The sequence below is a fragment of the Colias croceus genome, chromosome 8, assembly GCF_905220415.1.
Source record: "Colias croceus chromosome 8, ilColCroc2.1".
In the NCBI taxonomy this organism is placed as follows: domain Eukaryota; kingdom Metazoa; phylum Arthropoda; class Insecta; order Lepidoptera; family Pieridae; genus Colias; species Colias croceus.
Genome location: NC_059544.1, coordinates 8,074,668 through 8,134,006, shown reverse-complemented (window position 1 = coordinate 8,134,006; position 59,339 = coordinate 8,074,668). Strand labels below are relative to the sequence as shown.

Genomic DNA, 59,339 nt, shown 5'->3' with positions numbered 1-59,339 from the left:
TTTATATGCTTAAACCTAATGCAGTGTAATATTAATTTATCTACGCAATCTTAACATTTCAGAGAACTTTTTTCATGGAAACACTTTTCAGATAATTATTACATGTCATGGAAAACACACGTCAAAGTCAGGTGACGTGATTTTGCCACCGAAAACGACCGTTATTTTTTAGTTCTTTGTGTAGTGCTGAAAAAAAATTAGATAAGTAGATTTGAGTTTTAGCTATGTAAACTAGACTATATTACGGTTGCGTGAAACGTAAAAATATGCCCAGAATCTTTCGTTTATACCTTGGTAGAGTCGATTGAACTTAAGTCTATAAGTGGGAAGATATCATCCCAGTGTTCTTCACTGCACACGACATTTGGAAATTCTATATATAAAATCCGTGTGTCTAAATAATCTTTTTTAGTTGGTTTAAGCAACTTATTTATTATTATTCATTATTTCCTGATCAGATAATTAGACATCTTAACTCAATACATTAGTATTTACCTATTGCTTTTATTTTGTTTTAGAAAAATGCCTTGTTTATGTTGAAGTCAATCATTTTTCAATACCCGAATTCTTCCCTTAGTAAAAGAAACTTGCATTGATGAGTACTTTCAACTGCTTTATTAAAAAATATGATCTATATAATTTTTTACGATAATATTTAATTCACAAGTGGAGTCAGGGCAACTAGCTAGTGTTTGAAAATATTGGTGTCATACTAGGACACTGGGAGCTATAGTTCCCACCTTTCCAACCTTTTTACAAGAGAGAACAGATGACGGGATATATACTTCCCACCAAAAAAAAGGTTACTTCCCCCCCACTAACCCCTCTTTTGTGTGCATTTTTGAAATCTACGACCCAAAATTACCCAGGAACGTATCTTACTTTTTTGTTAACTCCTCCACAGGCTCGCGTTTGAATAAGGGTTAAGGGTACCCAAAGAGCAATAATATAGGTTTATTGCTCTTTAGTACCTCAATATTACTTGCTCTGTGGGTACCCCCCATACATCATACGTCACGCGTGACATGTTTGATGTGTTTGATGTCATTTAATCTGACAAAGTGACAAATGACAATCAATTTTACCAAAACAAAATACAATTATCAAAATCAAAGAACTAGTCGATATGTATTGAAACTAATTAAATACTTTAATAGCTTTATTAATAAAAATTTATCCCACATAGAGAAATATCGTTTTTGGTACTTTTCAATAATAGCAATGAATAAAATTTGTAGAATATGCCTAGAGGAAGGCGTACTTTCGTCTATATTTGCCAAAAATTACAATTTATCGCTATGTGAGATGATAGAATACTGTAGCAATATAAAGGTACGTTGGAAATACTATGTTATATAGTTTATAATTAATAATTTATTGAACTTTTTATTCAAAATGAGTAAATAATAATTCAACTATGCAGATACAAAAAAATGATGGACTGCCAGAACAAATGTGTAGCAATTGCGCTTACAAATTGGGAATAGCATTTCATTTCAAACAGACTTGTGAGAGATCGGATATTAGATTGAGGCAATATTTGGGTCTGGAGTTGACAAGCAAGTAAGTAATAAACACAAGCAATAAGTGTAGTACATGTGAATGGAACCTTTTGATAGGCCACATAACTGAAATTGTAATTGTAGAAAATAACAGTAGTAGTAAGGGCAAGATAGAAGGTACAGTAGTTCAGTGTCGTAGTTCACAGTTGATATATTTTAAATTTTAATTAACAAATATTTATCTATCTTTCCAGATATAAAGATGCTAATATTAACACTGATCCTATTGTGAGTATTAAATTTAATTACAACGTTTATTAATTAATATCTTTAATACTTTCTAATATTTGGTATGAAAATTAATATTTTTGTTAATGAAAATGTTTTTCCTATTTCAGATTACAACTAAAACAACAATTATAAAGAAATGGTATTCATAAACATATTTCATTGAATATTCTTCCTTTACCCAATTATTTCTTAATATGCAAAATTTGATTGTAGTAAATGTATGGGAGAAAGAAAAAAAACTCGCACCAATTATAAAAAGAAACCAGAATGTGATAAACTTAAACGAGGGCCAAAAGTGAAGCCGAAAAAAGTGCATGAATGTTATGAATGTCATAAAGAATTTCGATGCCAAGCACAATTAGAAATGCATGTTTGGTAAGAATAAAAAAAAATACTTTTTAAAGTGTAAATATTGTTATTTTAGAATTTAGGTATATAAGTTGCTTGCTAGTGTTATGCTTTCTTAACTCAATTATTTATCTCACTTTTCAATTTATGTAGTGCGAGTGTAACATATAGAAATTTCAATAGAAATAATTATTACAGGACGCATACTGGAGAAAAACCGTTTGCATGTGTTTTCTGTACTAGAAGATTTACTCAAAAGCATAATCTGACGATACATCTGCGAATGCATACTGGTGAAAAACCATTCCAATGTGAAATATGCAGGTACAGTATAATATTTATATGTAAACTTTATATTTAACTAGCTGCCCCGCGCGGTTTCACCCCTGTGGCTCCTCTTCTGTTGGTCGTAGCGTGATGATATATAGCCTATAGCCTTCCTTGATAAATGAGCTATCTAACACCGAAAGAATTTTTCTAATCGGACCAGTAGTTCCCGAGATTAGCGCGTTCAAACAAACAAACTCTTTAGCTTTATAAATTTTTACAAAATTTTTATGATTAAATATTTATTTGCAGCAAAAGATTTTCTGCACAAGGCAATTTACAAGCTCATATTAAAACACACACAGGACAGAAAGACCATGTGAGTTACAATTGTTTTATATTGTCTATATGAATGAAATATATATTTATACAATTATTATAAATATTACTTACTAGCAGCGCTTAGCGATTTCACCCGCGTGGCTCCGCTCCTGTTGGTCTTAGCGTGATGATATATAGCCTATAGGGTTCCTCGATGAATGGGCTATCTAACACCAAAAAAGTTTTTCAAATCGGACCAGTAGTTCCTGAGATTAGCGCGTTCAAACAAAAAAATTCTTCAGCTTTATAATATTAGTATAGATGAGAAATAAATATGATTTATGCTTTTATAATTTTTACAGGTTTGTCCAGCATGCAACAAGGCATTTATTACGTCCAGTGAATTAACAAGACATATGACAAAACACACAGGCGTGAAAAACTTTAAATGTGATATATGTGGGAAGAGTTATTCTCATAATAGGGACCTAGTAAGTTTAATATTTTATTTGACTATGAAAAAAAAAATGAATATGTGCTATTTAATAAAAATTGTTCATGACTATGCTATGGGATAAATTTTGCATTCCTAATTATATTGTACTGAAGTATATGTATAGTCCTCATTATATGTATAAAGTTTGTTTTATCTTCAGGTCAACAAAGAAATGAGTTTACTACTAAGTTACTAAGAATCTAATATTCTAATATATTATATTATAAAGGCGAAAGTTTGTATGGTATATGGATGTTTGTTACTCTTTCACGTAAAAACTACTGAACCGATTACAATGAAATTTAGCACACATATAGAGGGTAACTTGGATTAACACATAGGATAGTTTTTATCCCGGAAATCCCACGGGAACGGGAACTATGCGGGTTTTCCTTTGCAAACGCGGGCGAAGCCGCGGGCGGAAATCTAGTAACATATAATGTTTTTTCAGCGGCTGCACAAAATAAGAAAACACGATTGTGTACCAAACGAACCAGAATCTCAAACAGATGCTTTCAACACAAACATAGATATTGTTGATGTGGACGAAGTTAAAAACATACCATCGTCATCAGCCAAGGAAACCAATCACTATCCCAGCCTACATTTGAATAAAAACCAAGAACATTCCTTAATACCCCAAAACCACACATTGCCATATGAAGACAAGGGGATTAAAGATATTTTTTCACATTCTGTATTTGGATGAATAGCTTTATAACATCTTGAGCTGAAAATTATCATTGATTTAGTTCAATGCGGGTAATGCATAATATGCAAATATGCAAATACTACAAGATACTGTAGACTTTAGATCATCAGTGTTGTTAGTTTGTTCATAAATAAACAAAAATTAGTAACGATGGAAGAATGATTTTGCTTAATCAACAATAAAGTTCATTTAAAAAAAGTTCCAGATCATCTGCATTCTACAAAATTTGTTTATTTATTATTTAAAAAATCCTGTACTTACTGTGTTCCTCCATAAATTATCATTATAGATTGAAGGTATACATAATAATAAAAGTATTTAAAAAGAAAAAGCAGTGTTTTAATATTTATTTATTACTTTCAACAAAATCATAATAACACTGGACTAATTGCTCTTTATTACATACTTGACACTAATTTATCTAACGGGAATCCAGGGTTCGAAAATGTCACCGATTTTCTTCCTCTCTAAAATAGAAAAGCATAATATTAATCATTTTAATCTTAAATCTCCAAATTATGTTAAATTCTAAGAACCAAGTAATGTTAGGCTTTATGATTTCTAGTTCTTGTTTAATAAAAAAACCCAGAAATTGTTGATTGCGACACTAAACTATTTTTAAAAATTGGTGAAAACAGAACACATGATATATTTTCTACATAGATATTGATATCTTATGCTGGCTCTGTGGCAAAAACTTGATTATTCACATACTCATGATAATAATTAATGGCCACATACATAATATAAATTATACATTAGTTCAAATCTATTAATATTTAATATTATAATTCTATCTAAATTCTTAATAAAATAACACTTAGATACCTGGTACAGGGAAATCTTCTGGGTGTAATTCAATATAATGTCTGTGTACTGCCTCTTTTTCAGCTAAATAATTTTCTCTTTGTTTTGTGAAATATTGAAGTATAGCACACCATCCAGCTGTTGCTATAGCATGCTTTTGAATACCTGTAAACGGAGACATAAAATTGCACCTACTTTATAATAAAGAGCCTTTTTATAGATGTTAATATTTAGGTTCAAATATTTTTTGTCAAGTCTAATAGGGTTTTTAGTATTTCTTATGTTTTATTTTATAGTTTTAGTTATGAGTCTGTTTTCCACTTATTTCTTACTGATACGTTTATGAATAATATAGATAAATATGAAATGTATTATGTAGTAAATAGTAATAGTATAATAAGTAGTAATAGTATTTTATTATAGGGTTAGTATAGTATAGTATATATAGTAGTGAGGGAAGATCAAAATATTCTATAATTTATTTTGTATGTAGGTGACTAATGTATTTTTATAAACAAAATGGAAAAAACTAAGTTTGTTATTGTTCTTATGTAATCTTACCACTCATAACAGGTCGCCGAGTCCCGAAATTCATAACGACTCCAGTGCCAACGCCAAAAGATACACCCAGTATAAAGGGCCAATATTGATTTAAGAATGGTTTTGTTCTTCCTTCATCTCCTAATTTCAAAAGATCAATAGCAGACATTTGGCTACTCATTTTTGTATTTTTGTGTAGCACCCCTTGATAAAAAACCTTTGAAGAACCTTTACCAATTTGACAAGTGACATTATCACATGTGACATGAGCGCTTGAGCTGTCAGTGTCAAATCGAAATCATAGACAAACATAAATATTATTACAACGACAGGGCGGCACAGATAAAAACTTAGTCGGGCAAAAAATGGTAGATTTATGTAAATGCATGGTAAATGCATAACGTGTTAGTGATGGGTCGTGTCGATTATTTACTATTTTATCGGCAAAGGCCACGTCGGTAAACATGCTTATAATTTTCAGTAATTTTGAACCCGTTAACCGGTATTCGCTACTGTATGTCTACACTAATATTATAAAGCTGAAGAGTGTTGTAAGAACCTGGTCAGATTTTTTAAAAATATTTCAGCTTTAGATAGCCCGTTTATCGAGGAAGGCATCTCCCAAGACCAACAGGAGCTGAGCACTACGGGTAAAACCGCGGAGCACAGCTAGTTTTATCATGAAAATGGATGTCTGCATTTAATTTTGGTTATCATTAGTAAATGTGTATTTTCAACTCACTGTTTGGTTTAATTTTTAACCGACTTCAAAAAAAGGAGGAGGTTATAAATTCGGCCCGTATGTTTTTTTTATGTATGCACACCGATTACACCGAGGTTTCTGAACCAATTTACGTGATTCTTTTTTTGTTTGATTTGTTGCAGAATGGTGTCGAATTGGTCCCATAAAAATTTCATTCGGATAGGCCCAGTAGTTTTTATTTTATGAGCATTTTTGTCTGATCATGATGACTTAATTGAAATGTAGCAATTATCTTTGATTCACTAAAAAGTATTAAATAAAAATAACTACGTTTAAAACAACCGACTTCAAAAACGGAAAAGTAAAAAATAAAAAAGATTTGATATTATTAATTACTACATAATATTTAGATGTGCTAATTACCCCCTTGTCTGTTATAAAATCTTTAGAAGAACGATGTCAAAAAAATCGCATCTGTGGACCCCGCTCCTGGAGCTTGATTATACCGTGACGTACCTTCTGTCGTATTTTTTACAATTGTATATCGTAAACTATATCTTTCCTACTCAAACTAACACAAAATATCAACAGAAGAACAAGGATGGCATACATCCACATGTTTACATAACAAAAACGTAGCTACGAGCGTCTCTAGCGCTTTAAAAAGTTACCGTCCAACGTCTCGATTTCGCGCGCAGCGCCGACAGCGTCATTGGGTTTAGTCATCGATTTTAGGAATGTTTTACAAAGGTTTCATATGTCTTTTATTGTTTTAACGATTCGTAAATGAACACTATGCTTTATCATGACATCTGTCATCAAATAAATGTAACAGAATTCATCCTGTCAGGTATCCAAAGTTCAAGAGGTACTTTTTTCAAGTGCTTTTTTTGTTGTTTCATTTCTCGTAACATAAAAACTTCTTACAGCCAAAACTCTTTTGTAGTCAAGTATAAGAACCGAACTTTAATATAAGTTAATAACCTAAGCCACTTGGATTGAAGAATAATTAACGGTCCCTATTTTTTGCCCGGCGCTCGGCCGCTCGGAATGGCTAATGTTTTTGTAAGCCTTGTATTTTAAAAAAAATGTATAGGAATGAATGGTTTTTATTATTTAATGAGTTTGTATATGTATTATTGTAAATACAATAAAACCTTTTTGTATGAATAATTATTTATTTATTTATTTTTAACGAGTTTTGTACAATGAACTAAAAAAAATTGCTCACCCTGATTTCAAGCTAGAATTACTTAATTATTGCAAAGTAATTTATGACTAAGATATCTTTTATATATTAGCTTGTTTCATAACGATTCGAACGATATTAGTTATACAAAGTAGCTCCCTACAAAATTTTAGAGATATCGTCATTGTTTATAACTCGCACGGTTTCGCGCTGACCACGCAGAATGGCCTTCACAGATGCGCGAAACCGTGCAAAATGGCCGCCACAGCTGAAGGGTTACTAAAAACGTACTTAAATCTTTGGGTAAATTTTATTACTCTATAGTATAGTATAAAATTTGCCCTAAGAAACCATAATTAACAAGGTGAAGAATAATTTGTATAAACTTTATGAATTAATGATAAATACCGTTTGCAAATTCATTTATTGTTTATCTCCAAGACATGTTTTTCTTTAATATTTTAGAGTAAGTATATTATTACGTTTAAATTTGTATTTGATTAATTTTAACGCAATTATTTACGTTCGTAATATGTATATGTTACCGGAAATGTATGAAATCAAGGAATTGTATACAATTCCTAGGAAATGTGTACAATTCCGATACCATTTAGGAAATGTATAAAATATTGTTTAAAAAACTATTTAATGCATGCATATCCTAGGAAATGTATAATCTTCCTAGGAATTGTATACAATTCCTATATCGTATTAGGAAATGTGTAAAGTAAATGCTTTCTGTAATAAAACACGTTGTTATTTTTTTTATTATAGCTCTTATTGATACAATCGGGTAACAGTCATACCGTAAAATTGTAATAATATTATGTTCATATTATTATCTTCGATCGTTCGATCTTCGTCGACGGAGCCCCGCTTCGCAGGGCTCCTATTTCTGTGTAGTTTTTTTTTAACAAACCTAACCTAACCTAACGGCTAACCTAACCTAAACCTAACCTAACCTAAACCTAACCTAACTTTGAGGGCGAATATCTCGGCTATTTTTGATTTTAGAGAAAAGTTGTTCCTATAAAACATGCTTATATAAGCGTAATCTTTACGATAAAACAATAATAAATAGGTGTTATAATGACACCAACTCCATCAAAAATTTTTTGTCCTGCGCCCCCTTTGCTTTAGTCCAACAATAGCCTGCGACACATCAATATCTTAAATGTTTTACATTTCCGATAGCTATTTAGGAAATGTATAGATTTCTTAGGAAATGTGTATAAAATAATTTATTTCACACATTTCCGTACGATTTTAGGAATTGTATACATTTCCTAGGAATTGTATACAATGACGGATTACATACATTTCCTGTAACATATTATATAAAAAGGCATTTTTAATTCGTTATTCTGGTAACACTGCATAAAAATTAGGATGGGACGGTACAAGAATAATATCGATATAAATATTATCCAGCTGTGGATGTCTTATTGCTGATGATGATAAATTTTATTAGTTGTTGTTTCATTTTCAATTTTTTCAGATTTTTAAAAGCTCATTCGGGATGTCTGGATTCGATCTCGTGCAAATCATGTTTCATGGACTCCTAAACGGACTAGCACAAGTGTTTCTGCGTTAAAATAAACGTAAATATTTGTAAATAAACGATGTCATTAAACGACGAAGTCGTCTTTTTGTTCACTTTTTCTTGTTTTATAAGAAAATTGTGATTTTCACAAAAAAATGGTAAGTATTAGGCTAATCTTTTATTTATGGGACGTCGAGTTGAGAGGCGTATTTTTTTTGTGGTTAGCTGTTGTCCTATGGAACCTAAATCTGAAATTTCAGTTGACGGAAACTTTTAGTTTTTGAGTTATGAATTTTTTAAAGACTCAACTTTACTTTATGGGACGTCAACGATAATTTTTTTTTGGTTAGCTATTGTCTTGGAACCTAAATCTAAAATTTTTCAATTGACGGAAACTTTTAGTTTTTGAGTTATGAATTTTTGAAAACAGGAAAATTACTTTAGAGTTATACTCCATCTCTTTTTTTTGTTACGTATATTAATTGTTTTCACAGTGCCAAATCGACTTTACGATGACCTCTCATCTCGACGTCCGATAAAGTACAGTTTTACTTGGTATTAAATAAGTATCATGCATGTTGTATACATTTATAATATCGTACACTTATTTAACTGCTATGTTTTGAGGTTAGACACGACTTTTTTGTGTGTGTTTGTACCAAGGTTTGTACTTGTGTGTGTATAGTCGATACTGGTGTTTGATTAATTTGTCGTGTGCGTGTGCAGCGACGTTATCTCAATGCGTTTGTGTTAACATTATTTGAATGTGAAGGTTTAATGCTCTAAGTCGGTTACGGCTCGGGGTGCGTGAATGCTAGAATTTAGATTTTCACTACGTTTTTTTTTTCAATTATGGCAATTAAAAGTTTATCCAGACGTGACTTCATACTTGTCAGACGTCAGTTGTCCCTTGTCAACTGTCATAGAAAGCATGGACTGTGGGTCACTAACAGGGCGATATATTTACAAATTGTTTTATTGAAATTAACTGGAGGGTTATTAAACGTGATTAAATATCAAAATAATTAGCGACTTGTAAGCTACCTATCGTTAAAGCACTTATAAAAATGGTACGAATACACTCCAAACTTCTTGTTTATTGTTTTATTATTACTCGTATTATATTGTGATTAATTTACAGGGAAAGCAAAAGAAGACAAGAAAGATAGTCGAAAAGCGTTTCGCACAAATGAAAAAAATGATTAGCCTTAACGACAACAGAATAAAACCGAGTGATCGTGGTATACAGAAAAAAAAGAAACCTGATCCAAATGCAGTGAAAATACGAGAAGTTCCACAAACAAGTTCTGCTTTATTCTTCCAATATAACACACAACTCGGCCCTCCATATCACGTTATAATTGATACAAATTTTATCAATTTCTCCATCAAGAATAAATTGGACATAGTTCAAAACATGATGGACTGTTTATATGCCAAGTGTATTCCATACATAACTGATTGTGTTTTAGGGGAATTAGAAAAACTTGGTCGTAAATATAGAGTAGCTTTAAGAATAATCAAAGATCCTCGTTTTGAAAGGCTAGCGTGTCTACACAAAGGGACATATGCTGATGACTGTATAGTGCAAAGGGTAACCCAGCATAAGTGTTATATTGTAGCGACCAATGATAAAGATTTGAAAAGGCGGATAAGAAAAATACCAGGTGTTCCTATCATGTATGTTGCAGACCACAAATATACAATAGAAAGAATGCCTGATGCTTATGGTGCACCCAAAGGTGCAATTTGATTGCTATGTAGAATAAATTACTGTGTTATAATTTTTGTTTTTTATTTCTAGTCTATAGTTCCATATTTTAAAACAAAGTTTGGTTTATGTATCATGGTTGTTTGGCTGTTTCAATAAAGTACATGATATTATTATTCTGAAATTATTTTGGTAGATATAATGCTACAAAAAATGTGTTAACACAAGTCCTGTAATAAGAAAAAAAATTAAAGGATACAGTAACAAAATTTTTATCATTCTTTAAAATGATTAACAAATTCAAGATACATCTCATACAAATAATTAACATGATTATTGTGGAAATCAAACACCTTATTTGCTACATTTATTAATTTTATTTTCATAATACGCTTATTCTACACTTGAACCCATTTACACAACAGGGATTGTATATTATATAAATATTGTTATATAATTGTCAAATAACATAAACTCGATAAATTCTTGAGTCACTTAACGCTAGATAGTATTATTCAAAGCACTCGGGGAACCGACAACATCTATAATTTCACTCACTGGTTTTGTTTCTCCGTCTGTGCTTGTGTTACAGATTGACGGTGGTATGGTTAATGTCTGAAATAAATTGTAAGAATTTTAGTCAGGCAATATTGTGGAAATAAAAAGCTAATATAATCAATAAATATATTTTACTTGTCCTTGCCCCAGAATAAATAAATCTACCTAATTAAATTTTTTTGTTTCTTCTATTACTACAACCTGTCTCCTTAGGGGACATTCAGCAGTATGCTGGATGGGGCTAATCCTGGCGCGCTCAGCATCCTGTGCCACATCCTCATTACAACAGTAACTGTTTACTGCGATTTTATAACATCTTGAGGTATTTTACACTTTAAGCGTAATAAAGAATATGTATATTATTAGGACTACTTAAGAAATCTTTCTGACTTTAGCCTGTGGTATTCGCTTTATGCTAGTGAAATGAAAATTAGAGGAGCAACTTTTTAATAATGTAACTATTTTTTTAATATAAACAATCAAAACTCACCTTGCCAGGATTTAAAGCTTCATACTGATGTCTCAGTGCTTGTAGTTCAAATTCACAAGATGCCAATGCATTCTTCAAGTCCAAAGCAAGTGCTAAATCTGAGCGCAGCTCATTGAAGTGTTTGCACACAGCCTCCGTAGGTGTGGGTGCAATATCTAAAAGAATTGAAGATATCATGTCTCAATCAGTTTATTAAAAGAGTGGATAATGAATATTGAAGCCTCTCCCAACTTAATAATCAAATTCATTACAAAACTATCTCAACACATAGAGTTTTTTCACAAACATTTAAGTTTTTTTTATGATGCTTTCATTCGTTACCCATATTTCGGAATGACGACATGTAATGGTAGTAAGAGTTAGTACTCATTGAAAATATAGTTATTTTCAATACTATAAACAGACATTCAGTATGATCATGTTAATAATTAACCTATACAAACGCTATTACATTCTATAACTATTATGTGATAATTACCAATATTCATAAGACGGAGTTCCTGTTCGATAGCTTTAGTCTTTCTCTGTCCCACTCCAGGTGGTAACTTCATCCGCTGTGATCGTAACCACACTCCTGTGCTGCGAGCCTCAGGGAACTTTATACCTGACCACTCCACAGTCTGAAAAATATTATAGGTATGTATTAACTAAATATACGTGGTCAGTGGTCACATGATTATATTTATAAAGAAAACATTACGTTAAACATCTTTTAAAAAACATATTTAGATCAACAGTGATACAAACACATCTCTCCAGATCCTGGTCTATATGTGAACTAAAATGTCAGTGACAAACATTCTGATAAACAAAAAGTATACATATTACATACTACTGTTTCCACTGCTCTCACAGGCCTCTGCTGTGTTGACAGTTTCTTCTTATGCAACTTCCTGTCATGTCGTCGAGCTATACTTGATGTATTCGTCGGAGTATTAGCACCCTCTGTGGTGGTATTCAATTGATTACTGGTGATTCCATTTCCACCACTGTCAGCTCTTGATATAAGTTTTTGCAGGTCTTGCGTCTTTCTTTCCCTTTCACGTTTCCTTGCTTCTATTTTCTTGAGTTCAGCGAGTAACATTTGCTCTTCGTCAATCTGTGACAAAAAATATTTTTGAAGATATGCTGATATAATTATATGATATAATTCTTTCAAATTCAGACATTTTATGTTGGGATAAATCATTTCTTTGAGCTTTATTGAATTTAAGCAAGTCATGATGTTAATATAATATTTATATATGAAAGTAACATTTTTGCCCAAAATATAAATTTTATAAAAATCTATTTTCCACAATACACTACACTTATATATTTATACACTTGGAGTTTAATCTTCAATTAATTAACTTTTTTTAAACAGTATTTTTGAAACTTTGCTTACTTGTTCCTGTGTCCTGTCAAATAATCTCTTAAGTTGTTCTTTTCGTTTCCTTTCATGTTCAGCGTCATAGTGGTATACTCTTTTTTCCCCATTTACCATTGTCACTGTATTGGACCAGGGATTAGTTTTGACCTGTTGAAGAAATATTTCCACTGTTAATGTATTTTACTTTGAATAAACATACACTAAAAAGTGCATATATTGCAACTTGACAAATGTTTTTTTATAAATTCATAAACAAATAACTTAATACTATATAAAAGATTATTAAACTACATATTAGCAAATTCATATGTATAGGTAATAATCATATAGAAGAAAGGTATCTCTCATAGAACATGGCTTTAAATCTTCTTAATATATATAAATCTCGTGTCACAATGTTTGTCCTCAATGGACTCCTAAACCACTTAACTGATTATAATAAAATTCGCACACCATGTGCAGCTCAATCCAACTTGAGAGATAGGATAGTTTAAATCTCAAAACGTTTTAGAAAAAGCGGGCGAAGCCGCGGGGGGTAAGCTAGTATCATAATAAAACAAACACTAAGACAAACCTTACCTTACTCAATATGGCACAAATATTATAATATCTCTCCTTCAAGTCCTCAATGCTCCTGTCTCTAAAGGCTGCTCTGTCCCACCTGTCGTGGATCACAATGAAGCGGAGATCAAATCGTTGACACAAGTCCATGAGATGGTCAGTTTCCGCTTGACTCCAATCCTCCGATTTTAAGTATTGATTGTACTCAGATTCGGAATATGACGGTATTGATACTTGCTGAAAAAATATGATATGATATAAAAATATAAATTTAAGTTTTGTAAATAGATAAACTTTGTGAAAACAAAGTAAAAATAAATTTAATGATAGAAGATGCAAGTTTTTACTATTAGCAAATTTTTTTATAAGTCAGCAGTCAACAAATCTTGTTTGAGAGTTACTATACTTTACAATATCAATAATATACTCACTGTCTAATTATTTATACTACATCTTTTGGTTAGTGGTATATCAGGATCTTTACAAACCTTATTGAATTGTGCAAACGGGTATTCCTTAGCTTCATCTGCAGCTCTTTTCCAATGATGGAATACAGCATTATCTTTTCTAGCAGGATTTGTAAACGGTGCCCACACCCATTTCCTCACTTTTCTCATGCCAAGTTTAGCTTTATTCTGCTTGTATGCTTTGCCTGAAGTAAAATATTGGTGTGTATAAGAAAATTAACATTTTTATACAATCTTTGGGCATTCTTATGATGAAATTAAAACTTGCAAGGGATAATTTCAAATAAAGTGACTAGTCATAGAGTGTTTTATAAGTGAGTAAGTTTATTTACAATATTATCATCCTTGTTACTCTGAATTATTTCAAATACTTACCAGTGTCTGTGGGCAGTAGAGGAGGTAATTCTTTATTATCATTGCACAGCAAAGCGAATACCTCTCGGTGCATACCCTCTGGTCTTCGTACGGCTTTGGCGGTAACATATTTCTTTTTATTTTTATCACCATGTAATATACTATCACGTGTTATCTCTGAAGCACTAGGCTGTTCTATATCCAATATATCTAAGATATCTGCCATGGTTACTTATAACTTGGACCTTTATTAAATTCCTTTAAACACCGTCAAATAGACGCTTTTACGTAAAGTACTTTACTGAACTCACTGACTTCAAACAGCTAATTAATTTATTATTATGGTTAATATTCTTTAAGGTACATTATAAATTACTACTTATAATAATTGATCACAACACATTTACATACGTTTTACCAATAATATTACATTAACTATTTTGCTCTGCCGTGATTTGACTTCAAAAGGACCTGGCGACCTGTCACCTGCGTGACTGCGTCTAGTTGACAATTGACAAATGACATTAGAGAGTAGCCATAGATCTCGAGAGTAGGTAAGTAATCTATGAGTTCTATGACCTTGTCTATGACCTATGTTGTTGTCATTTTGCAAACGGCAAAGGGTGGGCAAAGCACTGGGGCAAAGGCATACATGATACTATACAGTCTCATTATTCTTTGACTAAATTAAAAAAAAACCATAGTCAAGCCCACTTTTACTAAAATTTTTAGTAATATAAAATTTTGTACACCAATACAATCTAAGAATACAATCAATCTGCACGATGAAAATAAAAAAGTGAATTTAAAGAGTTATGTTTTATTATTTTAAATTATTAAAAACGTTATTTAAATAATTATTATTATGTACCTACTTTAAGTCTACATTTTCTTTTGTTATATCTGATTATAGTCATGATATAGTCTGTGATATTTTATCTATGGAAATTTAATTTTGGCGGCAAATTTATGGAGGTGTTAAAAAATATTCTTGATTTCTTGATAAACTTAAAAAGAATGGACAAATATTTCAATCATCTATTAATTGATATTAATAATCTCATGTGAATTAAATTTGAATTCACATGAGATTATTAATAATTGCTATTTGCTATCTACAAAATTAAAATAAGGTGATTGTGACAATGTTGCAGTCTACAGGGTTTAAAGGTATGTATTTTTTTCATCATCTCATTAATCACAATTGAATACCTACTTATAGTAGGTACGATAAATTATATTACGTTATGCACGAAAGACTATCTTATTATTATATTTTATAAGGTCAGTGAGGGGGATATACATGATTAAATTTATTTACTGGTTTTGTTCGTAATTTAGATACTTAGTATGTTGAATATTTTATTTAAAATATTAAGTCAAGCACAAGATTATGTTTCACGTGTTATTCGTTCTAGCATTTTTTTTGTTCCGACAGGATTGTCCAAGAGTGTCTGAAAAATAAAAAGGATTTAAAAGGAACTAGCCACGAATAAAAATTATGTATTATTTAAGTAACAAAGTAAAGTAACACGGTAAGATAATTCAATATTCTTATCAATGATTCAGATACCTAAACATTATTATTTGTATTTTTTTTCGGATTATAGATCACACATTTTTACATTTCATAGTCTATCTTTACCTTGTAATTTTCATTATTACATTATTTCTAATTTGCATTTTACGATATTATCTACATTATAATGACAGAAAATCTTACCGATTGCCCCGCCACGTTAATCCAATAGAAATTAAGGCGACCTGATTCACGGAAGTATCCTTCTATTTGTCTGTTTATTACAAGAGTATTTCTTTCACTATTGGTAAAATTAGTTCGTCCATACCAATTTAAACAGTCAACCCATTCTAGTTGTCCTGAAATAACATAAACGTGAATTATTTTGAAATGTTTCCACTAAACGTGAATATTAACGAATTGTTTAAAATACTAAGTAGATTTTATGAAATTTGAACATTTTTTTATAACGTATGAATCTCGAGAAAATATCACAGTTACTTATGTACCTTCTAAATTATATAATAAATGCCATTAATTACGCTTCAAATCAAAACCCGTTTTATTTTAATGACAAAAGAGGAAGGTATAATATTATTTGTAGATCAATTACTGCACGAAAATAAAACCAAATTGACGCATGAAATTGTAGATGGTAATAATATAATGAATGAATGAATGAAAAATTCTTTATTGCACACAAAAATACAAGATAACAAAAAAGAATGATACAAGTTATAATATGTATTATGTACAGAGGGCGGTCTTATCGCTATAATATAATGTTTTATCCTGGTTTTATCCATATACGAATCGGGATTAGGACTTTTGCACGCCTCATAAGCGAAGCGTTGAGGTGGGTACTACTGTCACTTCGCGCAAAACATCTGATTTTTCAAACTTAAAATGTCTTTATGTATCATACATTGCACTTGTAAGATAATACATACACACACATATTAAGAAAAAACACTATTTTTAACGTTCATGATATTTTTGATGTCATTTTTGTTATTTAAACTAGTTAAAAAACAGTTTAAAAAAGTTCTGTCTTGGACGTCCGTGTGTCTGTATGTGCGGATCCTTTTTCTTGTTAACACGATAGCGACCGAAATACTTTACTAATCGAGTCTTTTTTTTTCTCTTACGCTTGAGTATGCTCAGGAATAGAACCCTTTCATTTTTCAGGGTCTGATTCGATGTGGTTTAATTGTTATTAAATAAACAAAAAAAATATCGACTTTTTTTTTTTTTTTTTATAGTGTACTCAAAATTCACCATTATAAACTCGATTCTTTATACTATAAGCCAAGGTTTAAAAAAATAAGTTGGTAGTCAGTCCCTTAAACCTGCGCAGTTTCACATCTAGGTGGGGCCACAAGAAAAATAGCTCAATTATTACGGTACCGCTTTCTTTACTTTTCCAAATGTTTTATTTTATTTCATTTTTATATTTATAGTCACGTACTCTTTATAAATAATCAATTTTATTGTAAAGGATGAGATTATGAGGCGTGCACTTTTGGATTTTCCAAACTATTTTATTTTGTTCTTTTTTATCTTGATAAACAAATGAACTAATGAATTATTTTTTACCCGGTGTATTCGATACTGCATCCAGATTTCCATTAAAAATAGTTACTCTTACATCTGAGTTGTTTAAAATATTTTCAACTGAAACAGATAAGCGACGAATTAGAGAAAAAGCAGTGTAATCCTTTATTCAAACGAGTACCTATAAATTAGTTTAAATTTTAGCTTGGTTATAGAAAACTCACACGAAGAAAAAAATAATATACGATATCAATACGTCATTATTGATAAAAAAAAAATACCTTTATCTACTATGGGTTGCATGTAAAGTGGCCTTAAAGCTTTAACTACATCATCCCGGTTTCCATCATAATTGATATCATTTGAAATTCCGAGCGCTGGTCCAACTATTTCCTTCATGAACCTCTTCATATCAATGTCGGATGGAATAACTCTGTTATGATACGCACTTTGTCCAAAATAGTCTGCAAATTAAATAATTGAATTTCATTTAAAAATTGAGGGTTATTACAGACACGTATAATTTGTATAGATATTGCCATCAAATTAATTTTACTCTTTATGATTACAACATTTAAAAAAAATAAAAATTTTCATACCTCTCACTGAGTTGCGAGTTAACTTTTCAACAATGTATCCCATATTTACCGCTATGGCACCAGCTTTTTCATTTATAAATTCGCCCAATGATAAAAATTGATCAAAGGCTTCCTCTAAATTGTTCGTTGACACTAAGTTAGATAGCGAGGATGAAAATTCTTCTATTGCTGCTCTACCATTACCATCGACGTACGCCAATTCTTCTAAATAGAATCCCAAATTGGTCAATGTAAGAGCTGGTGATATTATGGGATTACCCAAGAAGATACCCTTTAATTTATCAGAGTAGTCCTCATCCTGTTAAATAAAAATATAGCATGCAGTGCTTCTGTATAAAACGACTTTAAAGGAAATTAAAAATAAGGGGTATGAAAAAAAGGTTATCACTTTGTTTTCCGTTTTTATTTTAACAATAATATGCTGAAATCTGAATATAATATTATGATAATAATACTTACCTCGATCAATCGTACTGTCAATGGAATGGCTAAAAGAGACGCATCACCTTGGGCATAAACGTATAAAGGTGCATCTTCATATTCATCGTTATGTCCATAAAACGATTGTAGAGTAAACTTTAAATTATCAACTGCAAGCAAAACATAACGATGAGCTTTTAATACAAATTATGTAATAAAATTTTTAGGTATAGTACAAAATATTACCCATATCGTTCATATTTGTCAAGATTGACTCCTTATCTTCTGGTTGACTGAATCCAGTCCCTATGAGGCTGTCTACGAATAACAAGTGGAACTCGCTAACCTAAAATATACAAATAATTTTAGCAATAGGTTTTTATACTTTTCTGAACTCGAATTATATAAAAATAATTATTGTTTACCAGAGATGTGTTCCTCGCATTTAGATTAAAGTCTAAGGGCCCGATTCCTCCAAAGTTCAAGAGAAAACTATCGGGTATTCCTGTAATCCCACCTAGAAATAGTAATATTGGCCGACTCTGGCCTGACGTGGATGGGAAGAACCACCAGAAAATATCGCCGGCTCCATAAATTCTCGTAAATGCTGCATTGTATTTCACTTGGCCTAACCCATCACCCTCAAGTACTAAAACAAGGTAAGGTAGATTTGGTGTAACATTCATTCTATTTATTATAACTAATGGAGACAAATTTGTCAAATTTAATTTGATTACTTACGAATTGTTTCAAACTTATCATTTGAAGTATCTGTTACTAGCCACCAAATGAGAACACCCAGTCCAGCTAATATCAGTATGCCGACTATAACTGATATAATAGTTATAAACTTTTTAGACATTGTTTATTTATTGACTTATTGATTGGTATTAGCCACTTTCAGTAGGAGAATACAAATACAACCTCTTATCGTATTTCGTTACTTACAACACAGATTAAGGACACAACATAGGTTACTCGTGTACCTATCAATTATTGAGCTATTTAAATAGAGATAATTATTGCAATACATGATTATAATTATCGCCCAGTTAGTAAGAGATAAGGTACATATTTCCAAAATTTTAAATAATTGATTATATGAAAAATTAATTGAGTTATCAATTTCTGACATCTACACATACATATTATTATAATTATTAAATATGATAATTATTACAACAACCCTCTTATTATTATAGTTAGCAACGAATATGTTCCTACACACAGCATAGTATTATAGATACTTGCATAATTATTTGTTATTAAATTTATGTATATTTTATTTACTTTCCATAATACCTTACAATAATATTTTTGTAAACCATCTGTATCGTTTACTTATTCTTTGTATGTGAGAAAATTTCTACCCAACCTCGTGATTGAACTATTTTGCAATACTGTCATCATTGCAATTATTGATATTCAACGTTGACCATAAAAGCTATTAGTGTAAAATTTACCATTTTTTTTATACCATTGCAGCATTAAAGGCAACTAACATTGTCAATATGTGGACAGTCAATTCGTAGTATAAAGAATATAATACACAATCGAAATGTGAGAGCGATTATTTTAAATATTATAAGGAAATGAAAAAATAACAGTGATACAGGAAAAGGAAATCTTTTATTTCCCTTTAATGCCAGTAATGAATGTTTATTAGGACATTGCCTTGTTACACATATTTTCATTTTTTTATATAAAAGAACATTTTTCTATGGTATGTTTATCTTTCTACTTCACATTTCTTTTAAAAACCTTCACACTTATTATTTGCAAATATAATTTATTCTAACGACCTTATGCTCTAAGTTGATAACTTAGTATAAGTGGGACATTCAAGGTAAAATAAATATTTTGAAATAATTTGAATAACGTTATTTTTTATTATCCAAATGTTGTCATGTCTCGGAGAAATGCGTTCGATCCAGCTGGGTTATCTCTCGGTACCTGCAAATTATTCAAATTATTGATCACATTAGGCATTACTTCACAACACTAATTGAACACAACATACATTTTTTTAATAAAAGTAAACAAAGCGCATCGCATAAGTGCAAATAAATTTAAAAATCACATTTGTGTTGTATATTATATAATATTAGGTATATTGTTGGTCAAAGAGTTTTATAAAATTTAGATAAAATTTATTTTCAGTATCTTTTAGTTTGAATGTGATTTAATGATACATTATTATCTATTGGGCATTGATGTAGTCTCATACATAATATCTTTTAGTCTCATACTATCATGTGAAAATATTTGGACATTATACGAATTTGATTCTATCAATTGGCTGACCTATTTGGCTTTTGTGATAAAGCTATTACCCATTTACGAAGATTAGTAAGCCTTAAACGCTAAACCCCAAATATGATGAGTAGGTAGTAATTTGTAAAAAATGTCTGTCTACTAATTTTACCGGATAGCATATTGATTGGTCCTCAGACGTCATGCGGAAGAAAAATAGATTGTCTAATCGTTTTGCCAATTGTGAAAAAGTGTATCAGATCTTAGTTCGATGGAATTCAAACATCGTTATTTCCATGGAATTAACTGATAACTCACATTGCGGATAAAAAAAAATATAAATATGTAATACTTATAACAAATTATTATAAAATAGAAATCGTACACTGTGTCCTGCTTTATTGATCCAGAAGAATCTAAAGTTTCCGTATGATTTGTAATATCCTTCTAGCTGATTATTTTCCCAAATTGGTTGGCGGGGTGCGTTTTTATAACCTTCTGCTCCAGCCCACTTGAGGCGGTCAACCCACAGTATTTGTCCTATGAAAGTGTTCAATAATCAATAGCAAGAAAATACTTATATAATAGTTGCTTTTAGTTCAAATAAAGACAATACATACCTGGAGTATCACAAATAAGATCTAGATTTCCATTATATTTGGTGATGATTATGTCTGTTTCGTTTAATAACTTCTCAACTGAAATAAAAAAATAAAAAATGTATTAATGCATTAGTTTGCTTGGGAATATTCCCACGTTTTCAATATTAAATTATCAGTAGATTATAATTAAAGTCGTAGTTACGAAAAAAATATTTCTATTAACTTATATACATACCTATATACTCAAAGTACTAAACATATAAATATCAATAGGCGGGTTCACAGAAAGTGAACATTCTCGCAAAGCAATTGCTGCGCGAAGCAGCTCTATCACTGTGGACTTGGGTCGGCCGAGAAAAATGGCGGAACACGCGCTTCCTTCGGCTGAGCCATTTCCACACAATACTAGCAAATAGAATCTTAAGACCTTTTAATTTTGTTGGGACGGCTATTAACGAAATATTTTGATGTACGTACTGCCATCGGTAACAGGTTTCATAAAGTCGCCTCTCAAGGTGTCAAAAACTGCACTTGATTGTGATCCCCACGTAACATTTGCGGGTATGTTAAGTGCTTCCTTAATTACCGTATTCATAAATACATCTAAATCTATCTCTTCCTGTCCTTCCGGTAATTTTAGAGGGTGATCTCTTATTGTCAGTTTCGTTAAAAAATCTGGAAACATTTTTCGTTAATAATGTTACTAATCATAAACGTCAAAATTAGTAGTGAAGTAATAATTAGTTCCTTCGTCCTAGGTAGTCAAAAATTTTGAATAGCAATACAATATGTATAATATTTAAAATACCTTCAAGATTTCTGGGCGTATCTTGGAGCCAATTAAGTGGAATTCTAGTGAGAATATTGTAAAAGTCCACATAAGTTGTTGCGCTAAACACTTGCTGCTGTGTCGCTCCCCATTGGAAACTGGATTCCCGGTAGAGTCCAGCATTGAATAGCCTTTCAGCCTCCAATGCTGATTTTTGGATGTTATCATAACCGGTTTTGTCTATAAGACCAGCAGCCAATAATAGTGGGCCCCAGGTCAAAGTAGCATCGACAGGTGATATCCAGGCATTACCCATAGCAATTCCCTTCAAATTTGATTTGATGGTCCCAGCTTCTTCTGCCTAATGAAGTAAAAGTTTTATGAGATAAATTCTTAAGTTTGTTTGATAACCTATCAGATTAGTGATAATATTATTTGCTACATTTTTGTTTAGTAATGAAAAGTAAATTCTTACCTCGCGCATTCGAATGCCCATGTCTATAGCCATTTTACCCCCATAAGATTGTCCATATATATACAGAGGTACATTTTCAAATATAGGATTGTTTTTATAAAATCCTCGCATTAGTTCAACGAAATCCAGTGCTAAAACATAATTTGTATGTATGTAGTTTCCTTATTGAAGTGTACACAATACGGACTATTTTAAAATATCTTTCATAATTGACTCTATGAAAATTAATGCTTAAGTTAAGAAATTAATAATTATATGCATACTTTAATATTCATTGTGATATTATTTTGTGTTAAATAATAATAGGATGATTGTACAAAAATATTGCTGAGGTTCTGTACCTACCGCATTGATGGAAAATAAAGTACCTACCTACATTGATAATTTATATTATCCCAAAAATAAGATGAGGTATTTTTATCAGGGTAGATGAATTGTATTAAATAATATTTTTGGGGTTGTATAAATAAGATTATATTTACCTATTTCATCGTTACTTTTGGTAAGAAACCTTAATTCATCGACGTAACTAAATCCAGTTCCGACGGGATTATCCACGAAAAGTACATTGAAATTTTTAATCTAAAATAACACCAATACACAGAAAATTATACACTTGACCTATCACTATGTATTTGCATAATATGATAAGTTAAAAGCATGGAATAGGTATGTTCATAGAACAAATCTACATTCCATGGAATCATAAGTATCTATAAAACATTAAATTTTCCAAATTTTATGATCGTGCATGTAATAATTAATAAAAGCTTTTAAAAATCAGGAATTTAAAAATTGAAATCCGTAAATGATCTTACCCAAGTATAATTCCTTTCTTGCAACGTAAGATCGAGGGGTCCTAGAATGTCAAAATTACCGATACCAGTCGACGATCCTCCGGGTCCACCTTGCAGCCATACTATTAATGGCCTTTCTGTGTAATTACTGACGTCAGCCGTGGTATAATATAGCCAATAAAACATATGGGCGCCCTCACGGACGTCCACATAACCGAAGTCTTGTTTGTAATCACCATATTGTGCTGTAATTACATTATATTTCAGTTGATATGATTTGATTACGCAATAAAGGTATAGAAAGAAAAATAAAAGGAAAAATTCAATGCATAAAACACGATTCAACCTAAATCACTAGATATAGGTTGCAATATCTTTAATTAAACAAGCACTGATCAAAACTATTCCAAAACAATAATTAAAGATAAACGTAGTCATTCATATTAAGAAAAAAAAAAACTATGAATCTCGAACGTTATGTGACAATTTTGAAAAATTTAAGATTGTACATTATACATAATATGGTATACCTTGAACACAATAGGGTGAAAACAGTGATAAAATCAACAAGCATAACAACATAGTGATTATAAAGCGTATGAAGAACTAATATAGTTATTTAATTGTATTAGTAGCCATTGGTTATCTAGGTTTATTAATTCATATCTTATCGCTTTAATATTCGGTCCAATATGTTGAATTTAATGTAACTACTCGTATTAACAGTACCTATCAGTATGACTTAAAATGTTGACAAGAAGTAGTGATTTTAATTACCTCATATTCACAAAAATCCGAAATATCTATATGTTGCTAAATATAGATATTTATCATCTAATTATTTTAAATAAATCGAATTTTATTTGATATTTGCTTATTAACTTCAATATATTAAATAATTAAGATGCTTTAGGTAAGTTTGACCCCAAGAAGTTTATTACGATCGATTTTGTTTAGTTACTATTAACCTATCTAGTGAATAACTGAAAGATATAAATAAATATAAATTATAAACTATATGAAGCTGTATAGGGAAATAATTAATTTCACGTGGTGTTATGTGTGAAGGGCAGTTCGCCCAAGTCACCTGACACAGAATATATTTACATTGCAAATAGTTATTTGAACTTTCTGTTAACGGCTATCTATGAACTTCAGGATCATCAAAATTTGCAATATGCTAATTTTTATGTCAATCATTTATTACCATATTGAAAGACGACGACGAATAGATTACTAGATATTTAGTTGGCCCAAACAATACCCAAGCAATATTTTAGTATACAGAAGTAGGTAATTTAGGTTTCGCTTTATTCTACAAAGCCTAACATTTGCATTATATTCGGTTTTATTTAAATATTTCAAATAGTATATAAGTCGACACACATGTAACGGATAAAAAATGTAAATATTTTTCATTGTTCATTTTTGGAATGACTCGCTTATTTAAATTCGAAGCTCTTAATTTATTTAAAGCGTGAAATTATACAAGTTTTTCATAATTATTTTAGCAACAAAGTAACACATATTATTAACCATATAAGAAATAAATCAATACTTATGTACCTCATCTGCTATACCATAATATAATATTCTCCGCTTAACAAAAGATGGAGGCAATAGACGGAAAACATTCCCAAGAATAATTTTCCATTGAAATTGGATGGAGTGGATTTTTATGCATGTTTCTTTTAGTACCCGTACACAAAAGCATGTTTATAGGTATTATTAATTATTATAATATATTCCTATGCAGTCTGCATGATAGTTTGAAAGTCTTCTCAAAATATCGACTTCGATTAAAATAATTATGTAATTATAAGTTGAATGAAATTGTAGTATTTAATATTGTATAGGTACAAACGTTATTACATGATATATTAACAACATTCACGTGCTTCGAACACTTGAGCGATAGGTTACACTCGGAAAAAAGTGTTTATTTAATTCTAGACCTATTTTTCTGAGTAGACCACTCATAAAGATAAAAATAAGTTTTATCTCATTGCGTGATTTATATATTTCAATGTTAAGGTTTAATTTCCTCTTAAAACATCATGGATGTTGGATATCTTATCGGCTTACGTAAATAAATGCAGCGCCGACCATAGTTCGTATTAGGGTAGAGCAGAAAGTAGCGAAGTTTATTTCGGCTCTACCCACTCTAACGTCATCATTACAGCCTTTGATTGAGGTTTCATATCATTTTCAACAAATAAAATTTCCAATATTCCTATTCAGTATTTCAAATTCATGCTTTATTTTCACATAAAATGTACTTATCCTGTTCAATCAAACGACTGTGGTGTCTCTTGCGTTATGCGTCTAGAGCCACAGCCCGATCCGCTCAACCTTAGAGTCAGCCAAGTCAGCACTGAATAAATGAATCCTTTTACGCATTCCTAGCTAATTATATAGAAAAATAAGTTTTATCATAAAGACAGTTAAAACATAAACATTTGAATTATAACAGTACTTGAAAATATTTTGTTTCTTAAGATTGTGAAAGCAAAATAATCTAAAACTAAGGTTATTACATTTTTTGCCGTCTTTTCTTGGACAGAGCCTCAGCCACACCCCGGACACTCCATACAAAATTATCGTTTTGACAGTCACACTGTAGAGACTGCAAATGTGTGTGTTAACGCTTTATGGTTGGCACATTTTTGACTAGCGTAAAAAAAAATTCGCGTTTTTCTGATGAAATACATCCGTAAACAGCACAATATCTAACCATTTTCTACGAAAAACGATAATCACAAATCCAAAATAATAAAATTACTTTAAGTCAATTTGATTAATGTTGTCAATCTTCGTTGCGTATCGTCCCTGTAGAAAAATATGGACCATTTTATGTCTGATCGTGCGGGGTGAGGTAAGTGTTTAAAGGAGAATGGCGAAACTGGGCCTAACTGTTACAGAAATCATAATATATTTAAAATTCATTATGTTATTTTTAGTAATTCTTGGTAAAATATTTACTTCTGATTCTATGGGAAAACAAATCTTTGAAAAAAAAGATAATGTGTTCACTACCGGTTGACTACCGGCATTGTTATTTAGATTTCTATGACTACCGGTCTTATCAAGCAGAGATTGTCAGTGTTGTCAGGAGTAAAAAAGTCGAATATATCGATTAATACGAATGAATGTCTATATTTTATTTTTAATTTTATTGAATTCAAATGCTTTATAAATCAGAAGCAAAACTTAACTTATTTTTAACACATATCTTAATTTATTTAGATCATTCTATAAAATAAAAACATGTTTTACTTAATCAATAATAATTATAACATTTTTATTTAGGTAGCTGGCCATTAATAAAATGTCAAATTATTAATCATAATTGTGTCAGTGATGAGTGATTTGTTTATGTTTGTTGTTTGACATTTGAGTGAAGTTTTAGGCCCTTCTCCCATTACGATACGCATAGGCGATTCAAGTATCCTGCAAGTCTCGGAGACTAGTCGCCGCGGAGTATCTCACATACATTTTTATGTAGGCTCGCACACTACGCTACTGGTATCCTACACGTCCGCGACTAGTATAGCACTACTCACCGTGTCGGTCGCTTTTGCATCGCGTCTCGACTCTCGCGCGTATCTTTTCGTTAGAAAGATAAAAATATCTAATCATCATGTTGTAGTTCTCGTTCGGCTACAAAAACTCTACAATTTATGTTTCTTTCAATATATGGATGAATCCAGTACTTCTTACTCTTACGTTGGCGTCTTCTATTTCTATAAAAAAGAAAAACTGCAAGAGCTTCTTCGTCACTGGAATTGCTGATTGCTCGACATAACGACGTTAACAACAACAACGTAACTGTTGTTGCAATAAATAAATGAATTATTATTATTATAACGTCGGTCCACAAAAACGAGGCACAATAATGTTGAATTTAGTCATTTTTCAGTCGCATAATATGCGAGCATCGGGTAGCCAGCAAATATCTAAGTAGTATTCTACGCGAGTATCGTATTCTAGAAGTATCGTACTTACCTAATGGCAGAAGGGCCTTAGTAACGTTATATTCAAAATTGATCTTAATCAATATCCCAATATCTCTGCTATCCCATAGAAAAGATCTATAATTATTATATTCATAGAGTCTGTATATTTTTATCTATTTAATCACCCATAAATCATCATTGTAACGATCAGGCCCAGAGTCCTATGGGAGTTTGCCATTCTTCTTTGGCGGGAGGCGGAGAGTGTCCGTTCTGTAGCGTTTAGCTACTATTATGTATTCTGTGCCTCAGCTCTGGCATCTCAGGAAAATCAAAACTACATTTAACTACGTCTAATTGTTAACGGATTTGGACGATTTTACATAAATTATTTTTTGTCCTAAACTAAAAAAGTTGTATCTATGAGGATAAAGTCACATTGTAAAATTTGCGTATTTAATAAAATATACAACGCATTTTTGATACAAGGAAACATGTAATTTATATTCGCGACTATTCACTATAGTCATTGGTCACCCAATGTCAATTTCATTCAAATTAATTTTATTATTGTTCAGTATAATAGTGCAGCTACTTTCTTACATTATTATATTTTATATAAACTAGGTTAACAATATTTTGTTTAAAAAGGTTTATTCTTTAATTATAACAAAGTTTAGACAATGAACTTGAAAATTTGATTTAATATAATTGGCCCAAAATTATTATCTCGCAAATAATGAGAGCATTGTCTACAAGTAAAACTAGTTTTTTTATACGTATGAACGTTTTTAATTTCCTGTTACGTTAAAAAATAATGAAAATTTTATTTCCGAATTGTATCATGTATTCATTGAGTATAGAGAAAAAAACAACTACTCGTTAGTTTCATTCAAGGTTTCATTCAATAGTTACGTACATGTTGAGTATATTTCAACTGACTTTCAATTTTTTGTTTTTTTTTTGGAAATAAATAAATCAGACCAAAGAGAATAAGTACTTATATCACAAAAAATACCTAATTAATGTAGTCAATTAAATAGTCCGATCCAAATAGACATTTGATGATAACCATAAATGATAGGGAGCAAAGTTTGAGGTATTTTTTAAACGGTAAGTTTTATCAAAGCTTGCACAAAAATTGTAGAATTAAAAAAATCAACAAAACGTGTCTCTTACTTTTTTTTTAATTTCTGAGTTATCGCGATATGTTGATTCGCTACTGGAGGGTGAAATCTGAATGGAATAGTCAATAGGTTAACGAATAAGTGAAACCACAGGTGCGAATACACAAAATTTTAATACTAGCTCTTCGTATTTAAGTGCTAACTATTATGGGCTAATTTAAATTCTATTTATTAGAGTGAAACTGGTTTACAGCTCTGTAATTAAAAATTAACTACTTAACTAATATGTACATATTATACGAGTTTATATTATTATAGGTAGATAACAATAGTAGGTAACACCTTTATTCAGAATAGACAATAAAGCAATTTCAAAGTGAAAAACAATCAATTGTGTTTTTTGTTTTCCCAGTCAAATTACATGGATTATTTACTGCATTAGTGGATAGTATATCACATGATGGCTGATGTCCATGCAAACGCAGATTTTCGATTGTAATCACTAATCACAAAAGTAGATGGCGGAAGCCTCGATGGGTGCAGTCAGCCACCAGGACTTAGGCGCAGCGGTCTTGTTTCGCGACAATATCCGCATCGCGAAAACTCTGCGTCTTGCCGATGAGTTTTCATTGCGAGGAAAGCGACCGCTGAAAATTCAATAGCGATTGTTATCGGTTCTTCTCAAAATATTCCTGTATCAACATGACTAAAATTTCAACCGCGTTCCTAAAACAGGTGGGTGATGTGTTGATTTTTAACCATTTTTATTTCTATTTCTAAACTTAGGTACTTACTTAAATAGTTTAGAAGGAAAATTCGCGAATACCAAAATAATGTTTCGAAATACGTATGTGTAAAATATATTTCGTCTTTTAATATTTTTCATTTAACCAAATTACTTTCGTATTTATATCGGTTTCACTTTAATTGTTTACAAACAAATGTGACTAAGCGTAATAACAATTTGAATTAATTTCTATAAATAGGTATAATAATTGTTTGCTGTTTCAATAAATAATATGTAATAGAACGTAAAGTTCGAACTAAATGTTATTCAAATTAAATTAAAATTATTTCTTTCTTTCTTTTACATTAGACCTAATTTGTGATCGAAACACTCCTAGTAAGCAAATAAATTATAAAATGCTTGTGTCAGGAGGTTCCGCTCTTCAGAAACAGAAATAAAATAATATGAATTAATACAATGCAAAAACATAAAAGAAAAGAAAGAATTTAATTAAATCTCTGTGTCAGTGTGTGTGTGTATGTGTATATAAAAACTTAATTGAAATGTAATAAAAAACTATACCAATTATAAATTATAATAATATTTCATGGCATTTTTTGTTTCTTTACTCCTTTTTGTTAAGTATATACTTGCATCGTACCATGATAAAAATTATAATACAATAACTAATTATACACTAATACATAGGTAATTACTAATTAGTGCGCTTGAGGGTTATTTAAAATAAATTTCCGGATAAAATGCATCAAAGGGTGTACATAAATAGCTTTTTCATCAACATCACTAAAATTCCGATATTTCTTATTAATTTAATATTTAAATTTTACCGAGAAGAAAGTATAAATTTGTATAGAATAGAAAAAAATCGATCACGAGGCGGGACTCGAACCCGTATCCTTTTTCGAGTCCTGCCGGCCGCCGCGGTTGTCCGCCTCGTGATCGAATTTTTCTATCTTATCTTATAATACAAAAATGAATCCCAAAATGTGTTGGTAAGCGCATAACTTGAGAACGGCTTAACCGATTTCGTTAATTCTTTTTTTATAATATTCCTTGAAGTTCGAGGATGGTTCTTATGTAGAGAAAACGTGAATATGTACCACGGGCGAAGCCGGGGCGGACCGCTAGTTCTTTATAAATTTATATTTATAAAGCATTTGAATGTCATTAAACCAAAAATATCAAAATCAACGAGATGACAGTACCTAATTATTTATATTAATTATTTCTAGCACTTTTGTTTATGTTCTATTTTTATTTAAGGAAGTGTATTTATTTCTCGATATGTTAAGCGGTTGCATCGAAAGGAACTTGATTCGATTTACTTCCCGTTAGCAATGAAAATTGATAAACAATTGCTTAGTTTGGATTGTGATAAGTGATAACTATAATTTTAAAAACCGGATATAGGTATCCTAAGACAAATGCTTTAAGAAGATCAAAATTATAAAAAAATTAAAACTTAAATACAAAACTGGTAAAAATTAACGAATTTATTGATGAAAACTAAGGATGAAACGAATTTATCTAAGTAAATATTGTATTTTTTAGTGATCTATTCAAATAAAAAAAATCTTAATCTTTTACCAGCTGCTAAATACCATAATACAAAATATGAAGATACTGAAGATACTTCGTCAAGATAAAAGGCCTCATTGGAATTATTGTAATAGGTCCATCACGCATGTAATAAAAAAATGGACTAATGGTCCTTAATATATAATGTTTTATTTTTTTAAACAATTCACACAATTCGTATATTATGTTACAAAAATATTTTTCTTTGACCAATTTATATGCGGAAAATAACAATACAGGTATTTATAAAGGTCACAATTTTTTATATCACTTACGTATTCTTCTCGATATTATCATTTATATAACATTCGTATTCAGGTCGAAACATCTATTTACGTATCTAAAAAAAGAAATATTTAAATAAGTTGATATTATGGAAAGGTTACTAATAAGTAATAACACGTTTCATTGAGTAATTCTAACGTAGAATTCGTGACCTTTTTTGCACAGTAATCCAAATCAGTTACATCTTAAACTACATTAATAAACCAAAACATAAGTAGCAACGCAAGTTAAACTTCTAAACTACTTAAATAAATATAAGTCATTTTCATTTTTAATAATTTTCACTGTTGCCTTGGTGACCACAGCATTCTCGCAGATCAGCGATTGATTGTTACACTATTTGAGCCATATAATATGCCGCTACGTGAGTCTGCGTTATGCATATGTTACCGAGCCAGATTGAGGACGTATCCTGTGCTATAAAGATGTTAGCAGCTAGATGGGTATGACCTTAGGTGCTAAACCGTTACATCAATCAGGTCGTCAAGCGAACAATTGTTATAATTCACTGACGCAAAACTACTCTCCTATAAATTTCCATTTGTCTGTAGACGGGAAGTGGAAAATGCCATTTAAATCCTATGTCCAATTTTATTTATATTGATTTAATACATTTATGTCATCATCAGTTTTTATAAAGTTCATGGTATATATTTCGACCTCATGTGAATCTCTATCAGCTATCTCTATGTGTTACAAGGTTGAATTTATCTTAAATATTCATCCTGATGATCAAGTATTGTTTGTGATTTTGTCAATCACATGATTCAATGCGATAAAAAAGTCATCAATTTATAGCCTTTATAGAGTTTTGATGAGTTCTAAAGATTAGATAAGTCTCATCGTGATTTCCTAAAATTTGGACGTTAATTTTATTTATTTTATTTATTTATTACGACGTTAACCCTAAATTGAGGCTGCAGTTAGCACAAATATTTAAGTACCTACGTATTTATATTTTTAGAATGTCATAATTTGTTTTTAATTCTTATTATGTACAGGACACTTAATATTCTCTCTTACTTTTTTTTTAATTTCTGAGTTATCGCGATATGTTGATTCGCTACTGGAGGGTGAAATCTGAATGGAATAGTCAATAGGTTAACGAATAAGTGAAACCACAGGTGCGAATACACAAAATTTTAATACTAGCTCTTCGTATTTAAGTGCTAACTATTATGGGCTAATTTAAATTCTATTTATTAGAGTGAAACTGGTTTACAGCTCTGTAATTAAAAATTAACTACTTAACTAATATGTACATATTATACGAGTTTATATTATTATAGGTAGATAACAATAGTAGGTAACACCTTTATTCAGAATAGACAATAAAGCAATTTCAAAGTGAAAAACAATCAATTGTGTTTTTTGTTTTCCCAGTCAAATTACATGGATTATTTACTGCATTAGTGGATAGTATATCACATGATGGCTGATGTCCATGCAAACGCAGATTTTCGATTGTAATCACTAATCACAAAAGTAGATGGCGGAAGCCTCGATGGGTGCAGTCAGCCACCAGGACTTAGGCGCAGCGGTCTTGTTTCGCGACAATATCCGCATCGCGAAAACTCTGCGTCTTGCCGATGAGTTTTCATTGCGAGGAAAGCGACCGCTGAAAATTCAATAGCGATTGTTATCGGTTCTTCTCAAAATATTCCTGTATCAACATGACTAAAATTTCAACCGCGTTCCTAAAACAGGTGGGTGATGTGTTGATTTTTAACCATTTTTATTTCTATTTCTAAACTTAGGTACTTACTTAAATAGTTTAGAAGGAAAATTCGCGAATACCAAAATAATGTTTCGAAATACGTATGTGTAAAATATATTTCGTCTTTTAATATTTTTCATTTAACCAAATTACTTTCGTATTTATATCGGTTTCACTTTAATTGTTTACAAACAAATGTGACTAAGCGTAATAACAATTTGAATTAATTTCTATAAATAGGTATAATAATTGTTTGCTGTTTCAATAAATAATATGTAATAGAACGTAAAGTTCGAACTAAATGTTATTCAAATTAAATTAAAATTATTTCTTTCTTTCTTTTACATTAGACCTAATTTGTGATCGAAACACTCCTAGTAAGCAAATAAATTATAAAATGCTTGTGTCAGGAGGTTCCGCTCTTCAGAAACAGAAATAAAATAATATGAATTAATACAATGCAAAAACATAAAAGAAAAGAAAGAATTTAATTAAATCTCTGTGTCAGTGTGTGTGTGTATGTGTATATAAAAACTTAATTGAAATGTAATAAAAAACTATACCAATTATAAATTATAATAATATTTCATGGCATTTTTTGTTTCTTTACTCCTTTTTGTTAAGTATATACTTGCATCGTACCATGATAAAAATTATAATACAATAACTAATTATACACTAATACATAGGTAATTACTAATTAGTGCGCTTGAGGGTTATTTAAAATAAATTTCCGGATAAAATGCATCAAAGGGTGTACATAAATAGCTTTTTCATCAACATCACTAAAATTCCGATATTTCTTATTAATTTAATATTTAAATTTTACCGAGAAGAAAGTATAAATTTGTATAGAATAGAAAAAAATCGATCACGAGGCGGGACTCGAACCCGTATCCTTTTTCGAGTCCTGCCGGCCGCCGCGGTTGTCCGCCTCGTGATCGAATTTTTCTATCTTATCTTATAATACAAAAATGAATCCCAAAATGTGTTGGTAAGCGCATAACTTGAGAACGGCTTAACCGATTTCGTTAATTCTTTTTTTATAATATTCCTTGAAGTTCGAGGATGGTTCTTATGTAGAGAAAACGTGAATATGTACCACGGGCGAAGCCGGGGCGGACCGCTAGTTCTTTATAAATTTATATTTATAAAGCATTTGAATGTCATTAAACCAAAAATATCAAAATCAACGAGATGACAGTACCTAATTATTTATATTAATTATTTCTAGCACTTTTGTTTATGTTCTATTTTTATTTAAGGAAGTGTATTTATTTCTCGATATGTTAAGCGGTTGCATCGAAAGGAACTTGATTCGATTTACTTCCCGTTAGCAATGAAAATTGATAAACAATTGCTTAGTTTGGATTGTGATAAGTGATAACTATAATTTTAAAAACCGGATATAGGTATCCTAAGACAAATGCTTTAAGAAGATCAAAATTATAAAAAAATTAAAACTTAAATACAAAACTGGTAAAAATTAACGAATTTATTGATGAAAACTAAGGATGAAACGAATTTATCTAAGTAAATATTGTATTTTTTAGTGATCTATTCAAATAAAAAAAATCTTAATCTTTTACCAGCTGCTAAATACCATAATACAAAATATGAAGATACTGAAGATACTTCGTCAAGATAAAAGGCCTCATTGGAATTATTGTAATAGGTCCATCACGCATGTAATAAAAAAATGGACTAATGGTCCTTAATATATAATGTTTTATTTTTTTAAACAATTCACACAATTCGTATATTATGTTACAAAAATATTTTTCTTTGACCAATTTATATGCGGAAAATAACAATACAGGTATTTATAAAGGTCACAATTTTTTATATCACTTACGTATTCTTCTCGATATTATCATTTATATAACATTCGTATTCAGGTCGAAACATCTATTTACGTATCTAAAAAAAGAAATATTTAAATAAGTTGATATTATGGAAAGGTTACTAATAAGTAATAACACGTTTCATTGAGTAATTCTAACGTAGAATTCGTGACCTTTTTTGCACAGTAATCCAAATCAGTTACATCTTAAACTACATTAATAAACCAAAACATAAGTAGCAACGCAAGTTAAACTTCTAAACTACTTAAATAAATATAAGTCATTTTCATTTTTAATAATTTTCACTGTTGCCTTGGTGACCACAGCATTCTCGCAGATCAGCGATTGATTGTTACACTATTTGAGCCATATAATATGCCGCTACGTGAGTCTGCGTTATGCATATGTTACCGAGCCAGATTGAGGACGTATCCTGTGCTATAAAGATGTTAGCAGCTAGATGGGTATGACCTTAGGTGCTAAACCGTTACATCAATCAGGTCGTCAAGCGAACAATTGTTATAATTCACTGACGCAAAACTACTCTCCTATAAATTTCCATTTGTCTGTAGACGGGAAGTGGAAAATGCCATTTAAATCCTATGTCCAATTTTATTTATATTGATTTAATACATTTATGTCATCATCAGTTTTTATAAAGTTCATGGTATATATTTCGACCTCATGTGAATCTCTATCAGCTATCTCTATGTGTTACAAGGTTGAATTTATCTTAAATATTCATCCTGATGATCAAGTATTGTTTGTGATTTTGTCAATCACATGATTCAATGCGATAAAAAAGTCATCAATTTATAGCCTTTATAGAGTTTTGATGAGTTCTAAAGATTAGATAAGTCTCATCGTGATTTCCTAAAATTTGGACGTTAATTTTATTTATTTTATTTATTTATTACGACGTTAACCCTAAATTGAGGCTGCAGTTAGCACAAATATTTAAGTACCTACGTATTTATATTTTTAGAATGTCATAATTTGTTTTTAATTCTTATTATGTACAGGACACTTAATATTAGAGTAAGTAATTACACTTATAATAAAATAAAGAAGACCATAATGAAAATTCTTGTTGTACCGTTTCTATACAATTATTTATCTGAGAATAGATAACCTGGGTAGATATTGGAATTCATAAGTCGGAGATAGCACTTAATAATTACATTTATTGTATCTAAAGCTTTTAATAATGCATTCATTTATTGTGATTAAACAATATTTCTCGTATAATAAACAATATTTTATTATATTATATAATAAACAATATTTCTAGTGTATGAAGTTGTAATTCGAATTAAAACTAATCAATTTGCAATTTCTAGTAGTAGCATAACTTTACAATTGCAATAAATACTTATTACTTAATACTTATCTATTATGTACAGTGAAATTGAAATATGTTATTGTATATCATATCTATTATTGCAGTTATGGTTGACTTTCGGAGCATCATTGGCGTTTCTCATCATTGGTTTGGTGCGGGGGTATTCAGCCTCTGCCATTCCATCTATAGAGGCGAATGATCCAGAGCTCATACAGCACAGTGAGCAAAAGTCATGGATAGGTACGTTATTATTTTTTAAACTATTGCATAGCTTCTATCGCGGGCCTTGAGCGCGGGGACCGAATCGAGAAATTCCGTAACGAAAAAACCTCACGCTCCCCACTCCGACGGGCGGAGGTGTGACTTGAAGGCATAGCATGCAATAGCTTTACCGCGGCCGCGGCGGTTCCCGAGTGCCACACGTCGTTTTTTAGTTTATATTAATTATATAGGAAAGATTGTTGTTTATTTCTTACAGTTCAGCCTAAAACTACTCGACCGGTTCAATTAATTGTTTTATCAATAGAAAGCTTCTTTTCTGAGTATAGATTAACATAAAGCAGATTAACATGAATTTTTTATGCCTGGGTCAAAAACGGCTTCTCAGGGAAAAGCTGTTTGTAAAAAACCCAATTGACGACATAAAACTCCCACGGCCACGGATATATGAAAAAAAAACATGAGTAACTAACATCAGAATGTATTTCTTATATAGAAAATAACATAAGTATGTTTGTTTGAATAGCATAACTAACTATGAGACGAATCTCAATTACGTTACATACCAGCAATTTGAAGTTAACTAACCATAATAATATACATATTATCTGGTTATAACAATTTCCTTAAAACCGCTGACATGATATAATTACGATAATTATTAGTGTAAAGGTGGCAAATCAGAGGAAATAATAATATGTTTATTTATTATTTTCTATATGGATAGTAATCGGCTAATATTAGGTTTTGAGCCTAACTTTCCTATTGGTATTGTGCTATATTCTAAATAGTTGCAACGAGCTGGAAGACGGGCAATCTTACAATTCGCTACACCCCTTATGGCTGCTGCTTGATACTGATACTGGGCTTTGCACCTTAACTTCCCCATTGTACTCTTGGGAAGGATTCGGGACTTACTTCATTTTGTAGCATTATTCAAAATGTTTCCATTACTTTTCTTCAGGTGCGATCCCACCGTTAGGAGCATTTCTAGGTAGCATGTGTTCTGGACCTCTAATGCAGCGTGCTGGTAGACGTCGAACCTTACAGCTCGCTGCATCTTTATAGACTACAGGCCGAATACTTCTCCATTAGTTATCCAGTTTTGTTCAAATTTTTGCCATTAATTTCTCCTAGGTGCAATCCCACCATTAGGAGCGTTTCTAGGTAGCATGTGTTCTGGACCTCTAATGCAGCGTGCTGGAAGACGTCGTACTTTACAACTCGCTGCGCCATTATGGGCTGCTGGCTGGCTGATACTGGGCTTCGCGCCTAACTTCCCTATCGTTCTCTTGGGAAGGATTATTTCGGGACTGTGTGTTGGATTCGTGTTGGCTCCTGCTCAAGTTTATGTGAGTATTCGTTTTGAAATTTTAGTTTTGTGTGAACTGTTATAATGTATCCTCGTACTTTTTATACAAGTTTTATATTTCATGCACTTTATCGTGGCACATTTGGCGTGAATGATTAAAATAATAATTTAAACCACAAACAAAGAATTTTATGATTTATATGTACATATAAAAGCTTAAAAGGTTTTTTGTCGCGTATTTTTTGAGTTTATAATTAATCTGTAGTTTTATAGCCTTGACTTTGAAAAATCCTCTTATTTGTTTTTAGGGCATCCTTATTATAATTTATTAATAATACCCAAATTAAATAGGGCTGTATTTTAGGAATGTGTGCCACATACAATTTATTTTATAGTAACGTTAATTTTTAAACTTGTTAAATACCTAGTTAAAAACAAAAATAAGAATAAAATCTAAGAATAAAATATACAAAATGTCTGCATAAATGTCCAACAGATAATCCTCATGTAGCAATTGACTAATCTATACATATAATAAATCTGTAGAAGGGTGAATTCTGTACATTGAAAATATTGAAAAAATAAATACCAGGGGGTGTTACTGGATCGATACCAAACCCAAATATGTGATTAAAAAAATTTTTGTCTGTCTGTCTGTCTGTCTGTATGTGAAGGCATCACGTGATAACTAGCGGTTCGATTTCGATGAAACTTGGTATAATTATACCTTATTATCCTGGGCGTAAAATAGGATACTTTTTATCCTGGAAAAATACGTAGAAAAAAATTAATCTTAATTTTTCAGTTTTATCCATAGACGTTGTTCCGTAGAACCGCGAACACACATTGCGTATTATTATAGGCCTAACCGTATTTGGGAATTGGGTCCAATAGATATTTATAAGATGTTATTGTCAGAGGTCTCAAAATGGAGAAATAAACCATCCACGCGAAGGCCGCCATCCGCGCGGACGGAGTCGCGGGCGGAAGCTAGTGCAAAATAAGACAACAGGAAATTATCTGTTTCCATTAATACAATATTTTGAAGAGATTTGAATGGTAAAATCCATAGGTTGCCAGATATGTTAAAATATAGTCTGTTTAAAGTGCGTTGAAATGCGTTCATAATTTGTATAGATTAAGACAGCTGGTTTACATGACGATTGTTTTTTAGATAATATTTAACCAATATGAATAGTCAAGGCCTTGGAAGCGTATAGTTTATCATCGTACTGCTTGTTAAAATTAGCTTATTCAAAAAAAAAAACACAAAATAATTTCTTTCTTATAGAAATTAAATGAAAATGTAGACCTAAACGGATAGTAAAAAATTAAAAACAAAATGAAAATGACGACTCACAATTCATTTTTAAACGATTAGTGAAGGCGAAATTTTTGTTCATACAAGATTCTTCAAAGTATTGTCACTTTCACTTTAATTTAAAAAAAAAATAAAAAAGCAATCAATTATTTTTGTGTACCCGGTTCAATTCAAATAGCGGAAGTAATTAAATAAAGTATCGTATTTTTTCGTCACGATCATTAAACAAATTCATTCAACAATACTTTTTTTTTGTAAATGTAAAAAACACTGATATTACATTCATTGCAAAGGCAGTTAGTTAATCATGTTTGTCATGAAGAACAAATTAGCATAGCGCGGAATTTCAAAGTAATTTGTATTCATTTAGTTTACAATAAAAATACTTAGTTTTGCATAATTTATAGGTAATTGAGGATAAACAATGATAGCTGATAATTTATAACTTCCTATATTTGCATCACATAAAGATATATTTTTATTTAATTAATATTTTTTAAGTTCTAGAATTATTCGGAACTGCTTTAAAATGAATTTAGGTTTAAATAAACTTAGAAAATTTTCTTATCTAGGTATATAAAGGATCTGATATAGCATGAATACTTCGAATATGATAATATCTATTTAGATTTATAATTGCGTAAAGAAATAAATAATCCAATAAATTTATTTTTGACCGCACGGATTATGCGTTTGTAATTCTTCAATATTTATAAAAAATGTGGATACCTCAAAAAAAATGATTTAAAATAACAGCCACGGACTTGAATTTGGAACATTCTTTTTAAATATACATCTATTATCTAAAATAGTCATGTATATAATTTCAGGTGAGTGAGTGTTGTGACCCAGAGATCCGTGGGCGGCTTGGGTCCTTACCAACATTATCTATGTCTATGGGCATACTTATATCTTATGTTGCCGGGAATTGGCTATATTGGAGATCTTTAGCGTTCCTTTCGGCTACTTTTTGTGGTAAGTCTTTTGTTTTGGTATTATGTAGTAAGTAGTAAGTATTTAGCTTTAATAGTTGTAAGTATGTAGCTTTATATATCCTATCCTACTCATATTAGGTATAAATGCGAAAATTTGAGAGGCTGGATGTATGTTTGTTATTCTTTCACGAAAAAACTAATGGACAGATTTTGTTGTCACTTTACAATACGTAGAACACTTCAAATTCCGTACGTGAAGATAGCTCAAAAGGTGCATAAATATGTAGACATTATATATGTTTTGATAATGGATAAAAAATTATGTATGATAAATAATGATTACCTAATTACAATCAATTTCGAAATTTTATCATAATAACGTACCAATAGATATAATCTGAAAAATACTAGCAAATATTCTTTTACATGTTAACATTTTTATTATCTAACATTTGAATTCAATTTATGCAAATATGTACATGTACACTTTATTGATAATAATTTAAGTAAATATGTACTGAAGTGATTATTTAGCGCCGCAATGATATTATTCCTATATTAAATTAGTGTTATGAATATTATTTACATAGTGTGTTAACGCATAATTAATGTATTGTTCCTTTTTGTTTTTATTTTGAATTATGTACGATGGCAATTGTATATTGCCGTCTCATAGCTTCGCATATAGATTATTTTCTATTATTTAATTGTATTAAAATATTTATGTACGTTTGTCATTCCTTCAGGTAAAAATAAAAGTTATTAACTACTAAATTTCACCATTATTCCATAAAACTCTACAAATGTAGAGTTTAAACACGAATAAACGACTCTACTTGAAGTAGAGTTTACTATAAAATCATACTTTACATAAACATAATGAATTTCAGCTGCCCTTTTCGTAATACTAATCCCGCTACCAGAATCTCCAGTGTGGCTCAAAACTCAGGGATTAGATGAGGAGCATGCTATAAAATGGCTGCATTTATCGAAACACGCAGTTGCGGTTGTTAAAGATGATACTGAAGAGTGAGTTTTTTTGTTATTTTTGGTTTGGTACGCTTATGTACGAAATAGCAAATTGTTTATTATTGAAGTTTAGTAGAAACTCCGTCCCCTAATATTGTAAACCCTATTATTGTACAATAATATTATCAGTCCTCTTACGTAAAAACGAGATGCATAAGATGTCTTTAATGTGTGAAAAACTGATAATATGTGATTTGCTTGGGATTTATTTTAGTCTGATCACAGATAATATACTGTCTGATGAAGAATTGTGGTTCTTAGGTATATTTACTGAAAATATTTGTCAGAAAATTTGTCATTTTGCGTATATGTATAGTTCGGACAGTTAGTTAGGTAACTTTTGAAAAAAGCAAAAAAGTTTCTTTTTATGACGTAAATGATAAATGTGTTTTAACGTGTATTAAAACCGGTTTTATACTGTTTTCAGGAAACCAGTAGAAACGGTACCAAAGAGTCTATTCACACGGGAAGTATTCTTTTCGTCAGTTGTGATAAAGCCACTGATCGTTGGTTTTGCATTATTATTCTTCCAACAGTTCAGTGGTATTGATGCTGTTATATTCTTCACTGTTGAGATCTTTCAGAATGCTGGTAAGTTTAAATTATTATCTAAACATGTAAATGTAAATAATAATTTATTGTTGTAATTTTATTGGTTAGGGTATGTCAAAAGTAGTACGAGGCTGTATGTACTGGATGTTTTTCGTTATTGCGACACCTTTTGAGACAAAATTTATATTATTTGTGTCCATTATACTTAGACAGAATTATAAATACAACATTTTGAAGTGAAACGTTTGAATTTTGCAAAAGAAGTTTGACTTCTGCTCTTTTTTATTGAAAAATTTTCAAAATATTTATCCTTATCTATTTTAAGAAATCGCGTAATGTTAATTAAGTTACTGATATTATCTTGTTACTTACCTACTATACAATTTCAACATTTTTATACGAATACAATATCTTTATCATTTTATAGCATCTCCTAAAATAAATTTTAAGATGAGGCAGGCAAAACGAAAGCAATTATCGAATCAAGTGCCCCTTTCAAGTTCAGTCACTGACTTCAATCAAATTATCCTATTGTACCACTTCATCCGTGTAACCAATGATTTGAGAATATAAAACTATTTTTACCAAAACATTAATATCTATTGGTTTGTGGGACAAAAAATAGAAATTTGCTCGTATTTCAAGTTGTCAATAAAAAATCTCTTCCAGCAATCAATGTTGCAATTTTTTTCATAATTTCGCAGGAATTGAAATCGACAGTGAAACTATGATGAAAATTCTAATAAAAAATCCAATTAGGTTTTTTCAACAATTCGGTTGAAGAGAAACTAAAAATTTTAGTTTTTTCATTCTTGCATCTTAATTAACAATACAATTGAATTTGATGTTGTTCTAATATAGCTTATTATTTTTCATTTAAGTAAAATTAAACATTTGTTATATATAAAATATTAACATTTGATTATTTAATTTCCAGGAAGCAAACTAAACGCAATGACAGCCACCATAATAGTGGGTGCAGTACAACTATTCAGCAACGGTATAAGCACAATGCTGGTAGATAGAGCCGGCAGAAGGCCGCTCTTGTTGCTCTCCGCCGTCACCATGTGCTTCTCTATGGTGTCTTTGGGAGTCGCGTTCTACTTCGAGTTGGAGCACGAGTCGTGGCTCGGGTGAGTAGCCAGCTCTACCAGTGTAGAGTCAATAACTCTATCTGTGGCTAGAGCTGACACAATAAGCACAATGCCGGTAGATAGAGCCGGCAGAAGGCCGCTCTTGTTGCTCTCCGCCGTCACCATGTGCTTCTCTATGGTGTCTTTGGGAGTCGCGTTCTACTTCGAGTTCGAGCACGAGTCGTGGCTCGGGTGAGTAGCCAGCTCTACCAGTGTAGAGTCAATAACTCTATCTGTGGCTAGAGCTGACACAATAAGCACAATGCCGGTAGATAGAGCCGGCAGAAGGCCGCTCTTGTTGCTCTCCGCCGTCACCATGTGCTTCTCTATGGTGTCTTTGGGAGTCGCGTTCTACTTCGAGTTCGAGCACGAGTCGTGGCTCGGGTGAGTAGCCAGCTCTACCAGTGTAGAGTCACTAACTTTATCTGTGGCTAGAGCTGACACAATAAGCACAATGCTGGTAGATAAAGCCGGCAGAAGGCCGCTAATAATGCTTTCAACTGTATGTAAGTCGGTCTTTATGACGTCCATGTAAGATTTAGCATTCAAGGAACTCTGTACAATAGTGAATAACAGTTAATAACAGAAAAGCGCGGTAGGTAATTTCAAGTATCAAAAATTTCAAGTATCAACAAAAAATAGAAAACGATACATCTGTGACCTACTTAGTGAATAAACATTGCAAACCATTATAAAAACTTATGTAAACTGGTCATAATACGTAAACCCTGACCATTATGTCACTAAACGGTAACTCACGACCAAAACTGCATCAAACCAGCAATGTTTGAACTATTTTTAGTAAAGTGACCGAAGTGACAATCACTTGTGTGCTCTTTGAATTTTGGTTCCTGAGACATTGAGTTTGTTTGTTTATACGGAGGTCAACGATCCTTGAGATTCCGTGACTATGACAGTTTTTAATATATTTACATAACAGAATTAATGTTTGTATAAATTTGATGTTTATTTATTCGCAATTTTTGTTTATATTATTTTATTTACTTCATATAGAATGTGTATTCTTTAGATATATAATATATTTATGTAAAACTTTATAACTGTAGTAAGTTAAGTAGGTTAGTCTTATATTAATTTTTAGCTCGAGTTAAAATTCTTTTATAAATGACATCCTGTGTCATTAGGCTTAGCTTTTTCCCCTACTTTTGGGGAATGGTTCCCCACACACTATCCCGTAAACAAAATACTAGCGTATTTCTTACTTTGAATTTGCCTATAGCTACCATTATTGCAAATTAGGAATTTGACTATACCCAGGCATCTGCCAACAGTGAGTCTGGTGGTATTCATGCTGGGATTCTCGCTCGGTTTCGACGTGCAATCGTTACTATTACTGGGCGAGTTGTTCCCAAGTCCCAAGTACTATCGCCGCTTGTAATCATAGTAAAACTAGTGAATTTCAAACTAATCTTGTCTATACCCAGGTATCTGCCAATAGTGAGTCTAGTGGTGTTCATGAATCATGTTGGGTTTCTCGCTCGGTTTTTGTTCGGTTGTCCACGTACTATTGCTCTCAACTCTCGTATACACATAATACCTACTAGCGCATTTCTAACTTTGGATTTGTCTATACCCAGCAAAATTTCAACCGTAATTTTAAATGAGGAACTTGTCTATACCCAGGTATCTGCCAATAGTGAGTCTAGTGGTGTTCATGCTGGGTTTCTCGCTCGGTTTCGGCGGGTTACCGTTCTTACAATTGGGTGAATTGCTCCCAACACACTATCGCTTGCAACTCTCTTGTAATCATAACATTAGCCAATTTCTAGCTTGAAGAGAATTTGTCTATACCTACATATTTTACATTAGGAACTTGTCTATACCCAGGTATCTACCAATAGTGAGTCTCGTAGTGTTCATGCTGGGATTCTCGCTCGGTTTCGGCGGGTTACCGTTCTTACTACTGGGCGAATTGTTCCCAACACACTATCGGTCGCAGTTATCAGCTATGGCGAGTGCTGTGAACTTGCTGTCTATGTTCACTGTTATCAAGTCGTACCATGCTTTGGAGGTGAGAAATAATTATTTTTTTGTGTATATGTTAGTGTAATATGTAAATACCCTCAGTACATCTCACGCGTTAGATTCCCGCGAGTCGCGACATTATAATTTAACAACAAGTTGTGATTCTACCGAAAACAATGCAATGCATACAATGCATTGTTTTCAGTAAATTATAATGTATCAATATGAAATTATTAAATTGCAATGATCATAATTTGTCGACAGATTACAATCTCGCGAGTTAGATTATCATCTGATCACCTACACTTGCTTCGCTAACTTACCTTTACTACTAGAACAATATTATTTTATCTGTGCTTTCAATATTTTATGCGATATAAATAAACTCAAGCAGCAAATGTTCACTCAAAAGTAATGTAAACATTAATAATTTATTTGAAAATAATTTCCATAAATACCTCCACGTAAATCATCCATCAAATAAAATAATTATAACATACAATTTCATCAAGGAATAATTTATGTTTGTATTTTTAAATAATAATAATTAACATTTCCAATATCACACAAGCGATGATATTATAATTAAAAAGGTGTAGTGGTTACCAAAACAACATTTAATCTTCAAAAACGATTTATACATAGTACATTATACTCTTGATTATACAATATTCATACAGACGTATGATTAGACGTCAAAGTGAGATGGCATGATTCAACTATACACTCAAGTATAATCTGGCTAATTAGCCACATTTCAACGTGCTCCCATCTGTGCGCTAATAACCTATCTATACCTTTTTACTGAATATAATATAAAAGTGATTTTTTGAAGTGAAACTTCGCGATGAGAGTAAAATTTCAAGTTCGCGTCATGGCAATACCATCACGTCATGGAGTAAGTCATGGTGGAAGTTTCACTTCTGACACGTGTGCTGAGCACACTCTTTTTAAAATAATATAATTAATTTCCAATATAGCACGTGTTAACATCAGCTGGAACATTCTGGATGTACGCAAGTTTCTGCGCAGTTTCCTTCTTTTTCGTTCTATTCGCGGTTCCAGAAACGAAAGGCAAATCTTTGGCTGAAATAGAACAACACTTTAGAGGTAAGAAGAATAAGGACATTGACTTGCAAAATGTACAAACTAAATTTTAGAAAAATTGTAGTTAGGTAATGATTGTTTCTAGTGAGTATTGCAGTTAATAAGTAGTTTTTGTTTGTGAAAGTAGAAAGGGTGACATTTAAAACGTGATTTATTATTTCTCACTCTGGAAACTTTAGGTGTGTTATGATTGAAAAAGTATTTGGTACTAGTTTAAAATTAAAAGTTATTAATAAGTAAACAATAAATGCGATAGAAGATAATGAAACAAATCGCTATTTCGATATATGTATTGAAAATTTGTTAAAATTAAGTCTAGTCTAGTTCTATTATAAGATTGTTGTAGTTTTCCTATTCTTAGCATATAGAGATGATACCTATATTCGTTTTTAATAATTTATGCTTATGTATGGAGTATGTACAAGGAATAACAAGCCATATCTTTCTTTAATTTAAACTCATAAAATATATTTTACTTGAAATTAACTGCGATGATGTATGTAATATGTAATTATCTGCTAAGCTATTTTGGTGAAATGGCAAAAGTCATACAATATTGATTGGAGACATTGGAGGGTACTAGGTGTTACTGACGTGTAATTAAATATTTTAAACAATAATTTGTATGTAGATTATAGGTTCATGTTATTAGCTACCTTATAAATATATGAGCAAAAAAATTACTATCTATTACTGCTCCGCTCTTATTAGTAGTAGCATCATTTTTATGTCTAATGTAGCCTTTTTCGATAGAATCTATCCCAAACAAAAATATTTTTCCAATTCGTACTTCCTTAAATAACCACATAATCCGACATAATATCTTCAGCTTTATAATACTAGTAAAGCTAACCATACTAATAAAAGTATAAATTAATCATATCTATTGAGTTTTTCATAACTTTCCCACACATAATCTAATATACAATGTATAAAGGCGAAATTTTGTATGGATGTATGGATGTTTGTTACTCTTTCACGTAAAAACTAATGAACCGATTACAATGTAATTTAGCACACATATAGAGGGTAACTTGGATTAACACATAGGATAGTTTTTATCCCGGAAATCCCACGGAAACGGGAACTATGCGGGTTTTCCTTTGCAAACGCGGGCGAAGCCGCGGGCGGAAATCTAGTAATTCCATATCACACGCTCTCAAGCCTTCAAGAGTGCTTAAGCAAAAGGACGAATGTCAAAAAATTTAGCACCAATTTAGCATTACTAAAAATAGCGACACTTTTGCCACTCACCCGAATAGCTTTGCCGCATAAAATTTCATATTACCTATTGTGAAACTCGAATTTATAGGTACCTAATTTTTCCTCTTTTGGCATTATACTTTTAGAAATTAATGACTTAAATGATTTCAATCATAATAATGATAAATCGTGATAAAAATTGTTTGGATTGCAAAATATGTATAAAAAATTTACACTATTAAGTATGTAATGAAATTATGTGTAAAATGTTATTGGTATTCCCAATATCCGTTAATCATTTAGTATTGTTATGACATTCAATTTGAAATTTTATTGTAATAAGCTCTTTTGAGTAGAATTATTTAATATATGGGGCATTTCACGCGAAGCGGACACAGATTTCAGAGTCAGGTTTCAGATTTCGGTTATATTTTAATATGTTACACCTGTATAATATATCCTCGGTATGCACACGAAATTTTTTTGCATTTAGAATCTTAGTTTTCAAAATACAGGTCTTTGAAGATGTCAGTAAGCGCGAGGTATGGGGGACTGAATGTAATTATCTGTTCAAAAAAAGTTATTTTTAAATAAATTGATGACTGAATAATATACCCCATTATACTATAAACTTTTTATCCTCATATTTCGAATTTATATTTATATTCCTTAGAAAAATAAAAAATATTTTTCTTTGTAATTTTTTACAAACTTTGCGTATTTTTAATTTTTTTAAGATCATTAAATAAATGGCTTATATTATGCTTTAAACTTCATGCAAAGTTGTAGAGTGGTCATCGCAGTAGTTAAGAAGCTACATGTATTATAATGGTGAAGTGCGGCAATATCCCAAAAATTGTGAATATTAGGAGTGACCTGTGATAAATATAATTATTGTTAATATAGTCTGTATGCATTGAAAAATATTTTCGTACAAAGTCAAAATTTATTGTAAAATGTGATTTGTTTGGAAATTTAAAAGAATGATTTTGTGTTTCAACCGAATACTCAAAGGATACTTAATATAGTAGCGTATAGAAGCTATAAAATATCTATTTGAATTTTTAAGAATTGTTTGAGTATTCAGTGAAAATAATTCTAAAATAATAAAAAAAAACTATATTAAACACTCGAATTTTACAAATGTTGTGAATATTTATTTATAAATAAGGGGCCAAGTTATAAGATTAAGATTATTATTATAGTGTACGTACTTGTATAATTATCAAGAGTTTTACTCGGCTGTGTAAAAAAGTATTGTGATGATAACTTTGAAAGTTATGAATGTGATAAACGAAATATATTTATTTCAATCTCAATTGTATTTTGATTTCCATCCTCAAAAAGCTCTTCAATTCAATAAAAAGTTTATAATGCGACACAAGTGTGCAGACGCATATGTATTTTTATTATTTTTTTATGTTTTGCATAAATGAAATACTTACTACCTATTTAATATAAATGCTATAAAATATGGTAAATTTCTATTTATATCATATATTTCTATATTAATACGAGTACACGAAAAATATGTATATAAAAAATGTTCTTCACTAGCATTTTTTATTTTTTTTATAAAGAGATTAATATAAACACCCACCTGACGCTCACTCAATAATTGGATGCCGTGGTGATTTTATTACTACGGCTACATGTGCGTTCGGGTCACTTCATTTCATAATATCTTCTAAAGGAAATATGCAATTTCAATATAAAATGTTCATAGAATGTAGTAGATATGGAATAAAATAAAATGGTCCATTTTATTTTATTCACAGATTTTTAGTTAGGAATGTTTTGGTCCTTTGTGGCAAAGATGTTCGTAGTTAAGAATAGAGTTTGTACCATATATTTATACGATTTTTTATTCAATACAGTTACCCCATTGCTTCTATTTCGAGATTTATCTCCATAAAAACCTTCCTTGTGCCTAAACAAAAACGTTAAAAAATTCGAATTGGTTGAGCTGCTCTCGAGCTTTACACGCAACATATAGCGATTCTTTTTATTACATAGATTGTATCCAAAAAGCGAAGTCTCGTGCCAAAAACGATTATATAAGGATGCATCTGAGAATGTAGCTAATGAAGGCTTCGTGTGACGCAACAGCCGTGCACGACCGGGATGACACAGATCGGCACATGTCACGAAATATTGCAAGCGCTTATGAGCTATTGGAAGCGCTTCAGAAATAATTGTAGAACATGTATCTTCAATATATGAGTAGCATTGCTGATTATATACTATCCTATCTTACTAATATTATAAAAAAGAAAGTAAAATACTGAACCGATTGCAATGAAATTTAGCACACAATACACATATATAGGGTACCTTATGTTGTTTTCTTAGTGTAGTTAGTTTCTGAGCTACATTAGTTTTTTTTATAGCAATTGAAAAAATGTTTTCCATTAAATCATTAAGATAGTCGTTCTTTATAATAACAATTCTTAGAAATCAGATTTTGAATATATTTTTTATTACAAGATAAACTGTCCATTAAATTTAAGAAAGCAATATAGAATAATAAAGATCACTTTAGTTCAACTTGCAGAAATAATAAATTACTAGCTTTACACTAATTGAATTGTTTTGAATGCCGCAATAATTTATACAAGAGCTTCTATCGGCCGATGCACGAAATTAAATATAGGGACACGAAACGCGTGAGACACTCTTGCATTACTACTGATATCACGCTCTTCGTTACAATTGTACCTATATAAAGTCCAAACTAATCCAGTTCAATACATTCGGGATCCAAGTTTCAAAGCATACATAGCCCTTTGTGTGAGCAAAGGGTGCATCAATTTCAGAAAGCTTTAAACTTCTCTCACAATGATTTTAGTAAGTATATTTGAATATTTTTAAGTTCATCAAAAATTAAATATAACCGTATACAGGGTGTAATCGTTAAGTGTGCACAGGCGATTATTCCGTAACTATTACAGATATCAAAAAACTTTAAACTGATATCGAAAGTATTTAACCTAATGAGTAAAATGGCCATAGTAAATTTTTAAAAATAAAACGAGAAATATCTAAAAAATTAACTTGAAACCCTCCCATACATTTAGTATGAGATACGAATATCCCATGTACATGGGTTGATCCAAAAGTAATGATAATCAATATTAAACAAGGTCATTACAGTTATAATAATTATGTAGTTCTCTAGATATTCTTCTAACTAGAATATTTTTTCTTCAATATTTTTTTTCAATATTTTTTTTTCCTAAACTTAAAAAAAAAACTTTGACTTTATCCACAAAAACCCCTCTTAAAATAATTTATTGCTAAGAAAGTGTTTCTTGGGCCGAGGAAAGAGATAAAAGTAAATAGGAGCTAGATCTAAAAAATAGGGTAGGTGTTCAAGCATTTGGAATGCCGATTTTTTAATGGCAGCCATCGCAACTGACGCTTTGTGATCTGGTGCGTTGTCTTGGTGAAACAGCGTTCAGGTCCGCAGTTTGCCATGTCTCTTTTCCTTACTAACCTACCGCAATCTTTTAATTTGGTCTTTTAGTGAGAGCCCAATAAAGTGGCTACCTTTTTAAAATATTCCACCATAATTATTCCTTCAGCGTCCCAAAAAACTACCGCTTTAATCTAACCTACTGATTTTCACTTTGAATTTCTTCATCGTCACTTTGGAAGCTCGCATCCAGGACATTGATTGTTTTTTTGTTTCAGCATAAACATGGTGAACTCGGGTAAAGTCCATGATTACAAAACGTGACAAAAAATTATCCTGATATCATTAAAAATTTAGAAATTTACCCTCTACATGTCGAATCATTGTTTCTTCTTTTCGTCGGGAAACATTCTGGCACGCACGGTTCACATTCAAATTAGTGTAAATAATTGGAAACGTGGCCTGTTGATGTGATTTTTTTGTGATTACTTAGTGAATACATGAGCAAGCAAAAAACATTTATTTTATATTTTTATGTGCACAGGAAATAACCAATTATCATTACTTTTGGATCAACCTAGTACATTTAATATGAAAGATTTTAGCTTTTTCTTTCTTTTTTTGGTTTTCTGCTTTAATTACTTCGCAAATTTGAAGGGAATTTCATTTAGAAACTGTAAATAGAGCTCCTCATTGTATTGCATAATGAGGACATCACTTCGAAAATCTGCTATGAGTACAAAATGTATGGGAAATAAAATGTATGGGAGCGTTTAATGTAACATTTTTGGATATTTCTCGTTTTATTTTTAAAAATTTATAATGGCCATTTTACTCATTAGGTTAAGTACTTTCGATATCAGTTTAAAGTTTTTTGGTATCTGCAATAGTTATGGAATAATCGCTTGTGCACACTTAACGATTACACCCTGTATAGATGAATAATTGAATTTAGTGCCTAATGCCTAAGTTTGGGTGATACCATACTTACTATGAGGGTAGTTTAATACAAACTTTAAAAGTTCCTTTCTGTAAATAACCTGTATAGTATATAACTTAGTTAATAAAGGACTGCAAATTATGCATGAGTGAAATATAATTATTATTTGTTAAATTATTTTCAGTGGGTAATCTGCCTAACAGCATTAGTGTGGACTGCAACGAAATGTGAGCCACCCGTGAACAGCTACCTACCTCCATCTGGATCTGGATCGGGCTCCGGGCCCTCCTCTCAATATGAAGCACCGGGCTTCGGACAAAGAGGGCGAGGCCAGTCGGGCGGGCCTGGGTCGGGCTATAGCGCACCTGGCTCAGGACAATCTTTGTCTTCTGAATATGGCCCACCTGATCGGGGTTCTGGCTTTTCAAGAGGCTCTGGCCGCGGTTTCGGACAAGGAAACACTCCCAGCTCTCAATATGGAACTCCCAACGGCCCTTCAGGTTTCGGTGACGGCCAATCAGGTTTCGGCTCTAGCGGTCGCCCTCAAACGTCGTACGGAACACCAAACCAACAAGGTGGAGGTAGTCCCTTCGGTGGCCGTAACGGACAACGACCTGACAGTACATACGGAACACCCTCAAGCGGTTTCCAGTCACCTGGTGATTTTGGCTCTGATGGTTTGTCTGGACCTGGCTCGTCTCGTCCGGGTGGTAGAGGACGTCAACCGCAACGCGGCTCGCCTTCCTCTTCCTATGGAACCCCTGATTTCGGTAATGATTTAGATGGTACAAGTCAAAATTATCGTGGATCAGGGGTAGATGGTTCTAATGTAAGTATATTCTCATAAGTACACACAAAATCTTGAATGAATAATGCCGAAGTTCCAAAACTAATTACTGCCTCCTAAACCTGTCAACACAATAATTGTTTGTAATGTTGAAACTTGAAACTAATATTAAATTTATGTGTAGAGTAAATGCGTGTTAGGATATGTTTTAACGATAGATTTTCCTTCTAGGAACCAGCCAAATATCAGTTCAGTTACGAGGTAGATGACGCAGAAACGGGTACAAAGTTTGGTCACTCGGAGCAGAGGGACGGTGATGTAGCGATAGGGGAATATAATGTGGTTCTGCCTGACGGTAGGAAACAAATCGTTGAGTATGAGGCTGATCAAGATGGATATAAGCCTCAGATACGATACGAGGGTTTGTTTGCGCATTCTATATCATTTATTTACTCTTGTTGTTCTGGGTAGCATCAATTTATTTTAAAATATATTTGGGTACGTTTGGGAAATAATTAAAAAATAATAATTTAGGACGACTATGCAAAATTAAGACAGTAATGTTAACTTTTGTTTCCTTGAATTTTTAAGCAATAACCGCTAATAGAACCAGACTTTCAATGAGAAAGAAATATAAATATACAGCTTATGCTTACAAAAATACATACACTTTTATCGGATCTTTTAAAAATATCTCTTTGTTTGCAAACCAGGTCTCCTTTTGTTTTACTGGTCGCTATTCAGAGACGTTTCGTATTAAATAATATTTAAATTCTCAATATTGAGATGTTGTTTTATATTTTCATAATTTTCTACAGGTGATGCTTCTGGCTCCGGTTCTGGTTCTGGTTTCGGTAAATATTTATATTTTCTATTCAATTTCCATTTGACATACATTTTCAGATCTGTAAAGCATATGACTCAAATTACTTCAGTTATCTATTATAAAGTGATCTGGACCCTAAATATTCTGAATAATTATAATAATTAATAGTTTAAAAATAAAATACTTAAGTCTTTATGCTCGCTGCTGAACTTGAAACTTTTTGTTTTAATCTTTAAAAAATGTCACTAGTAAAATTAAAAACAACGTAAAATAAAAATTACGATACTATTAAAAACTCATTTATTATCAACAGGAGGCGGTCGTGGTGGCAGCCAAGGTTACCCACGAGGAGGTGCTAATGCTGGAGCCAACGCTGGTGCCAATGCCTTCGCTGGTGGTGACGCTGGTTACCCACAATCAGGATCTGCAGGAGGCTACCCACGAGGATCAGGATCTCAAGGAAGACCTGGATTCGGAGGATCAGGTCAAGATGGACAAAGTGGTTACCCCGGCAGAGGATTCCCAGGACAAGGTGGCTTTGGATCTAGTGGTGATGAAGGTTACCCCAGCGGTGGACCAAACGGCCCCAGAGGATCTGGATACTAAATAACAATATGATTGTAGCTCAACAAATACCCACTTTATGCTTTGTTAATACGTAATAAACAATGAAACGAAACATGTCTTTTATTCAAGCGTTTATTCAAAACTACATTTTATAAAAATTCTGATAAAGCTCATTTGGAATTGCGTAGGTATGTTAGCAAACCCTACAAATTGTGCAGTTGGGATACTTAAATTATAATTGTTTTCTTGTATTTCAAATTATTTTTACGTAAAATATCACATTGATAGAAACATATCACTTAAATGCGTGTTCATTTTGGAAATAAAATTTCATATTTTAACGCATTATCAAAGTTAGTGTTAAATGCATTTATAATGCAATCGTGTTTAAAAAAATCACAGGGTTTTTCGTGAAATTCCATGAATATGAATATTACATTTAAGGACAAAAATATCTATAAACTAATGAATTTACAAAATAATTTGTAGTAAAAATATCATTACAATTGACGCATACGTCGCATGAAAAACCGCGGCAGAATCTGAAACAATGAGCAACTTTATTACAACAAAAATAGTATTACCAAATAATAAAAAAACCATTACATATATTTTATTAATAATAATTAGTATTATAAATTTATATTAGTAAATAAATACTAAATTCCCTATATTCCTCATTAAAATAAGTAGCAAAGGATTTATCCTTGCTGTAAAAGCGTTTACGCTTCGTCTCAAGTTCGTTTTAATTACCTATTCAAAACATTCACTTAAACAAGAAAAACCGGCCAAGTGCGAGTCGGGCTCGCGCACAAAGGGTTCCGTAGCAGCAAATATAATAAATTACAGTTAAATCAACCTATCTCAAAAACTATAAGAGATACTTTGATCAAACCAAAAATCGTTGAAAGAGTTAATTAGCATGCATCACCTCTATTTTTTTTAGAATTTTATACCCCGTAGTTATAAAAATAGAGGGGGGGGGACATACTTTTTACGACTTTGAGAGCTGATATCTCAAAAACCGTTCACTTTAAGAAAAATGTTTTTTAGAAAACTTTATATCATTTTAAAAGACCTTTCCATTGATACCCCACACGGGTATGTACATCGAAAAAAAAAATTTCATCCCTCAGTTACATGTATGGGGGGCCCCACCCCCAATTCTTTTTTTTTACTATTTAGTGTCATATTTTTGTAGCGGTTCATACAACACATATTCCCATCAAATTTCATCACTGTAGTACTTATAGTTTCCGAGTAAATCGGCTGTGACAGACGGACAGACGGACAGACGGACAGACGGACATGACGAAACTATAAGGGTTCCGTTTTTGCCATTTTGGCTACGGAACCCTAAAAAATGTCAATGTCTAAGCAATGATATCCAAACTGCTTAAAGTAATTATAATTAACGTATTTATCTACCTAGATGTAGTATTTCAAATTACCTCGATCATTTTGTGACTCCGCTATAGGTATTTCCTCTCGCTCCTCTCTCTGTGTGTGGCCGAACACCTTGTTGACTTCCTCATTTATCACTTCGTCAGATATTGGATCCAAGAAGCTGTCCTCCGCTCGTATAATGTGATGCACTGTTTCGTCTTGGTATAGTGGGGCTATTGCGGATTGGCACTGAAACAAAAAGGAACTTAGTTTTTAGAGTTTTAGTATTGGACTAAGATAATTTTGAAAATTGTGGTGTTTATCGTACGAGTGTACGTTTACAAATAATGTAAAATTTACTGTTTTCTTTGCTTAAAAAATGAGCACATCTCAAAAAAAATATATACAATACAGCGAACATTTGAAAAAAGCATTCGGAAAACTTTATTAAAATATATCAATATTTTCTCATATAATAAAATTTCAATTAGTTTATAATATTCACCTTAATCTGTAGCAGACCGTTTTTAAAATGTTCCTCTCTCAAGATAAATCTCAATTGCAATATTGTTTCTCTGGCATCAGGCCGTTCGTCAGATATTCTGTACCACGGTCCAGTGATATGTCTTCGAGGAGCCGCTTCGTTGTTGATCAGCCATTTAAGTTGAGCCTGTGGTCGAGATCTTGACGATGTACAGTTTACTGCTAGGATATCGCTTACTTTGTATTCTTCTTGTAGGCCTATCACTCGCGGACGGTCGTAAGGCAACACTGAAAGTATTTTAGCGGGATGATGTTTGAAATTCATTATTTTCCCATAAGCATAATTTAACACTATAGTGTTAACATTTCAAATGAGCGTTAACTCTAATATATAAAGTAATAAGATTGATGAAACCTAAATTTGAATAATGATCATTATCGCCCGAATATGGTAAATTAGAAAATTTACAATATTCGCGCGAAATTGTGGAAAATTCGCACAAAGGTAATGTTATGTTGCTCTACAAAATGAGCATATGTTATGTAATGTAATCAGCTCAGGAATCAATTTTAAATTTATAACCGATACAAGGGCATAAATACAGGCTCGGATTACGCAATAATTGGTTCGAATAATTTATTTGACTTCAGCTTAGTTGGTGCCAAATTTGAAACGTCAGGATTATTGAAGTTCTCGTAACTTCGGATTAAAACCAACGATTATAATGTAAATGATAGGTATAATAATAAATATTCAGAATAAATATATCATGATTTAAATCTATTCAAAGAAACAAAATACAAGGATTATCTTTTGAATGACAAGTTTTAAATGTGCTTACGGTGTACGCTTATATTTTTCTCATCAAAAACAGTGACGAAGTACGGTCCCTCGCCGGAGACTTCACAGCGGTATAGCCCCGCAGACTCGGGAGTCAAATTTACTAACTTTACGACGTTACTTGATGAATCTTTTTCCTGTAATAAAACTTTTAATGTTATTTAGATTAGGAGGGACAGGAATCTCAATTGGTAAATGTTTAAAGCCACAGATTTTTAAATATGGATTTGTATCCCGCATAAATTCAAATAGCGTTATAATCTAACAAAATGAGTTTATAATTTATAATATTTGACTAAAAATTCCGACCTTATAGGAATAGAATTATGTAATATATGAAGAAAATCCCATTTTTAAAAGCATTTGCATTGCATGCATAATATCTTCATATTAGTGAGGCTTAGTATAGGTAGACGTCAACGTGAACCTGACATTTAAATAGATGGGTCACGCTATAAATAAAAATATTAAACCTCGGTTAAGGGTGTATACGAAGCTGCATATTTTATCACACTAAGAGCAGATTTGAACAACCAAGGAAACCCAGGAACATATTGTAAATCGCAGTGAAAATAAAGAAAGTAGTAACATGTAAAAGAAAGTTTTTGTTCATGAAACATTATTAATAAAACATATGATAAGGTCACAGTAGAGCTTTCCTTGTCATTTAAGTATTGACGTAATCCACTGTTAACATCGACAATTAACTATATTAATATTAATAAAGAGGAAATATTTTTTGTTTGTACCACTTAACCTATGTTCAAGTACAGCTTCAACAGCTAAGTTATCTGAGAGGAACCGGGACACACGACTAGTAACAATTAGAGTAGCAAATATTTCACTAATTGGTCGGCATGTTCACATTAAGATTACTGGGTCAGATCCTGTCAGACCTTATTGACTCAATATTGGAAATAGGTCACTGCCAGAAAGTCGATACTCGATTGTCAATAAGTAATTTCCTTCCAAATATTTTTAAATAGTCATCGTTATATTACTGAGTATCCAAACACCAGAAATAGAAGAAAAACGTTCGTCATTTTAATGTTTAACCCGTAGACACTTAACAAGTAGCGTTGCCTAAATATTGTTTTATGGTATCAAGTGTTTAACGGTTAGAGAGGTCCTCGTCTATGAGAACTGGGGCGCACAAGTTTTCCCAATAATGTGGAGACGGTGTAACGGCGGTAAACTCCACTTTTAACAATTAATACCTACTGTGGTAATGAAAGTTGACAAACAGTGATCAGTCCTATTTCAGATATTCATTGAAATAGATACTGTTAGTACCACGTTAGTACATACCTGTTAAGTTATTAATTTATTTTTATATCTGTCTATTTTTTATTATTATATAGTTATTCGTTGTTACTTGGTTATATAATTTAGATTTTAGACGCGGTGTGTAAGGTTCTTGAATTTTGGATTATTTTATTTTTGTACTAATAATAATTGTCGTAATGTCGTTTAGTAAGCATTAGGTACTTAAAAGAGAATATACATTTATATGCATATCCATGTAGATATAGAAAAGAAGAAGAAACCAAAATAAAAGACTAATACATTCTTAAATTACTACAAAAATAATAGTAACTAACATCATACTTACATCAACCCTAACCCCAGGCAATGGAAAATAGCTGAAAGGCACGCTATTGCTGGGAACGTATCGGAAGAACTCCCTATTGTCTTTATACCACTTTATGGAGTACAGCATGTCACCTTCGAGGTCATAGTGGCACTGCAGCAGGACAGACCCGCCCTCTACTGCATGACTTGGTACTGTGAGCTCGGAGACTCGGATACCCAATGCTTGAATAAAATCAATATTTAAACATAAAAAAGTAAGCAGAAATAGAAATAGTGACTGCTGATAGAAGAAAAAAATTACATGTACATTGACGCGAACCCATAAGACTTATCTCTACGAAAATGTGCTCTACGCGTCTAAAAAGATTTCCTTCAAAAATGTAATCAATGTGATAAATTTCTCAATTTTGGTATGTATAACGTACTATAATAACACAAATAAGAGAATCAGGAATACCATATTTATTTAATCTTTTGTTTCAATAAAATATAGTAATTCGTAGCATCTACGTGTAATATAAACACCTAAATAAATCCTCTATCCCTGTAGTGTTTCACCGTTGAAATCACTGTTTATTTATTGGCGATGCTAACTAGAAACCACTAAATGACATCATCTATCTTTCTAACCGACCAAGAACGCAACGCGCTGCTTTTAGATAAAGCTTTTGCTCTATAATGAAAATTCCTTGAAAATTCATTTACGATGCACAATTACAAGACAATATTGTGTTCAATATTGATAATAATGAACATATTTTATAATCATTTAGTCTCACAATTCATATACTTAAATCTAAAAAAAAACTAGTAAACAAAACGTGCGCTTAAAGCTAGATATAAGGTAAATATTGCAGGCCAAGATAAAGTTTAGACTTTAGGTGAAGGCATCGTCATTTTGCCGGCAGTCAACGCCAATAAGAACTTCAACTAAGTTTGAAAACTGTTGCAGTGACATTGCCTGCACTGACTTTGAATTTAAAATGTAATTTTCTCCTACAATTTTTTACTTTGAACAGTTTTTTTTTTCTTTTTTTAATACCTCTTAGATGAATGAGTAATAATTTATTAAATAATTAAAGAAAACGAGGCTTTTTCAAATAAAGTACCTACCTACTCACATAATATACAGAGGTTATGTTTATTATGTCTCCAACGATTTGTATTATCTATTAATATTAATTTATCAAAAATAATTTATTGTATCTATTTATAAAAAGCTTTTTTTATATCACATTATTGAAAATAACATTTAAATTAAAATGTAAGAACTAATAAAGAATTGTTATTAGTCTACTATTTATACACATCAAATCATTTATATATAGAACAAATGTAGAATGATATAAATAGAACTAAAAAGGAAAGGAGGCCATCGCTATTGCTATTATTACCTTGTTTCATAAACAATAAAAACAATATTGTACACACAGTTCTTTCACCCATCATCACTATTTATCACACACGATATAAAATAAGAACTATCCTCATCACTTCACATAACACTTATGTATCAATTTAAAGACTCTCATAAATTATAGATCTAATTGTTTATAAAACCAATTGGTTATCAGTAATTACTTTAATATGGTTAAAACTTCGGTTTGCGACGGTACAGAATAAATAGGCCAGCAAAATTCCGACGACGCGTCTAAATTTAAAACTTGAGTGGCCAACGCATGCGCAGATCTGTCGTAGTTAGATTTCCACGTGTGTTGCGTGCGTAATTTATGCACCTTTCTTTTAAATTATTATTAATATCCAACCCTTGTAAAAGGGATTTTAAAGGGTGAAATTATAAGCCTCGTAGGTTGCAAAAAAATAAACTCATCCATGCATAATGAGATTCATAATGACTGATTCATCAACATAATTATACCTTTTATATTT

General features: G+C 31.4%; 9 protein-coding genes across 11 annotated transcripts; 4 read left to right on the top strand and 5 right to left on the bottom strand.

The window, feature by feature from the left end:
• The first annotated feature begins 1,107 nt into the window (after positions 1-1,107).
• LOC123693979 (zinc finger protein 85) lies at positions 1,108-4,248 on the top strand. Of its 2 annotated transcripts, XM_045639255.1 has the most exons (9): positions 1,108-1,332; positions 1,424-1,563; positions 1,757-1,790; positions 1,901-1,932; positions 2,007-2,168; positions 2,340-2,465; positions 2,721-2,787; positions 3,092-3,220; positions 3,677-4,248. In XM_045639255.1, exons 1-9 carry the CDS (start codon positions 1,222-1,224, stop codon positions 3,932-3,934), a joined length of 1,059 nt encoding a protein of 352 aa, XP_045495211.1. In that variant the 5' UTR covers positions 1,108-1,221; the 3' UTR covers positions 3,935-4,248. The 2 variants fall into 2 exon arrangements, with proteins under 2 accessions (XP_045495211.1, XP_045495212.1); XM_045639256.1 differs by lacking the exons at positions 1,757-1,790; positions 1,901-1,932.
• A 24-nt stretch (positions 4,249-4,272) lies between these two features.
• Positions 4,273-5,540, bottom strand: LOC123693980 (NADH dehydrogenase [ubiquinone] 1 subunit C2). The gene is made up of 3 exons (XM_045639257.1): positions 5,306-5,540; positions 4,766-4,909; positions 4,273-4,404 (listed from the first exon to the last, which is right to left on the bottom strand). The coding sequence occupies exons 1-3, from the start codon at positions 5,463-5,465 to the stop codon at positions 4,355-4,357; spliced, it is 354 nt and encodes a 117-aa protein (XP_045495213.1). The 5' UTR covers positions 5,466-5,540; the 3' UTR covers positions 4,273-4,354.
• A 4,079-nt stretch (positions 5,541-9,619) lies between these two features.
• Positions 9,620-10,503, top strand: LOC123693894 (rRNA-processing protein FCF1 homolog). Its single transcript, XM_045639161.1, has 2 exons — positions 9,620-9,789; positions 9,861-10,503. Exons 1-2 carry the CDS (start codon positions 9,787-9,789, stop codon positions 10,470-10,472), a joined length of 615 nt encoding a protein of 204 aa, XP_045495117.1. The 5' UTR covers positions 9,620-9,786; the 3' UTR covers positions 10,473-10,503.
• A 284-nt stretch (positions 10,504-10,787) lies between these two features.
• LOC123693880 (DNA methyltransferase 1-associated protein 1) lies at positions 10,788-14,686 on the bottom strand. Its single transcript, XM_045639145.1, has 8 exons — positions 14,254-14,686; positions 13,900-14,063; positions 13,430-13,648; positions 12,866-12,997; positions 12,311-12,577; positions 11,957-12,098; positions 11,479-11,633; positions 10,788-11,045 (listed from the first exon to the last, which is right to left on the bottom strand). The coding sequence occupies exons 1-8, from the start codon at positions 14,456-14,458 to the stop codon at positions 10,932-10,934; spliced, it is 1,398 nt and encodes a 465-aa protein (XP_045495101.1). The 5' UTR covers positions 14,459-14,686; the 3' UTR covers positions 10,788-10,931.
• Positions 14,687-15,274: 588 nt separating this feature from the next.
• On the bottom strand, positions 15,275-19,292 carry LOC123693881 (serine carboxypeptidase-like 51). Its single transcript, XM_045639146.1, has 9 exons — positions 19,066-19,292; positions 18,750-18,973; positions 18,571-18,670; positions 18,364-18,494; positions 17,905-18,202; positions 17,587-17,769; positions 17,348-17,425; positions 15,956-16,110; positions 15,275-15,686 (listed from the first exon to the last, which is right to left on the bottom strand). Exons 1-9 carry the CDS (start codon positions 19,184-19,186, stop codon positions 15,624-15,626), a joined length of 1,353 nt encoding a protein of 450 aa, XP_045495102.1. The 5' UTR covers positions 19,187-19,292; the 3' UTR covers positions 15,275-15,623.
• An 898-nt stretch (positions 19,293-20,190) lies between these two features.
• Positions 20,191-23,825, bottom strand: LOC123693883 (retinoid-inducible serine carboxypeptidase-like). The gene is made up of 9 exons (XM_045639149.1): positions 23,751-23,825; positions 23,242-23,465; positions 22,906-23,005; positions 22,424-22,554; positions 21,988-22,309; positions 21,657-21,854; positions 21,198-21,275; positions 20,963-21,117; positions 20,191-20,277 (listed from the first exon to the last, which is right to left on the bottom strand). The coding sequence occupies exons 1-9, from the start codon at positions 23,800-23,802 to the stop codon at positions 20,215-20,217; spliced, it is 1,323 nt and encodes a 440-aa protein (XP_045495105.1). The 5' UTR covers positions 23,803-23,825; the 3' UTR covers positions 20,191-20,214.
• Positions 23,826-32,434: 8,609 nt separating this feature from the next.
• On the top strand, positions 32,435-47,895 carry LOC123693900 (facilitated trehalose transporter Tret1-like). The gene is made up of 9 exons (XM_045639168.1): positions 32,435-32,617; positions 35,919-36,054; positions 37,171-37,385; positions 39,497-39,641; positions 40,492-40,630; positions 41,058-41,221; positions 42,120-42,315; positions 44,164-44,347; positions 45,282-47,895. Exons 1-9 carry the CDS (start codon positions 32,585-32,587, stop codon positions 45,459-45,461), a joined length of 1,392 nt encoding a protein of 463 aa, XP_045495124.1. The 5' UTR covers positions 32,435-32,584; the 3' UTR covers positions 45,462-47,895.
• Positions 47,896-49,346: 1,451 nt separating this feature from the next.
• On the top strand, positions 49,347-53,258 carry LOC123693884 (pro-resilin-like). 2 transcript variants are annotated; one of them, XM_045639150.1, is made up of 5 exons: positions 49,347-49,458; positions 51,151-51,795; positions 51,985-52,174; positions 52,572-52,607; positions 52,893-53,258. In XM_045639150.1, exons 1-5 carry the CDS (start codon positions 49,450-49,452, stop codon positions 53,183-53,185), a joined length of 1,173 nt encoding a protein of 390 aa, XP_045495106.1. In that variant the 5' UTR covers positions 49,347-49,449; the 3' UTR covers positions 53,186-53,258. The 2 variants fall into 2 exon arrangements, with proteins under 2 accessions (XP_045495106.1, XP_045495107.1); XM_045639151.1 differs by lacking the exon at positions 51,985-52,174 and having other exon boundaries at positions 49,350-49,458; positions 51,151-51,736.
• A 4-nt stretch (positions 53,259-53,262) lies between these two features.
• Positions 53,263-59,102, bottom strand: LOC123693887. Its single transcript, XM_045639154.1, has 6 exons — positions 58,844-59,102; positions 57,469-57,671; positions 55,858-55,993; positions 55,038-55,303; positions 54,598-54,781; positions 53,263-53,688 (listed from the first exon to the last, which is right to left on the bottom strand). The coding sequence occupies exons 1-6, from the start codon at positions 58,896-58,898 to the stop codon at positions 53,618-53,620; spliced, it is 915 nt and encodes a 304-aa protein (XP_045495110.1). The 5' UTR covers positions 58,899-59,102; the 3' UTR covers positions 53,263-53,617.
• Positions 59,103-59,339: the final 237 nt, after the last annotated feature.

Excerpts from the sequence above, each read along its gene's own strand:
- LOC123693880 (XM_045639145.1), bottom strand. The coding sequence starts at position 14,458 with ATGGCAGATATCTTAGATATATTGGATATAGAACAGCCTAGTGCTTCA. Across the intron at positions 12,998-13,429 it reads TTTGTGCCATATTGAGTAAG|GTCAAAACTAATCCCTGGTC; the intron begins GTAAGGTTTGTC and ends TTTCTTCAACAG. Across the intron at positions 12,578-12,865 it reads TTGACAGGACACAGGAACAA|ATTGACGAAGAGCAAATGTT; the intron begins GTAAGCAAAGTT and ends TTTTTGTCACAG.
- LOC123693883 (XM_045639149.1), bottom strand. The coding sequence starts at position 23,802 with ATGTTGTTATGCTTGTTGATTTTATCACTGTTTTCACCCTATTGTGTT. Across the intron at positions 22,310-22,423 it reads TGGGCATTCGAATGCGCGAG|GCAGAAGAAGCTGGGACCAT; the intron begins GTAAGAATTTAC and ends TTACTTCATTAG. Across the intron at positions 21,276-21,656 it reads GAAACCTGTTACCGATGGCA|TTGAGAAGTTATTAAACGAA; the intron begins GTACGTACATCA and ends TTTTTATTTCAG.
- LOC123693980 (XM_045639257.1), bottom strand. The coding sequence starts at position 5,465 with ATGAGTAGCCAAATGTCTGCTATTGATCTTTTGAAATTAGGAGATGAA. Across the intron at positions 4,910-5,305 it reads TCGGCGACCTGTTATGAGTG|GTATTCAAAAGCATGCTATA; the intron begins GTAAGATTACAT and ends CTCCGTTTACAG. Across the intron at positions 4,405-4,765 it reads AGAAGATTTCCCTGTACCAG|AGAGGAAGAAAATCGGTGAC; the intron begins GTATCTAAGTGT and ends TTTCTATTTTAG.
- LOC123693979 (XM_045639255.1), top strand. The coding sequence starts at position 1,222 with ATGAATAAAATTTGTAGAATATGCCTAGAGGAAGGCGTACTTTCGTCT. Across the intron at positions 1,333-1,423 it reads AATACTGTAGCAATATAAAG|ATACAAAAAAATGATGGACT; the intron begins GTACGTTGGAAA and ends TCAACTATGCAG. Across the intron at positions 2,466-2,720 it reads TTCCAATGTGAAATATGCAG|CAAAAGATTTTCTGCACAAG; the intron begins GTACAGTATAAT and ends ATTTATTTGCAG.
- LOC123693884 (XM_045639150.1), top strand. Across the intron at positions 52,175-52,571 it reads GCCTCAGATACGATACGAGG|GTGATGCTTCTGGCTCCGGT; the intron begins GTTTGTTTGCGC and ends AATTTTCTACAG. Across the intron at positions 52,608-52,892 it reads CGGTTCTGGTTCTGGTTTCG|GAGGCGGTCGTGGTGGCAGC; the intron begins GTAAATATTTAT and ends TATTATCAACAG.
- LOC123693900 (XM_045639168.1), top strand. The coding sequence starts at position 32,585 with ATGACTAAAATTTCAACCGCGTTCCTAAAACAG. Across the intron at positions 36,055-37,170 it reads TGAGCAAAAGTCATGGATAG|GTGCAATCCCACCATTAGGA; the intron begins GTACGTTATTAT and ends AATTTCTCCTAG. Across the intron at positions 42,316-44,163 it reads GAGCACGAGTCGTGGCTCGG|GTATCTACCAATAGTGAGTC; the intron begins GTGAGTAGCCAG and ends GTCTATACCCAG.
- LOC123693881 (XM_045639146.1), bottom strand. The coding sequence starts at position 19,186 with ATGTCTAAAAAGTTTATAACTATTATATCAGTTATAGTCGGCATACTG. Across the intron at positions 18,974-19,065 it reads TGATAAGTTTGAAACAATTC|TACTTGAGGGTGATGGGTTA; the intron begins GTAAGTAATCAA and ends ACCTTGTTTTAG. Across the intron at positions 15,687-15,955 it reads TTAACGTGGCGGGGCAATCG|ACACTCTTGGACAATCCTGT; the intron begins GTAAGATTTTCT and ends TTTATTTTTCAG.
- LOC123693887 (XM_045639154.1), bottom strand. The coding sequence starts at position 58,898 with ATGATGGGTGAAAGAACTGTGTGTACAATATTGTTTTTATTGTTTATG. Across the intron at positions 54,782-55,037 it reads ACGGTCTGCTACAGATTAAG|TGCCAATCCGCAATAGCCCC; the intron begins GTGAATATTATA and ends TTTTTGTTTCAG. Across the intron at positions 53,689-54,597 it reads GGAGTCACAAAATGATCGAG|ATTCTGCCGCGGTTTTTCAT; the intron begins GTAATTTGAAAT and ends TCATTGTTTCAG.